Source organism: Lepisosteus oculatus, chromosome 2 (genome assembly GCF_040954835.1).
Source record: "Lepisosteus oculatus isolate fLepOcu1 chromosome 2, fLepOcu1.hap2, whole genome shotgun sequence".
In the NCBI taxonomy this organism is placed as follows: Eukaryota; Metazoa; Chordata; class Actinopteri; order Semionotiformes; family Lepisosteidae; genus Lepisosteus; species Lepisosteus oculatus.
In genome coordinates this window covers 36,665,933-36,726,880 of record NC_090697.1, presented here as the reverse complement: position 1 = coordinate 36,726,880, position 60,948 = coordinate 36,665,933, and the positions used below count along the sequence as shown (strand labels likewise).

The 60,948-nt window shown below is 37.6% G+C and overlaps 1 long non-coding RNA gene across 1 annotated transcript; it reads left to right on the top strand.

Moving 5' to 3' along the window:
* The first annotated feature begins 897 nt into the window (after nucleotides 1-897).
* LOC138225726 (uncharacterized) lies at nucleotides 898-34,488 on the top strand. The gene is made up of 3 exons (XR_011184203.1): nucleotides 898-964; nucleotides 6,264-6,386; nucleotides 34,425-34,488. It is a non-coding gene; the product is annotated as an uncharacterized lncRNA (long non-coding RNA).
* The last annotated feature ends 26,460 nt before the right edge of the window (nucleotides 34,489-60,948 follow it).

Here is a 60,948-nt window from a genome sequence, read left to right as displayed (position 1 = left end):
CTTCTGTTAGACACTGAAATAAAAATAGAGTGGTCTTCTGTTGTAAAACAATGAACACTCATAAGAATCGGATTCATTAGCCCTGCGTGTCAATGATTCACAGCAGGAATACAGGCAAAAGGAGGAAGTCCCATCCCCTCAGGGCTCTGAATGGCTGAAAAAGTTTCTCAAAGCCTACATGTATAAAGACAAATATATATAGTTGACTTTCATATATTGTATTTTTACTCTCTTGTGCTCTTCTATTTACTTTTTGTAAATAGAAGTGAAGGCTGTGAAGATTAAAGATCTCTCCAAGCCCATTGTTTCTCATTTCACCTCTGACGGCCACGACCACACTAATCTCTCCGTCTGTGTTCTCAAAGACGGTTTTCCGAACTCATACATCAGAAAGACCACCGAAACTAAAATTATTCTGCAGTTAGGATCACACATTCTCCCTTCCCTTAACGACAGATTACTGTTCTTTTAAATTTTCTCCATTCATTGGAAGTTTCATTTCACACCTCTCTGCACCCATTCTGACTTCACACCTCTTGATTGGCCTCTCTTTCTGTCCCCTGCTCCCGCCTCTCACTTCTCCTCCCTCCCAACCTTTGTTCTCCAGCTACTTTACCTTTGCCTACTGCCCTGTCTCTCTCACACCTGAAGAAGGCTCCACGGCCGAAACGTTGTGTTCTCTTTCTTCTTTTTTTCAGCATGGAATAAACCTATTACTTGTTCCTTTGCAGCCTACGCATGCTGACGCAGCTACCCACCTGAACTATTTACTTTTTATTTATGAATTGTATTTATCTAGTACTTATGAATACTAGACTGGCAGCGTTTTCACCAATCAGACCAGCTTTTTTTCAGGGGTAAGCTTCAAATTTCAATTCCAATAGTAAATAACTTTCAGTCATCTCCAGGTCTGCAGATGGGACAGGCTCGCGTTTTGTAGATATATGACTTCTATCCGAATAAGGTAAAAACATAGGATATATATATTTTTTGCAGATTTTTGATTTTGCGGTCCTGTTTTGCTGGCTTACTGACTACTTATCGACACACTTTGAAAGTTTGCTGAAGTGCGTCCTCGGATAAAAAGTATTATTTTGACCGATTTCAGCTGTATTTTTCTCAAAGCCTGCATGTATAAAGACAAATATACGTATATGGTTGATTTTTATATATTGTATTTTTACTCTCTTGTGCTCTTCTATTTACTTTTTATTTATGAATTTTATTTATCTAATACTTATGAATACTAGACTGGTCCTTTATATTTTTTTGTTGCAAAGCCTTTCTTAGTCTTTTCTGTGGTCAGGAATCTTTGATTACCCATCTCAGTAATTAATTATCCATGTCACAAGGTCTGATTCTAGGATTCATAGGAAACTGGAGAATTGCAAAAATTAGCTTTCAGCGGTTTCCACATTACTGCTGAAAACTGTTTCGAGTCAAAATAAGCCTCATTCTACCAGCAAGGTACTGTGCTGTGTTTTATATGTCTGACTCACTAAACCAAACAATTTTTCGGAATTACAAAACACTGTATGTTCTTGCTTCAAAAATACAATTTGAGGTCTTTTTTAGTTTCATGATAAAAAGATAACTGTCAAGTATAAGAATTTATAAGAATTTTTTGTAACTTTTCTGTAGTGTCCTTGGGAGATGGTGTGCATGGAGCTAGACAGAGTATTAAGCATCATATCATAAAAGATCTGCTGTAAAATATTAATAAAAATGTTTTGTCATCTCAGTCTTAAGGCATTTCATTACATATATATTTTTTACTAGATTTTGAATTTGATTTTGAACTTCATGTATAATAATAATAATTGCTTACACTTATATAGCGCTTTTCTGGACACTCCACTCAAAGCTATTTACAGGTAATGGGGACTCCTCTCCACCACCACCACCACCAATCTGCAGCATCCACCTGGATGATGCGACAGCAGCCATAGTGCGACATCAGCTATCAGTGGAGAGGAGAGCAGGGTAATAGATGGGGATTATTAGGAGGCCATGATTGGTAAGAGCCAATGGGAATTTGGCCAGGACGCCAGGGTTACAGTCCTACTCTTTTCGAGAAACGCCCTGGGATTTTTAATGACCACAGAGAGTCAGGACCTCAGTTTTACGTCTCATCCGAAGGACGGCGTCTGCTTTACAGTATAGTGTCCCCGTTACTATACTGGGGCTTTAGGACCAACATGGACCGCAGGGTGAGCGCCCCCTGCTGGCCCCACTAACACCTCTTCCAGCAGCAACCTTAGTTTTTTCCAGGATGTCTCCCATCCAGGTACTGGCCAGGCTCACACCTGCTTAGCTTCAGTGAGTTGCCAGTTGTGATATGGCTGCTGGCAATCCAGTGCGTCTCTATTTGGTGCTCATTAGGTAAACTGTGGATAAGTCTTGAAAATTTCAGTCAATATGGTATCATGCTGTTCATTTATTAGTCTAGTTAAAAGCTGCATTGTGTACATTTATTTTTGTAGATGGGGAAATGCAGCTACTGTATATATTTCTGCAGAATGAAGACATTTTCATGTGGAGATGAAAGAAAGCATTCCTGTAAGATCCAATATTAAAGATACAGAATCAAAAAGCAATTGGAAGTTCACCTACAGTTGTTTACTGTCATTATTTTTTGCCATATTTGAAATCCCCCTTTTTTTGCTTATTCTGAATTACTGTATGCAGAAAACTGTTTATCCTTTCATACTCCTGAAACTCTCCAGCCATTCAGAGGATAGTTCCTCCTTGAAGGATGTGCCCTTAAATATCTTCCAAATTCTTGGAAAGAACAGATGGAACAAGCCTGGTTGAGGGCTTGAATTCTAGATGACCCCTTGGACATCAATTCTGAACTAGAAAATATACTGTAAGAAGCCAAAATATTTTCCATGGTTTGTCCAATATGTCTACTACTTTGGACTAAAAGAAGAAAGACGGCCAAATTTTATTGAGAAGCAGGCAAACAAAGGGAATCTTTGGCATTTACTCTGAACACCTGTAAACCTCCCGTAAATCTCTAAATGGTCAGATTTCACCGAGGGCTATTTTCACCTATCAGAGCACCTTAAAAGAAGCACTCCTTTCAAATTTATTGTGAGGACCCATGCAGTCATTTTTTTCTGTGGTTATTACTGCTGCTACACAGTAAGGACATTGGGTTTTTGATATTTTGCAATTTGGCAAGGTTTTGCTTTTGCAATCTAATATTTTTACTGTAAAAATTGAGAATAAGCAGCTTATGGACTTGAATTTGAAGTACAATGTTTTGAAGGAGAGGTTGTCTTGTTACGTACTGTATGATGTATAGGTTGTGGTGTTGTGTTTTGCTGCTAAAAATGGATTAAATTGACACTTAGGGCTGTATGTGTTTTCATTTTTCTATTAACCACTGCGTCATAAATTTTGTTTTGTTTTTTAACAATTTGACTGCTGTAAAGCCAAATGTAATGGTTGATTTAGATGATATTGGAGATCACTTGCATGTGCAATACTTTGCGAAACATTAAAAAAGTATTTTATAATTCATGGGCATAACAAGCTGTGTCCAGCATATCCAGAAAAGGTTTTATACTACAGATTTTATTTAATTAGACATACTATTATATACTACCTTTGGCTGAAGTTAAGGGCTAGGAGTTTCCATGCAAGAGCTCCCACCTCCATTTCCAATGGAGCATTGACTCCTCAGACAGTTCCTGAAGCAAATGGTTTAACTATTTCCCCAACTAGTGGCATACATTTGGCTATTTTTGCTAAACCCTGATTTAACAGACAAGCTTTGAATTTCATCATTAGCTCACTTCAGTGCCTACTCATTAACCTTACTTAAAGACAAGTCTCACCAAAAGACAATTTTCACCAAGAGAAGGGTGTCACTACAAGAGTAGACACCTTTTCTCTTTATTTATGTTATTTATATTTAAAGAGATACCTAATCAAGCTAGTTGCATCAGATTAGAATACCTATACTTATTTTCTCCATAGAATGTCTGTAAGATGCTCTAGTGGCCTAAACTGAAATGGATGGCTCAGATGGAAAACTGCTCCATTGCAGACTCCTAACAAAAATGAATCCATAGAAATAAGAAAAACACATATCTGATTAAACAGGAAAATTAATTTTTTAACATTAAAATAGGCTTAGTTCTGTTTCCTAATATAAGTTAAAATTCTGTCGGTCCCAATACCAAAATCAATCCAGGGTGAAGATGTGCTGAAAAACTACACTCTTTCATCTCTCTGAATTGTCTCTTCTCCTTTTACATACAGCACATGGTCACATAATCTTCTGGAAATTGTAACTGAATAAAGTGTAAGATTGGCAGCCTATAAAATTGTAGTTTTCTGGTGTCCTCTAAATTGGGATGTGCTTATATAGCTAGATATCCCTGAGTCTGTAGGCTGCTTATGTAATCAATTCCCCAGTTGTTTCAAAGAAATCCTTAGATGGTTGCACTTCTACTTTGTAAGAAACATCTCAAAATATACTTTCTTGTTAGTTGCAAGAATGGTTCCACAAGAAGACAGACAATAGAAATCACTAGCTTATACATTCGTATTAGACCTACAAACACAACAATCTAATAGTTCAAGTAGGTAGCTGTGTCAGCATGCGTAGGTTGCAAAGGAAGAAGTAAAGATTTATTCCATGCTGAAAAGCAAAGAAAATAAACACAATGTTTTGGCTGTGGAGCCTTCGTTGGGTCACAAAATTTCTTCTCTTTTCCAGCATGGAATAAACATTTACAATATATAATAGCTGTGTAACAGAGCAGCTGCTGTTTTGAAAGGTTTGGTTGGTAGAAGCATCTGAAGATCTGTATTAGGGCTATTGTTATCAATTTAAATAGATCAGTGCAGGCATTTGCTTTCAACAGAAAAGAGACTACAACAGACTCTGGTGCACCTGTTGCTAGAAAGGTCTCTTAAAATAAGCTGTAGACTAATAGAGTGACTTGGTTATTATCAGTCTCTCTTAGAGCTCCTGGTGAGGACCCACTAGTTATGGCTAAGCTTATATGCACTATGTTTTGACAATGTGGTTTGGATGATTGTGTGAGGGGAGAAATGTGCTTAGCTCTGCCTAAGCTTATGTCTTGCTACCACCTGGAGAAAACTCTTCAAGGAACAATTTTGCTTTCCGTGGGCTAGAAAAAAGGATGATGGGGATGGGAGGAGCACAAGTTCCTCTTCCTGGGGAGCACGTGTGTGTTATGGTGTAGGGAAAACCGGTTCACGGACGCCAAATATGTAATCATAGTGGCTCTCTGAAGGCACCAGTTCTGTAGGGTTTGGGCATTTACTGAGACAATTATTAATTGTAGCAGTAAATCACAAAGTTGATTCTTTTGGTGGCTTTAGAATCCAACCATGCGATATAACTCAAACAACGCACACACACAGGTACTAATACACGAGGATACATTTATTAATACATAGAATATGCATATAAACCTAACAGATCTTATCGAGAGGGTTATCAGAATACAAAAGGTATATTCGGTCAGTTACAAAGAGTTATACATATCAAGAGGACATACGTTCAGTATATCATTCATTAAGACCGTTTCATAAATGAACTTGGTTATAACTTCTACATTAGATACTCAAACAAGTACATAACTCTTAGGAATTAAATTGATATCAACTGGTTTGGATAACAATTGAATTCTCGAGCTGTAATGCATTGAAGTTGAATACTCATCCAATCTCTGGGGATTCAGATCTCCTGCGGGCACAAAGAAACAGTTGCAGGCTGTTGCTGTCCAATCCGCGCTCTCTGGCTCCGTGCCAGGCTGTGCTGTGCGGCTTGCGACGGTGCGCTGCTGATGCTCACTGTTGGCTTTAACTAGCAAAGTTTGTGCACAGGAGAAAAGATGACTGTGGGTCCCAGCAAGTCAGGAAGAGGACCGGTTCGTTCCTGATGAAGAGCTAGTTCTGAATAGTAATTCAGCTGTCCACAGTTCCGACCTGTTCATGAGGCCTGCTGCTGGTTACTCTCTGGCAACCTCCACTCTAGACTCTTAGAACAAAGGAAAGTTCTGGCACTCAGACACACTGGCCGTTCCGTGGTTGTCCGGGCTGAGTCTCAGGATGGTCAGGAGGCGCGCTGCGAGGATGTCCTGCCCTTGGGAGCCTTCTGCTCCTGGGCCGTCCTGCCCTGGAATTCTCCTTTGAATTCCCTTTAGAACAGTCCACAGAATCCTCTCCAGAATCTTACTGAATCTTGCTGAATCTTCCCTTCTGTATCTATCTCACAGGCTCTCCGTGTTGCCTGCTTTTACCTGGAGGAACTTCAGCTCATTGATTGGCTGAAAGTTCCATGGGCATCAGAGTCCCACGTGGGTTACTCGGCCCTACCGGTCCCTGATTGGTTGATCAAGGTGAGATATGAGTCACTTACTCCTGACACTTAGTAATGCAGTCCAGATGTCCAACTGGCACTCCCTAAACAGATAGGCGCCAATGGATGACCATTGATCATGATAGCCAGGCTTAGCTAAGTGCATCCCCCTGTGGGAGCTGTCCTTATCAAAAGAAAACATCTTGGATGAATGGTTTCTCTGTGGCTGCACCACAGAGATGAACAGAGAAATGGGGCCTCATTTGGGAAGCTCAGAAACACTTAATTCTGCCTTATTATTAAGCCTCACCGCTACAATGGTAAAGCATCAAGGCAAATGGGTTCAGCCAGATACCGTTAAGATAATGCACATTAAGACTGCTAAGTTAATGTTAAAGGGTGGTTGAAAGGCAGAGTTTAAGGTCAAGGAAGAGAAGAGAACAGGTTAAGGGTTTCTCTCCCCAAGAAATTGTTTAACTATAGATCTTGGAGGGGATTTGGGGTTTAGAGACTTCCAGACCCTGTGGATAACTTGGAAGGGAGACTGCACCAGAGCTGATTAAATTATAAAAGGTTCAGCTGCCAGTGATTTGTGAGATGGAAGTGACTCCAGACATGATGAAGATGCCTGTCTGGACCACATTTCCCAGAATGCTGGGCTAGGTTTTGTTTTGTTGTTTTGCTGAATGGTTTAATGTTCCTACATGCTGTAAATAAACTGCACTTGGCTTGTCCCTGATAGATACTGCGGATGTTTGTTTTACCATGCCTCGCCTTTTGAAAATCCAATTTTAAGACACTCTACACCAGAGAGTTTCACAGAATCCTTTGAGCATATGTCCACTAAAATGTCCACTAATTTTGGATGTTGGAGAGCCCTGTGATTTTTAAGGCATTGTTATGAAGAGAAAGTATTGCTGGAGGATTCCTGGTGATTGGTTGCCCTGGGGGAAACAAAAACATGTCTCAGTGAGGTACTGTGAGTTTTCTTGGGAGGAGAAATATTATCAATAAGTAGAAGTATATGTTGAGAAACTGGTTGTGGTTCGATAAATGGTGAAATACCTTTAGAACCCAATTAAGATCAGGGTGTTATTGAAAGTTGGGAGTCTGGCTCTGTAGCAGCAAAGCCCTGAGAACATAGAAGAGAAAATACAGCCACAGGTCAGCTTAAGGGCAGCAAATGGCAAATTTTCAAGCTCATGTGGCAGAGAAACCATGAACTCTGTGCAGTGAGTGACTAATAATAGGTTATCGTGGTATTCACACTGGTGATTAGCAGGGACTCTATAACAAGCTGTTGAGGTACTTGACATGATCTTATGTGCCCATGTTACCTCAAAAGAAGTATGAAACCAAGTACTGACATACACTAAATACATACTGATGTCTGTTGTCGTTTGAAATCACTGGGTTGAATACTTTTGTAACCTTATTAAATGTTTACATGAGATAATAAACTTTATATACAATAGCACCTTCAAAAGTATCCTCTCAAAGCACTTTATTTTGGGAATTAACTAAAGACATATAGAATCCTTCTCAATTTTAGTGATCTCATGACTGCAAATACAACTTGATTGATTACAAGGCAAAAATAACAGATTTTGTCTCAATTTTTGGAACACACTGTAATCTAATTTAAAGCAGGACTGCAAACACCTTTGCCTATATCCATACCTAATGCAAGGAAGAAAGTAGGAAGCATTGAACCTTATTATAGTGAACAGATGGGCTTTAATATCTTTTAAATAATATTTTTTGTATTTATCAATATTTCAAAATAAAATATGTTTTCCTTACTAATTAGCCATATACTTGTAATACTATCAAACGGCACAGGAATTTTTATTTTGGGGGATTTATCGGTAGTAAATGACTGTTAGAGACAATGTAGCTTTAGTCTTACAAGAAGACTAAATCAGAAGCTTTAGATCAAAATGATCATGTTCTCTGCATTTTAAGATAATCAGGGTATATTTCAAAAGAAAATGAATTCATATACAAATGTGTGTTTACATTGTTTAACATTTTTTCCAATGTTATTAACAAATACAGCAGAGTACTAACAATTATACTATTGATCAATGCGAAACCGTATTATTAATTAGAGATTTTGATCAATGTTTTGAAAACTTTGAACTACAGTATTTGTACAGTTCAGATATCACTGTTTCAAGCCAGTGGCAATATTGTGTAATCTTTTAATTGATAAATTAATTTGATTAAATATTTGAAGAATCATAAAGACACAGATTGACCTGTTATCTAAGCCTTCTTTGCTATCATCCGAAAGAGATGTGAAAATAGTTTATACTTAATTAAATCAGATGGATTACCAGCTTTTATCTATGGTTTCACATGTGCTGTTTTTCCTGGGTTATTGCATTGGAATGAATGAATGAATTAATTAAAAATATGAGGAAACAGTGCTACAATAATCTCGGCAGCAGTTTTTAATAAACAAGGGTCCAGGCCATCTGGATGAACAGGCTTCTTGCAGTCAATTGCCTATTGCCTATTGCAATTGCAATGGGCATTGTCCAAAATAACAATAGAAAAAAAAACATACAAACAATCTTAATAAAATTAAAGGCTTTTGAGGTCATTTAAACTTTTGGGGTTTTAATTTATATCAAGCTTGTATTATGCAGTTTCTCCTGTGTGTATGTAGAGTGCTTAAAAACACACACACCCTTAATATATCTTTGCTGAGAAATAAAAGAAAATAGAAGCAAATAAGATAATTTACCTGCAATTTATTATTTGGTGCATTAACCATCCATCAAGGATGTTGCCTTCTGGCTGAACCAAAACTGTCAGAAGTATAAATTTAAAGAAAGTATAGATTTTGTCCTTATCCACATTATGTATTCTTTGTGTGTGCTACATTACTACTTCTTATGTTATGTGTACTAATGCTTTCGACATGTTGTGAAATTATGACTGTAACAGAAATTGGAAACCAGCTGAGTACCTTAAGTTTTAGACAACAAAAGTAAAGCCTAGCAATATTACTGTGATAAAACATATCTGAATTCTAAATGAATAAGAAGCTGTAACAGAAAGAAAATGATGCCTTGAATTCTAAGGTCTGCATTTAAAGCATGTAATAATAGTCTGGTGTTTTATGAGTATACCCTATTTCAACAGCTTTACCTCTTTAATCTTAACTTTGCCTCCAGCTAAAATAAATCTTGATGTTGTAAACCCTACAGTAATACAGCTGCTTTGCTTAGTATTGATCATTTTTCCAAATGTCACTCATTTTGTTTTCTTTCATGTTTTGAACATTACTGCTAGAGCCATGCAGTACAAGCCTTGCTAGCATTTCATACGCTGTGTACATAATATTTTATAGTTAAGTCAGATATATAATATTATGCTGCAAATACCGTTATATGAGAATTTTTAAAATGTAAAGATTCCCTTAATTGAATTATTAGTAATGGAAAAACAATACACGGAAAACTGCAAAAGTTTTATTGCTCAGTTTTACATTAGTAAATGTCTGATAAATAAGCATAATGGGGCTTATTTTGTGAGATGCATAACATCCTGTTCACCAGTTCTATTGCTTCCCTACATAGTCAAGATGTAGATATGTCCGTGTAGCCACCCACAGTTTTTTATACATAGCATCTTCAAGACCATTTTTTCCATCTTGCATGTATATTTTGTTTCCTGTATCTGCATATAAGACTCTGTACTGATCTAAATTAATTGTCATCAGCCAGGTCTATGCACAGTCCTGAATTTGATGTACTGTAAGTGCTTCTGAATATCCTTTGCATTTACAGCGTTTACTAATCCTCCTGTTTTGGTATGACTAGTGTACTAACAATACCAGAAATGAAATAGATCAGTGAACTGAAAAAAGGTCCAAGTGGTACTTCACCACTTACATCAAACCACTTTTAGCCCTCACCCCTTATGTGTACTTTCTATTTCAAATCTGTTTATTATATCATATGTTATGTTTGTATCCTGCTGTGCTAATGGTTGAGTCTGGTTAGGAGGTGTCTATAAATCAGATTGTTGCTGTTAGTGATTTTTGTAGACCAGTAGGTTATACTCTTCTCTCTGGACTGCAATTTATAATTGAATACCGTTGTATGATGACCAGGGACACTGTGCTGTAGGAGGCCTTATTACCTGAGTGAGACATTAAACTGAAATTCTGACCACTTGGTCAATGAGGTGTTGCCCTTGTGTCCCGACTAATTTTTTTCTGCCATTTATTAATGTAAGACTTACTACTACTACTACTACTACTACTACTACTACTACTACTACTACTACTACTACTACTGTAATAATAATTTTAATAAAACTTTTTGTTACATAATGGTCTTTACTCAGCCTGAGGCTTCTTTTGGTAAACATCTGATTTAATATACAATTAATTTAACTTTCATGGTGTCGAATGCAATTATTATCACTTTACTTCATTCCTTATTCATTGTTCTGGCTTTTGGAATATGCTGCACAATGTTGGGGATGTCATGATTAACATGCCTCTTCAATACTGCATGGAAGACATGTATAGTGCAACTGGATTGGACAACTGGGGCAGTGGTCCTCATCTTTTACAAAGAGGACCAGAGGTTGTGTTCCAGCTATAGAGGTATCATACTCCTCAAGTTACCTCACCACGCCTGTACCAGAGTGTTGGAGAGGTAACTTCATCCATTAATTGAACCTAGGGGTTAGGAGGAATGATGTGGATTCTGACCTAATAATGGAACAGTGAACCTGCTGTTTGCCATCTTTCAGATATTGGAGGGGGTGGTAGGAAATTGCCAGGCTTTTTTGTTTGTGAACAATTTCCTAAGTGGTCAAGAACACTGAATGAAGAGAAATAATTAAACTAAACAGCACTAAAGTTCTCAGTGGTTTTTGACTATAAATAGCTTACGTTCTTTGAATACATCTCATTCTTTATCAACAAAGGCTTTTATTGTGATCATTCAAAGGTCTATCTGACAACAAGGTCATGTGCTGTCCTAAACATTCTGCTTGAATAAACTATGCTCAATCCCTTATGTCACCTTGCACACTGAGAACCTTTCATTTCAGTGATAATAAAGGCTCAGTTGTACAGTATCAGAATAAAAGAATGGTTGGTTGGAGATTAAGAGCCAGGAGCCTCCCATCCCTCTCTGAGCTGGTTCTCCTGAAATATTTGTAACATAAAAACTCTTAGTTAAAGTATTAGTAAAAAGTAGTCTCTGGAACAAAGACATTCTTGAATTTGTCTACATCCCATTTTTTAACACTATCTTATCTTAAGTTTGGTATCTTTTGTTTGAAGTTATTACAATATACTGTATGTGTTTTATTCTCTGAAGAAAAATGCTATTTAACTTGTACTGAGTTGCTATATGAATGTATTTTCAAAGCCACCTTAGTATTTTTATCTTTATTTTTATTACAATAGGCAGCTTTTAAAGTTGCATCTCTTGGAAGTCAAGCCAGAAACATTTACAATTCATGCTATTCCTTGTCAAAATTCAAATATTGAAATCAAAGTTTGACTCCTCAATAAATCTGCATGCTTTGCACATCAGAAACTGCATATTGCAGCCATACACAAACCCTCGCTATTAGAAGCATGAAGTCAATTTTATATATATTACTTACTCACTTTCTTGCAGATAACAACCCTGAACCACATTAATGGAGGTTTAAAGGGGGTCATCGGCTTTTAAATGAGGTATGTGCGAGGTCAGGAACTTGATTAGAAATAAAATACACTGAATTGCACCCTTTAAGTAATTGAATCGCTTTCTAAATTTCATCTTATTTTCTAAACGTCAGTTCATACTTTAATATGGTTGCTGAGTTTGAATAGTGACATTCTGGGGAAGCAAAAGTGATGTTTAACTGTATATAGTGTTGTGTACTGCATATGCTGTATTTTGGGTTCTTTCAGCTTTATTTCAATCTTGTTTTTCAGATCTCATAACAGCAAATCATATGCCATAGTCATTTCATATCTGTAAAGTGAAATAAAGTAGGCTCATCTATTTTCTACAAAGTTTTCAATCTATATAATTTTGTGGATGTAGACATTAAATTGCACGTTTTTGCACTGTCAAATAACTACTCCTGTCATAAACAAAATATTGTAATATTCCTTTGAGCTAGATACAGTAAGGATACTGAAAATAAAAATTAAATAAACTTACTATTCAATTCAATTAAAAATACTTTATTCATCGCCAAGGAGGGTGATTTTACAAACAGTAAGTAGCAAGACACTGGGTGGCAGAGTGATGCTGTGGTGAACATTGCTGCCTTACAGCACTGGGGGCCTACGTTCAGTTCTGTACCTGGAGCAATACCTGTGTGGAGTTGCTCGTGGTGATCTGGTTTACAACTATGACTACAAAGTTATAATAGAAATTGCAAAAAAATGTTTATCTTATAATCATGTGTAGTGGCACCTGCATAAAGCTGACAAGGTAAAGTGTAGTTCATTAATTAAAACTTCTAAACTCTGAACATTTTATTTTATTTAAGGGAAGATTTGTTTGTTCAAAAAGAGAAGATATACTTGTAAATATGCAAAACCACCGCCAAACTAAGGCCCAGATTAAATCAAAGCTGATATATATTGGTCTTTTCGTGTTATATTTGTATTCCTCAGAGGTCTTATACTGTGCAACCATCATTATGCTTTATTGTCTAATTTGGCTGCAGTAGCTCTGAAGCAAGAAACATTAAAAAAGGATTTGAAAATATAAGGAAATGTATTTCTATTATCAATTGAATTCATCATTCAATTTTCATACTTGTATAAATTGAAATATAAGAGATTGGATATATGCATCCATGCAATCAAAGAAATATACATACTGTATACAGCTCAAGAAAATGGCTCCCCGCTTCCTTTTAATTCATTAATTTGAAAAACATTACATCTCATCTGTTTTTTTTTGCATTTGGTAGTTAAAAAAAAAAGCCAAACAGATTTGGAACCTTTCAGTTGACCTGTTTTTTTTTCATTAAGTTAATTTACAATATTCTGTATCTTTAAATATATATTGCTAACCCCTTGACAGTTTAGTGCTTTTCTTAAGTGTTTTTTCAACTAATTCGAGGTCTCTTTTTCCCTTTGTGTTATAGATTTCTGAAACAACAATAATGATACAAATATATCTAATTATATTGTTATGATGTTGATAATGCTGATGCCTTCCTTTCTTCCTCCCTGTTCTCTTTATTAATTTACTGTATTTATCTTGCCTCAAGACCTACTCTGTTCTATGATCAATTCCCCTACAGCCTGGTATAATGACCTCTCCAGGAATGATATAGTAACTGTTGAATATTGATGTTCTAATATGGCATATTTCCTTGCCTTCATGGTCCAAGCACAACTGCACAAAACAGTTACACTTCCACAGTACAATATATTGTACAAGGGTTGAACTACAAGAACTTACTACAGTTTCATTGCAGCATTCCAGTCTCTTGTGTTTGGCTTGTGGAAAAGAAGGATGGAGGTTTAAGCAGAGAGTGAAAGAATACTGCCTTGACAAAGACTGAAATTGCCCAAGTAGGTCCTGCAGTAATTCATAATCTCAGTAATACTGTTAAGTCTGAAGAAATATTCCAGAATTCTTTTAATCACTTATGGAATTACCCTGTGGTTGTTTCAAATGTCCTGATTTTTAACATTAATAATCTGCTGAAATAAATGTTATTGAGTGCTTTACTGTGTTGTGTTTCATCCTGATTAGGGTACAGTATGTGGCTTTTTTTATCTGACTTTCAAACTTTCTGATTCTGCCACCATTTTGTGCTTATGTTGGACTGTTAGACTTATAGCAGTCTGCAAAGGCAGTGATACATTTTGTACAAGTCATTGTGAGGGTTCCTGCAAACTTGTGTTACTTTATAAATCATCTGAATGCATGCTTTGGAATGTGAACAAATTGGATAACATGAAATCTAGCAACACTATTTTAAAAATTGCTTTATAAAACTCATGGATTTTATCACTGTACCATTACAGTACAAAGTTTAGAAGGGTGGAAGGTAAAATACTGTATATCTGCTCTAAAGAGATAAAATTCATTATGCTTTAAGATTATTATGCATATTTTGATCATTCTGCATCCTTTGTTAGATTCTTTTTCTGTTAGATTATTTCTCAATCTATTAAGAAAGGAAGCTTTTTTAATTTGGCCAATATGGCAAGTCTTTGTATAATAATTTCTACTGATTATACCTGCAGCCATATCACAAGACTTATGCATCTCTTTTAATTGAATTAAAAACATGTAGAACCCTGTTTTTTAAGTATTTTCTCACTATTTGTAAAATGATAAACCTAGAAATCAACAATAGCCTTTAGAAATGTAAGGCAAAGGTTGTTTTCATTGAATCTTGCTTGGTTCCACATCCAGCATTCTATTAAAATTATTATAGTTATACATAAACAAGTTTTAACAGTTAAATGAAAAAGGGTACAGTTTTTAAAGCTCTAGAAGGCAACACTATTGGTGAAACATCCTTGGTGTAACGAACAGTTCTTTCCGGACCCTATGCGGACGACACAATCCGAAGAAGTGGGGGAAACACTAGGAAAATGTCATGCAGGAATACGGGGCTGAAAATGGGGGCGTGTCCAAAGTGCGCTGGTGCACGGGGAAGGTGTGGCCGAGGCAAACAATCCAAAAGAATAATCCTTAGAGAGTATTCAAGACATCATCAAGACAAGGAATTAAAACCGGAAACCAGGTCGGAACCGGCGGAGAGGGAACAGGAACGGGAACGGGAACAGAGATTAAAACCTTAACGGGACCAGGCGCTTCCAGGTCCCGGACTCGCACGGTACGGAAACCAGATGCAGAGCCCGGATGAGCGTCAGCGCCTGGCTTTTTAGGTGGGCTGGGAATAAGGGATCAGGTGCACAGAATTAAGTCTAAAGTAAAAGGGCTGGAGCACCCTTAAGGAGGGGGGACTATAATCGTGACACTTGGTTCTTCACTCCAAGACGATCCCACTATATTTTGGGAAGTGGGAGATATTGGATTGGTCGTTGGCCCTGCTGTCCCACAGCTCTTGCATCTCTGGTTTGATCCCAGAATGCAGAACATTCTGTAAGGTGTTTGCATCCTCAGGGTGAGGTAAACTTTCTATTTTCTATGAAATCTATTTTCTGTACATTTTTAGATGTCTCATGGCATTGTGCTTAAATTATACTCCTCTGGATTGAAAGGTGCTATTTAAGAATAAAATTGATTGATTCTCCATGTTCACATGTGTGAAATAACATTATCAGCCTGTTTATAATATTACAGTAATTAAAGTTTAAAGACTGTATAATTATTTTTATGAAGATAAAAAGGACACTAGGAAATAAGGATCTGTAACTTTTTTTATCTTAACTGCAGAATAATGCTTTTGCTACTGTAGAGACATGGATGTTTTCATTCATCTAGGGATATTTATTATGGTTGCAAGACATTAAATCTGAAGACAGGTTGACTTCATTGTAACTTCCTTCTTTGTTATTAGGATTTTCACAGTCAACGTCTGTTGGGGCCTTGAGTAAAAACATCAATTATCTCAGTGAGCTGGCTAAATTAACATCACTTTAAGAAGTCATTTTCAAATTAAACAAGGGGAAAAATACCCCCTTTGAAGTGAGTTTCACATTGTTAACAATGAAAGAAAACTACAATATATATGAACAAAAATCTAGACCCCATGGGCTAAATTAAAATGTTTGCAGCTCCAAAAATGCATTCCAATGTTGTTGGAAATTAATCTGTTTCATGTACTGTCACTATTGGTACACACCGAGATTGTAAAAGAACACTATGTTGATGTAATTAATTATCATACTACCTTTCATATAAGTCTTAGTAATACTAACACTCTATTGATGTAAGAGTTCAGAGCCATGTGTGTCATGTTGCACTGGAGAGGACTTTCATATGTGAGGTGTATCAGGGTGATTTTTGTTGCTGCTGTGTTACAACTCCAGGGTTTTTAACTGTGACCTTGGATATCTGCATAGAGCAGAGACATTTAAACCACAGCCTGTGGGCCAAAAACACCCCACAGACTGGCTCGATCCAGCCCTCAGTTTCAACTGAATTAAGTATTAAAATGTATCTTGCAGCAATACATAACAATCTGTTCCTGATTCTTAGCAAAGTAGCAAATAGTAACTAGAAAAAAGTTAACATACAGTAATCTGTCCAAATAATAGGAGGGCGATCTGTCCAATCTGAACATCATTTTATCACCCCTGTCCCTAACATGTTTTTGTATTCCAGATAGGAACACATACAACAGTTCAAAGTTACCAAATTGAAGAATATCTGGATAAAAGCAATGTAAGAAGTGACAGATGAGTTGCACAATACATGACCCAGTATCTTCCAAGAAAGCACCTGTTTTATCAGTTCAAATATCATTTGTGACCGTAAGTCAGTTCTGATGAATGCGTTTTGCACGTGCAAACTCTTGGACATGCATTACACACAGATGTTAGATATTTTGTAACTTCATGCTCAGAGGGTAATGAGAGAGTTGTGAAAGATTTCAATTTCACACACTAACTAGTAGATTAGTTAGTTACAAAATATCCATGCTTAAATGTCTTGTTTTTCAAAGGTGCATCAGAATGCATATTCTAAAATTATTTTGTTCCTGTGAAGTTTTGTTGGATAATCTATAAACTGTCTAAAAATGTTTTGATACCTACATAGAGGAGACATTTTTAAATGTAAATGTAACTGGGTATAAATATATAATAATCAATAACTAAATGTACCAAAAACTGACAGGAATAGAACAACATTGGTGTAACAACAAGAAAATTTTTATAGAATTATGTTTTGATGTTTGCTTGGCCTGAACTGAAAATAAATATCTGCATAACACAGAGCACACAGATGGTACATCATATAAAACATCAGAACAGTGTATTAAACCTCATGTCTAAAACCAGATGTTCAAAGTTGAGAAGGAGATTCATAAAAGTTACCTAACTTGTACATTGTTATATTGAATAGAAAAAAGCTTATTACTGTAATTTTAAATGGATTGTTTAGACAAAGTATTTGGGTTATGATTAAATATTTTGGTGTCATTTCGATCAGATGATCATTCATGGCTGACTGATGTACTTGAATGAGTTTGACTGGTATAAAAGGACAACCAAAATATTTGCTAGTGAGCGAGATTATTGGGCACAGAAGATGAGGTAATTTCAATTCCTGAATGTCGAGCCTCGTGAAAATCGAAAGAATGACGAAAAAGAACCAATATGTCATGCTTAGCAGGAAAACAATACCTGCATGCCATGTGTATATTGGAGATGGGATTAAATCAACACACTCTCACCATCTGGGGGTTTTCACAACCAGCATTTTCTAACCTGGAAAGGCAAACATTTCTGTGAATAGGAAAGTCACAAGATTGATGGAAATCTAATAATACAGAGCTACCTGTACATTGATCAAGTACTGGGACCTCAATTGCTGCTCTTCCTGCAGTCATATCAATGCTCATTCTCATGTTGCAGGTGATAAGAATATGACCATTTTGCTGTGGATGCTGTACACACCAAACCTGACTCCATTGAACATTTGTTGGATAAACTGACGTTATGCAGCATCTGGGGCTTATACAGTATAGAGCACTTGCCATCATTACCAGTGAATGGACATGGATTTTTTTTGGGGGGAAAAAGACTGTTTGTTATATCATTTATTAACACTGTTTTATATCTTATGGATACATTTGTGGAAATGTTTTATGGAGACCACCAATTTAAAGATATACTTCCCCTGGGTGTATCACAAAAAAAGTGTTATCATAATAAATTTACCTACAGTATGTTATTTGTGTTCAATTAAATGAATCCCAGTTACATGCTGGGACCACATTAAATTGTTAGCAATGAAGGTACCCAGGAACCCGGAGCTGCTAACCATTTCTAAAGTTATTGAGCATATTGTGTATAGGGGTGTGGTCCTCATCCTGCTTTCTAAAATTGATAATCCAGCTCTCTGGTTTTGCTGACGTTGAGGGAGAGATTGTCAAGGCACCACTCCACCAGGTTCCTGACCTCATCCCTGTAGGCTGTCTCAATGTTACAGGTGATTCAGCCACTGATGGTAGTGTCATCAACATACTTGTTGATGGAGCTGTCTGGTTACACAATTGTTGGTAAACAAGGAAAATAGCAGGGGGCTAAGCACATAGCCTTGAGAGATACCTACTGTATATTGACAGTCAGTGTGGAAGAAAGCTTTCTATTGACCCTCACAGTCTGCCAGTCAATAAATCTAGAATCCAGCTGCAGGGAGAGGTGCCGATACCCAGATCATTAAGCTTACTGAATGCTGAATGATGGAACTATAGTGTAAAAGGCAGAGCTGTTATCAAGGAATAACATTATAATGTGTGTGTCTTTATCATCCAAATGAGCCAGGGCAGTGTAAAGAGCCAAGGAAATAGGATTATCAATGGACCTATTACACCAGTGTGCAGACTGCAAAGGGTCTAAGCACTCAGGTACTGTTGTGTTAATGTGCCTCATGACCAGCCTTTCAAAGCATTTCATTATGGTAGACGTGAGCGCAACCGGTCTGTAATTATTAAAACAGGTTACAGTATTTTTCCCCAGCATTGGTATAATGGTGGTTTTCCTAAAAGACACGGGAAGATTGTAAAAGTGAAAAATTAAAAATATCTGTAAAAGCCATGGCCGATTGGTCTGCACAGGTCTTGAGGGCCTGTCCAGGAGCACCATCTAAGCTTACCTTCCTGGGTTACCTTCCTGTGTGAAAACTGTCCTGATTCCATATCGTGACATACTGTATGTGGCCATAACAACAGCAGCAAGGAACACTGGTGCCACCTGTTCCATGATTTCCCTCTCAAGCTGAGTATAATAGGCATTAAGCTCATCTGTTAGAGAAAAATCAGTATCAGCAGATGTAACACTGCATATTTGAGCTTTATGATTTATTGTCTGAATGCCCTGTCACATTTGTTGCAAAACGGAAAAGGCAGCTTATATTTTTTAATTTGTTACCAATCACAACAATATTTTGTCTCTATCTCTTTGATGCTCAGTATTCTAACAATATTTTTCAACAGGTATACCCTGCCAAATACACCAAAAGACTAAGCTTTTCTGGAATATTGTTTTAGCTCCCTTTGTTTTTTCTATAATTCTCCAGACTCATGCTTTAAGACTTTCAGTGAAATGGATGAATAAACCTTTTTGAGTAGCCAAATACAACAGTATATCATCGAACATATGGTTTTGCTGCATGATTTGGGATTAGCAGACTGTTCAACCTGCAGAGTCTGAGAACTAAACATTTCTGGAATCACTGTTCTTCTTTATCAAATTCTCTAAATTAACTCATAGTTCCTTTTAAAAGCCTCCAGACAAAGTTTTTCCAAATGTTCCAAATGGTTGGAGCAGAATTGCTTTAGTAGGCTTGAGCTTATAATAGTTCTTTGCAGTAGGTAGTTGCATCAGCATGTGTACTCTGCAAAGGAACAAGTAAAGGTTTATTCCATGCCGAAAAGAGAAAGGAAACGCAACGTGAAGAAGACAGCCGAAATGTTTCCTTTCTTCACTTTTCAGCATGGAATAAACCTTTACTTCTTCCTTTGTGCTTATAATGTCATGTGCTACTTAAAGTTTCATTTTGACTGTTACATCAGGTTTCACTAAATCTTCTACAAGACATTTTAGAAGTCTACAGTACAAAAATTGAAAGCTTTTGTTTGGGAAAGGAGGATATCTTTACTCATTTGCTATTTTTTGGGGAGGACAACAAAGCCTAGTATGGTTCTAGTAATTGATCTTCTGATCTTTGGGGCTTACATACTGTAGGTGCATGATATTGTTGGTTTTTACAGATCTTGCTGTATTATCTCAGATACTTAGGTAGCTCTCTGTGTTCAAATATTTGAGTTTCTTGCTCTATTCATAAAGACAAGAAAATCAATGTTTTTCTCTTTAGACATTGATGGCATTCTGCTTTACAAAAAAGATTTGTGAGAATGTGAATTGAATAGATTGCTTTTAGATCTATTTTGCCCTCTGCCATTTCAATGCCCTTTTTTGTGAATACAAAGGGCTGAATTAATTAACTCTATAAGGAGACTGAGACCTACAGTAACCCAATAATACAAAGTGTTGCATAATTTGTAAGTGTTCTGACGTTTTAAAGTGTACAAATTTATTTTAATGCTGTTTATAGGCATGTCATTTTACTGAAATTATGCAGATCACACAGGAGTTTTGATTGATAATACTGTGATGAGTGTTCCCGGTTTGGCTGTGGCTGAATGGGGAATGGCAGGGGGAAGCAACTTCACAGGCTCTCTGACAGTTTTATTGCCCTTTTCATTACAGTGGGGCATGCAAGTCTCAGAGCAGGTGAAATAGTTGGGTCAAATAGCAGTCATCCTCTGAACGCAGAGGAGGGAAAAGAGAGAGTGCAGGGATTGTTCCCCATTTTTATAAAGGGAAAAGGTAGGAATGGGGTGATCCTGGAGACTTCAAAATCCCAGAGATGAACTGACCATCTTCTGAACTCCGTCCATCTTCTTCTGTAGGGTGAACTGTCTGTTGTGGACATATTGTTGCTCCCATGGGGATACTGGCCTCACCTCGTCTCAACCTGCTCAGTGATCTTGCACATGCCCACTCACCTTTCGGCTTTTCCAGGCAGTGTCTTGGATCTGCTGTCCTGCAGTCCTAACCTATCATGGACTGTCTTACAAAGCTCTAAGAAGCAAGGTGAAGACATCCAGCTGTCTTGTCCACACCTCATCTTGTCTCATCGCTGAGTAGCCTGCACTTAATCTTGGTCTGTCTGCCGCATGGCTTTGGTTTCCATGCTATCCTCTCTGGTAGGCACAGGCTCTGGCAGCAGGTCCTGGTAGGTCATGATCAGGGGGTCCTCCAGCCAGTTCATCCAATGTAATGCACTCACAGGCAAGCACCTGTTATCTAAAGGCAAGCATCTGAAGTCCAGCTTTGGGCCCACCTGTCCTCTTTTCTTGAGGGTACATGTTCAGGGGACTTGCAGTTGGTGGGGAACCTTGCCACTGCTCGGAGTCATCGGAGCAGTGCTAGCTGGTCTGCATTGTCTGTGACATTTGCAGGTGACTAACAATTTGAGGCTTGACCTCTAGGGCGCTGGGCACAAAGCCATCATGTAAGTGATGGGGAGTGATGGACTGGCACACTGTCAGTACTCAGTTTAGTGTTTGAATTTTTAATAACCTAATGCTACAATATAATTGTGTGTAATTCCTGTATTTGTTCCATTGTTCTAATCGGTATTCTTCTGTTATTCTTAACTGTCGACTATGTAGTTCGTAGTTCTTGTACTGTGAGTATTAGACAGTCATTCTGAAGTCAGACAAATATTCTCCTATTAATCTTTTGATATGTGTATTTATATTGTGTGTAAAATGTGTATTTGTTCTAATTAAGTATTCTAATTTTTCTTCTGGTTTCACATTTTTCTTACTACTGCACACAATGTCACTTAATAGACATTCAGAGTTCAGATGTTCACCCTACTGTACATCCTGTGTGGTAGTAAGGAAGGTGTTTAGCTGTCTGTCACATTGTGTCTCACTATTCACAGAAATATATGGCCTTTTTAATGTTTTCAAACATTTGCACAGTTCAGCAAGTCCCAATTGATTTCATTCTCGTATCCACATTGATCTTTTACATGTCCTTGGTCCAATGCTTCTTTTATCTGCTCAGCACAACACTTTTGGCAACAGCTTTTCATTTTATGCTTTAGTGACTTCTTCCCACTTAGATCCAACAGTTATAGTTTGTTTTTTGGGTCAAAAGCACAGTGGATGTGATCTTGTAGTTTTGCTACTGTATTGATACACAAGCAACATGCAATAGTCCAAGTTCTTTATTATTTATATTTGAAAACATGCATAATATAACTTTTACTGTATTTTGGAAAGTAAGAATGGTTGATGGTAGTGTAGTTTTCCTGGCACAAAACACTACAGTATGTTAAAGTTTTTCTTGCATAAGCGCATCAACCTAGTTCTTAATATTTACATCTGATATTAATACAATCTTAACATAATAATTTACAGTCTTTATATTTTAAATTAATGATGGGAAAAGCAAAAGATGCCATACCACTGTTGCCTGGTTACCATTAGAATGTAGAACATCTTTGAGAGGTGTTACCTGGAGAAAGTAATGGACAGGCAATGTCCTGATAGACCCATGACCACATCATCTAATCAAGATGTGTAAAGGGTGGGGGGTGCGTGGTAGGTGAAGAAAATGATAATTGCTAAAAAAGAAAACAACACTATACTGTCAGTATAACGCGGCACACACTGCTCAGGGTAATACGAGCAAATGATTTTACAAATTACTTCAAAAAACAATAAGACAATCAAAAAAGTAACTCCCTTATATAGTTACTTAATATATTCTGACTAAGACACCCTCACCAAAGATGAGGGACCTGCTTGTTGTTATACCCAGGTTCTTTATCTGGGCCAGACTTAGATCACAGGGCAAGAAACCAACATTACTTTTATTCACATTAATTAACAAAAACAAGAGCAGCTCCAGCCAGCATTTGGTGGATGAGCACACAGTAAGTTTCCAGAACCACAACTCACACATGATATATACAGTAGTATCCTTAAGGTAATGTCCAACAGTCTACTGGTCAATCCAGTAAAATTTCTCTATAGGCCACCTACACACCTTAGAACCTGAGCTAGAAAAAGTTTCAATCAGCCCTAACAGCTTGTGTATACAAGGACTAAAACTACTGTTGAAAACATACAAATTTTGTTGGCTGGGTAGAAGAATGCTTCTTCTAGACGTTACACCATTGAAACATGACATTTCTAGCACATTATTGCAAATGACATTCCTCAGTATTAGTGTCCCAATTCTGTGTTCTTGCACTGGGCAGCTCTTTTTTTTTTCCTGAAGTGAGTCCGGTTGAACATCCTTGGGACTAAGTCACCAGTAGTATCAACAGCTAATAACAGGACAGCCTTTGTAGATTGCTGCATTTGCACAGGAAAAGTGACAGAATATCCACTGCAAGCTATCCAAAGGCTGATTAGATCAATGCATCAAAGCCAGGATTGCAAAAATGGAATGTGATACTGGTATTATATATATTTTTAAATTTTTTCAGTCATTTCATCCTGAAGACATGCTGCTTTCATCTGCTTTTCAAATTTTGTTTGTTCTATTTTTTAAATATTTAAGTAAGCCCATTAGACCTGAGTGTTGTTGCTTTTGTGCATATACAGCAGCTTTTAGAAGTATATACCAGTGTGCTAGCTTGTTCTGAGTTCAGCATTTCTAGAATAATGAAATGCTAGATTATGCCAAGCTTGTTGCAATACTAAGCCTCTTCAGTGCCGTCAGAACACAATGTCTGGCTGTAGTCTAGAGATTTTTAGAATAATGCTTGCAGTGCAAAATATATTTATCAAATGTTGAAAAATTGCAGATGGCAGAAAAGGGCTCTCTAACAAATATGCTACCTTGCTGATAGAAAGTACTACAGAAATATGCTTAAAATCACTACATAAAGTGTGCATTCAATAAAGGACAATTATGTTTCTTTCCTGGATACAAAGATGTGTTTAAATGTTCCACTTAGTTTAACTGAAGATATTTGAATGCCATATGCAAAGCAAATGAAATGCGTAATGATTTCAGGACTTATCACATTTACTGTATAAGATACTGTAAGACCTTCCACACATTGTTCTTTTGGTAGATCAGAGCTGTGTAATTGGTGTGTTTCACAAACTGCATTTTCATATTTAGTCTCTTAAGCATTTTTTTCATCAATTGATTTTTCCATTCTTTTTATACCACTCTATTAATCACAAGTAAAATTTTGTGGTAATAAAAACCTGTCATTTAATTAATACTACTGTATATGCGACAACATTATAGCTTTGTATTATATTCTTTAGATATGTTGTGCTAACTTTTTGTAATTATGTATTATGACTGTTTACTTGTACAATGAGTTTGTAATGCGATAGGTCTGCTAATCAGTGTGGGTCCTGAACAAAAGGAAGCAATAATAAAGCTTTCACAATGTGCTTGAACATTCTAATTGGTGAGCTAATGGTAATGTGAGTTTATAACATTAACTTTAATTCAGATGTTCATCTGAAGAAGTCTTAATTCAGGGGATTTGATCACCTGGGTGGAGTAAAATTGGTACGTGGAGTAGCAGGCTACAATACCTGCAAATGTAGGTATTTTGACAACAATTATGACAACCTAAGAAGAAATAAATATTCCCGGGCATCCATGGCTACTTAAAATTAAAAACAAAGAAATCAAACTTTTCTTTGTGAAGTATGCTCCTGTGAAAGCCACATTGTGCTATTCAACCTAGGCTTTTCTGCTATCAGCTACTTTACCATAAAGCAGTCAACATTTGCCTCGGATTGATACTTAGTACCTTTGTATTTGATGTTTGCTTTGCAGTTTGCATGATATTCAGTTTTAATGTATTAAATTATTTCTCATTAACAAAGAGGAAATCACCCATGTTATTTAATTAGCTTATGGTTTGAAAGGCCATGATTAACTATATATATATGAGTAATAGAGAACAATCTGAAAATGGACTTTTTGCAGTGACAATTTGGTACAATTCAACAACAAATGTAGCCAGTAGGATGCCTGCTGACTGAGCCGGATGTAGAATTCTGGACAGGCCCATGGCTGAGAAGATAACTTCAGGAGCCAACAGGGAGGAACCTGTGGCTTAAGGCACAAATGTTTTGGACTTGGGGGATAGAGACAAAAGAAAAAGTGGACAGTAGGTTAGGAAACAGAAGGCAGACATTATAAATTGTAGAATGTATGCTGATGGAGCCAGAGGTAGGAGAATGGACAGACCCAGGGCTGAGGAGATGGCTACAGGGGCTGATAGCTGAGAACGTGGGACAAAGGCACCAAAGTGTTAGGCTGTGTTGGACACTGGAGATAGAGACAGAAGGAAAAGCAGGCATTACGTTAGAAAAAAGAAAACAGATTTTAAAAGCTATAGGACGTCTGCTGAGAAAGGAAACTGGGGCTGAAGGAACAAAAGGTTTTGCAACAGGGACATATTAGACACTGGAACAGAAGCAGGAGAAAGCACTGGAGGATGAGGGAAAACAAGAGGCAGGCTGAAGAGGAAATATTAAGAGACAGAAGGGGTCAAGGTTGAGCTGAAGGTCCTGGGGGTGACAGCAGGGCAACCCAGGGATCCTTTTGATACAGTTAGTGGCATCTCACTCAAATTTGAGTGATGTCATCACAGGAGGCAGAGTATGCTGGATGTCAAAGCTTGTTAGTTATGGACCTTAGTAAGGTAAAAAGAGAAAGGAATGGTGTATTTGGTTTTGAAGGGAATGTCATGATTGTAGTGAGTCCTGTCCATCCAAGCTAGAGTGCAGTTTTTAATGATGGGGATTGCAGTAGTGGGGATTGTAAGAAGCTGGATGTTCTTGCCATTAGAATTCAGAGCATACAGTATATGCAGCTCTTTACAATGTGCTTGATTTAAAAATAAAGTAAAAAAAACATAAACAGAACTTTAAATACTTATGTTAATCAGGTAAGATTATTGACTTTACTTGAAGCGTAAATGCAGACAACTGATTTTCCAAACTGTGTACCAGTCGAAGATATTAATATAGGGTATTTGAAAGGCAATTTGACATTCTTTAAGAACTGCTATTAGACCAGTAATTCTCAGTATTAAAGTGGAATTCCCTTCAGAAAAAAGAGCAAAATGTACTTTGTACAATTCTAACCAAAAAATCTAATTACAGAGTTAATAACTCTTGACCCTGAAGGATTACTTCCCTGCAGTGTTTATTCATAATTAAAAATCAATGGTTACTAAAAACATAAAAAAGGGATAATTTTAACCAATTAAGCAAATAGTTTCATTTAGGTTAAGAACCCTTTTAGAAATTAAGGATCCAGAAGTTCATTACCAGATGTGAGTATTGTCATATAACAAATGTTTGTAGAGTTCTATTAGGTATTCTTTTTTATCTGTTGTAGAGATCTGCTCCTCCCCAGAATTCATTCCCCCCCTCCCCTGCATAAGAGGACTGAGAGACCCCCAGCTCTCCCTCTTTCACCTGGGATTTATTCAGCACTTGTCTCAATGCTCTCGACCCTTAATGAATAGCATGCTTCGCTATAAGATAAAGGGCAATAAACCTTCCCTATGAGCCAGGATGACACCCTCCTAGTCTCCCTTCTGCATGTCTTAAACATATGGGTCATCCTGATATCATATGTGATCAATTTCTCCATTCACTTTATGTGCAGAAGCATAAGTATTTTGAGTTTTTTTTTTTAAATTTCCTATACCTTGTCCCAGACCTAATCAACTCCTGTCAGCTCATTATTTCTGACAGCACCTTAATGTTAGTGTATTCAATGTTTGCATTTTTTCTTATTAGACTGAAAAACATCTCTTCTGTATGAACATCTAATGAAGAGGGTACAGATCTTAAAACTTGCCAAGGCTTCAAACTCAAAAAGCTATTTCAAATGTTGCTAACATTAGCTTGAGGTGCATTTGTAGAAAATAAAATGTGCATGTTTTTTGGTAATCTACTAGAGATTTTTTGGGAATTCAGTACATCGTTTCCCTTTTTATACAGGTGTTAAAGATAAATGGGATAGATACATATTGAACACTGTACCTTGATCTATGCAACTTTGACATGATGCAGATATACAATATTATAATCCAGTATTACTATGCAGGTCCCTTAATTAAAATTTAAGTCCCTGTTGTTTTTGTTAGAGTATATCCTCAATGTTATATTGTTGTCTCCTCCTAGACAAGAATGTAAGGAAAGTTAATGAGAAGAGCACTTCATTGCTTGTCAATATTGTAACATTATTTTGAAAGTAAATTTGAAAGGTTAAGAAAATCAATTTTAGAGCATCATAGCATCAGGGTTAGTTTCAAAAGATCACAAGTGTCTCTTCCTCTACAATATGTCAAATAAAGTGTTTCAAAGTCTTAGTAGAAATTGGATTTTAGTAGATATCAATTTATGGAATGTCTTTGTGCTTTGCTCCTGGTAGTCTAACAATTGAAAATGTACTGTATTGTGCTATATCAATGTTCAAGTAGCTGAAGTAGTTAGTTGTATGACAAATTAATTCTTGTGTTGGAGAAATAGAGAATAAAAATAAAAGTTTTAGTGATCATATCTCCATTTGAATGACTTATACTTTTCTGATAATTAAAATAACACATTTTGACTTCCAATTTCTAACTTTAGGAAGATTAGTGAATATAAAGTAACATGATTCACAACACAAACACTAACACAAATAAGAATAAGTAGTCACGTAAAAACACCAACTATTTTTGGCACAATAGAATTCAGAGTTGAAAAAACTGTTGCTTAGCATCACATGCCATTATTTAATCACTTAATCAATGCAATTTACAGTATAGGTTCATTTCTGTTGCCACTTATTGGTAGGGCAGCAGATTTTGGGGGTTATATTGACATTAAAGTATGCATATAGTGGACACTGTATTAGACAGTGTTGATTTGTTTTTGTTTTTCCTTGAGTTGGCTTCCTCCTTTTAATCAAGGTCCCCAAGCCAAGAATGGATGATGTTTCCTAGGTGCCCATTAATTACCACACATCTGATTGGTGACATGGGATTGTGTAACATGTTTACTAGACCAAAGAGGCTATATAAGCATCATCCAGGAGGACACAAGAGATTAAGGATTTGGGACATCGATTGCACAACTGGACAGAAGCAGGGACTCGGATACCAGAGGGAGACTCCACAGAAAGATGAGCAGGGTGGTGAGCAGAGGAAGACTTGGCCATAGTCTTCCTTCTCCTTTATTGGTTGCAGAAATACATGGTAAGGTTGAGCACAACTGTTTAGGACGACATGTTTGGGTTTTGTCTCTTTCTTCTTTGTGGTGGAAGGAGGCACCCATAATACCAGAGACTTACCAGAATAAGTACTATTGGACGTTTTTGGGTTACTGTGGACCATGAAGCTAATGTTTGTTTTTGTGTCTGTGTCCCTTGTGACTACGTTTTGTTTTCTTGTGTTCTATGTATTGGATAGACAGTGGTAGCTATTGTAATTAATAGAGGAATAAAAAGGGCAATAATGTGGAGACAACTGTCTTGTGCTGGTTCGTTGGTATACTTGTGGTTCTGGGAGATATAATGAACCAGTGTTTGCAAGAAGGATCCTAGCATCCTAAGATTGCAAGGCTAAGATCCTAAGATTGCAAGATGTAGTCTGCTACACTTACTGTATCCTGCATTCGGTTGTCACTTTTTAACTGTGACACTATCATGTGTATCATACACAGACAAACATGTACACATACATGTGTATCATGTATCATACACAGACAGCTGTGCATGTTGCTTTGCTGGAATATTTCATGCTATTTCATGCTACCAACAAGGCTTTTATTATGCTTAGTACGTGTTCAGTGTTCAGAAAGCGTAATAATAATCTTTCACTTGCCTTGAGTGGAAAACATCCTGACACTGCCTATCTCTTTTGTGTCAGTTTCTTAAGAATGGTGTGAAAATTAGATTTCGATAAGCAGAAGGTACTGGTTTTACAGCACAAATCAGGACATCATGTATTGGGTCCATTATGACAAATCCAGTGATGTAGTACTCACATCAACACCTGTCTGCGCCTGCAACACACATGTTTGGAATAGGATATTTCATAAAAGTAAATATATATTAACTTGTATGTGAGAATATGAATGTGATTTAACTACTGTATGTGAGTGTGCTAAAACCTATGAGGTAGTTGATGACACATTATAGTCAATAATATATCTTTTAACTCTGAATATCACATTACTACTACCAGGAAAATGCAGGGAAAAGTAACTAAGTATTGAGCTGACGGAGGAGACCTCAATAGTGAGCGAGGTATAGGAGATGTGCAAGGGTTTAAATAGAGTGTGGTGTCAATTGGTGCGTGGGCATTTAGAGAGACTAGAGCTTGTGGAAATATGGGAGCGCTTGCATGCTTGTGTGCAGTGTGTGACACTGAAGTTACTAACTCTGATCTTTGTAATCCCTGATTAAGCAATCAACCTGTTGTATGACAGCAGATCGTTTCGCAGATGTATTCTGTTGTTTTGTTTTTCATGCTTCAGTAACGTCTGTAAATGATGTTGTAGATGTAGTTTCTGTGTGTGAGGCTAAAAATTGTTAACTGTCGTCAAAGTATTCTCACAATTAACTATTCCAATTTCTAGTTGTTACAGTAAAAACCCTCACATCACTACATTGTTTTAATTGACTCTTACTTAGCAGCTATAAGGTACTCTCAGAATTTCCTGTCACTAATTCTTATTTTAAGGAATTCAAATCAGAACACAACTTGCTCTTTAGGTATCTAATGTACCAATTTTAAAGATGAGGAATTTTGGGATGCAACACACCATGGAAGTTTTTTGTTATGTAATCTTGAATTAATGGAAGTTAATTCTTTTGTAAACCTGGGACATGATGCATAATATATTACGATTCCATCATCTTGCCACCAGAAGGCACCCAATCTTTTTGTGACCTTAGAGCCCATATAGAGTCCATTCCCTTATTACTGAACGGTGGACCAGCCTCACACTATACTTAATAATGTAAATATACTAATAATGTACAGTATACATACATCCAGCAGCCATATTACCCTGCAACTCACAACTGGCAACCCACTGAAGCTAAGCAGGTGTGAGCCTGGTCAGTACCTGGATGGGAGACCTCCTGGGAAAAACTAAGGTTGCTGCTGGAAGAGGTGTTAGTGGGGCCAGCAGGGGGCGCTCACCCTGCAGTCCATGTGGGTCCTAATGCCCCAGTATAGTGATGGGGACACTATACTGTAAACAGGCGCCGTCCTTCGGATGAGACGTAAAACCGAGGTCCTGACTCTCTGTGGTCATTAAAAATCCCAGGGCGCTTCTCGAAAAGAGTAGGGGTGTAACCCCGGTGTCCTGGCAAAATTTCCAATTGGCCCTTACAATCATGGCCTTCTAATAATCCCCCTCTATGAATTGGCTACATTACTCTGCTCTCCTCCCCACTGATAGCTGATGTGTGGTGAGTGTTCTGGCGCACTATGGCTGCCGTCACATCATCCAGGTGGATGCTGCACATTGGTGGTGGTGGAGGGGAGTCCCCATTACCTGTAAAGCGCTTTTGAATGGAGTGTCCAGAAAAGCACTATATAAGTGTAAGCAATTGTTATTATTATTATTATACTTAATAGTGTTGAGAGTTGATGATAGTGTTTGCTTGGTTTTTCCAATATGGTGATGACTTGCATATGTATGTTTAAGTGAAGTTATTTGTGTCAAGAAATGCAAACAAGGAAATCGAAAAGAACAATATAATATAACAAAATTTTAGAGTGGAAAATAAAGTTTTAATTTAATCTAATTATTAACAAAAATCACAAATAACATCCAAGAATCATGTGCTTTTTGAATATAGCCAGCAGCCATATCTCCCTGCATGGAAACAACGTTAACGTTAAGCAGATGTGAGCCTGGTCAGTAGCTGGATGGGAAGGCTAAGGTTGCTGCTGGAAGAGGTTTTAGTGGACCAGGAGGGGGTGCTCACCCTGCAGTCTGTGGGGATCCTAATGACCCGGTATAGTGGTGGGGACACTATACAGTAATAAAAAGGCACCGTCCTTTGGATAAGATATAAAACAGAGGTCCTGATTATTAGTAGCCATTAAAAATCCTAGACGTTTCTCAAAAGAGTAGGGGTGTTACCCTGGCATCCTGGCCAGATTTCCCCATTGGGCCTTTACCAATCGTGGCCTCCTAATAATCTCCACTATCAATTGGCTTCATCACTCTGTTCTTCTCCCCACTGATAGCTGATGTGTGGTGAGTTTTACTGGCGCACTATGGCTGCCATCGTCTCATCCAGATGGGTGCTGCACATTGGTGGTGGTTGAGGAGAGTCCATATTGCCTGTAAAGTGCTTTGAGAGGAATGTCTACAAAAGTTTTGGTTTAACCCACTTGAAACTAGTTAAGAGGTAACCTCCTGGCCGTAAGACAATGACCCTATTTAAAGACGGAAGTTAACCGAGAGGTAACTGCAAACATGGAGCTTTTTGAGGTGGGGACGGAATGAATACAAGCAATTATGGGAAGAGGTTGTGCAAAAGTTATGTATGGTGATACATGGTAATGATTGTGATTTAAAACAGCTGGGCAAGATTGGCTTGTCTGTCGTTATCCCCAACAAACTTCAATTAAGAATCTGAGGGATCTATTCTAGTTTTTCTACAGCAAATACATTTGGATTTTGGAATACCAGTAATAAGAATCACTGAGTGTGTGCACAATACCTGTAACATCAAAATATCAAGGTACTTCCCTCACCTGTATGGTCAATATTTTGAATGCCCAGGACAACAATGTAGTATACACCTAAAAATTATTTAAGTTTCCACTAGACATACAGTACAGTATTTGCTTTTAAAGAATTCATTTTGCACTGTTTGATGTTAAGGATGAAGTAGTTATACAATTAGCATAGACCAATTTTCAGGTGCTATAAACTAAACAGGGCATCAACCTCCCTCTGTGTGTGTTCTCTTCATAATATCTGATTTTTATTTTTTTAAATGTGATTGTAATAATGAAGGTAATCATCAGAGCAGATGTTGATTGCTTTTGATATTTGATTAAATATTTCCTGAGAGTAAAAGTTCATTTAAATTTTTCACTTTCCTGTTCCTACTGGATAATAGTCAAAACACTGAAGGTGAAGCAAAATGTCAGCTTTATTGTATTTTCTAATATATTTTACCCCATCTGCAACATTGTTTTGTATGATTTCCAAAAATGTATATATTGTGGTCCTTTGGGTGATATTTTCAGAAAGAAATGTTGAAGACAACAAGTGATTCATGTCTAACATAAAGAATGTACATTACAAAAGTTTTAAATCTTCCAATTCAAGTTCTTATAAACAAATGTTTTGGCTCACTTCTTGAGCTTAGGTTCTATATAAGACGACACTTTAATTTTTTTTAATAGTTCATTCATCCTTACTTGAAATTCAAAGATATACATCTGGTATCATTAGTTTTTTGCTGAGAAACATAGGTCACTGCTTTCTCAGTTGGTTTTACAGTTCATGCTTATTCTTCTTCCTCTGGACTACTCTGGCACAATTACTCACTTGAGTAATGTCCCTCAAGTGGTTTAAATTAAAATCCATTAAAATGGTTTAAATTAAACCATTTAAGCAAAATCTAATGTACAGTATATAAACCTGCACTATGATATTTCAGGACTATTATCTGTCTTGAAAAGCACATGGAATGTCTATTAAAGCATATTTGAGACACATAAAGCAGTTTTCTATTGTTTAAACAACTTCCTGAATAGATAGAATAGCAATATTCATTTCTCCTTCATCTGGAGGAAAGTCAATATTCATTACCTTTTGCTTTAAAAATGAAAAAAATGTAATGAATCAATGTAGTAGATACTGTATGATTAAGCCTCTAAATGTAATTCACTTTTTATTACTAGACACATGAATAGTCTGACTCATGCAAGAAAACAATGTGAAATTAACTTTGTAGTTTATTTTCCGAAGTCAAAAAATACATTTACAAAACTAATGTGTTTTGTGTTGACTGTTAGCAAAGGGTATTCACCACCATCTGCCTGATTACATTTTTGCATGCACAAAATACTCAAACCTGCCAGGTGCATAAAATTATATCCATCAAGTGAAAATACAAATTAAGAATAAATTCAATTGGACAAACCAATGACAGTCTTTAATTTGAAAGTTTAAACATTTGATGGAATTAGGTTGTCTGAGTAATGCTCTGTTAGACCTACGGTAGTTAAGGTCGTTGTTTTTTTTACTTCTTACCTTTGTTAAAACTCAAAATTGTGTTCTTTGTATGTGCAACGATTGTTGTATTATCATTTATCAGAATCCTTCAGTCGACACCTTTCTTATAGTATCATTTTATTTTGATGTTTAGTAGAACCTTATTTATTTCATATGAAATAATGTGTGTAATTCATTCTTCAGAATGAACAGTGAAACATGTTCATTCTGAAGAATGGGCCAGTGGACCCAAGTGGAAACTCTATGGATGTGTATTTAAATGTATTTATGACAAGAATAAATGGAAGATGTTAAACTAAAGAGGGATATTTGGTATTTACTAGCTTATTGATCCAAGGATCAAGGTTTTTTGAAGGAAGCCAAGGTATCAGCTTCAACCACATGATTGGGTCGTTTGTTAAATACCCCCCAAAACCTCTGGGTAATGAAATGCCTGAATTCTTGATTTTAAAGAGATTTATTCTTGTACTGCCTTTATTGCTTTTTTATTATACATATAAGATTTACTTGATCTTTTCTGGTGCACAAACAGGTTAATAAACTCCAGAATTACTGTCTGAGGGCAAGAGCATCTTTTTTCACAAATAAAATGTACTCGAAGTGTAAATTAAAAAATATATATTTATAATGCAGTATTAAATGAGAAAAACATTCATAATGTTGTTTAGGTGTTGTGGTATTAAGCTGAAATAGTCTTACTCTTTGTATTTATATACATTCATATTTATATAATTTTCCACTAATATACAAATATAGAAGTATTAGTATGTAGAATATTGACAATTTAAATAAATTCTGTACAACAAATCAAATTTAGTTAACTCCTGCTTCAAACTGTTATGTACAAATTATATACAAAAACTGTATTCCAAAGACCAAGCCTTCTTCAGTCTAGAACTAATCTCAATTGTAATGGAGACAGGTGTCATTGGAATTGCTATTTTTACACAACAAGCCTCCTTCCTAGATATGCTTCCTCCACCTAACTCATTTAAGTTCTTCCAGTAGTTAATAATGGTGATACATTTCTTTGGATTTTCTTTCATATGTTTGAAACACTTTTCCTTGCCTACTCTGGTACAATTACCTTGGGCAGGCTGGGAGAAAAGGACCTTTTTTTGGATGCCTGGAGTCTGATATCCAACAGGTTGGATGTGATGGATGAACACAGATGCCCTGTATGTTGCACACAGCCAGGGAAAGGGTGGTAAAATGGAACAATGTGATAGGAATTGTCATGAATGAAGAAGATGCTAAGGTAAAAACCAAAGTCCTGCATGTTTTTTTTCTACTTTCTTTGGTATGGCAGAAGCAAGCATGCGTAGATGGCTGGATTCAGTCTAGTAAGTAATTCTGGGGAATACAGAGGGCAGCAATGAAAGAATCCTGTTTTGTTTGTTTTGGTTTAAGGATAGTCAGTTCAGGAGTGGTGACTGTGCTGTGTACAAATTGCACTCCTTGGGGTTATTTTTTCTTTTTCTTTTTACTTGGGACTGTTATTTTTGTTTTTGCATGTGTCCAGTGATAAATGCTTTGCTGTATTGGGAGTATCTGTCAGAATAAACCTATAATGATTAAATCTAGTGTTGATCTGAGGGTGCACTGGTAGCTCTGATCTAACAGACTGTGGTCAGAGAAGAGTTGTAGTACCTTTTAAAATTGCTAAATGGCATCTTACAATACCTAGAAAGTATCACTATTGTGACATCTAAGGTTCTATTGGTAAAGCTTTGGGAATCATATATTTTTAAAATGTTTTCCATATCTTAAGCTTTTTTAACTGAAGTGAAGCTGGCAGTTTATTTTAAGGATGTATCTAACTGTAGCTCTTGAAGATTAATTTTCATTGGGGAAGGTTCTGCCACACATTTCATAAAAGAGTAGCTGAATATTTTTTTACTGTTTTAGTCTAACAGCTTTTTGTTTAATTGTTTTTTTCTATTTTTCTGCCTTACAAGGTTCAGTATCGTTGTCCATTAAACCAATAATTAGCACATATTCTGTAATAGAAAAATTGAATAATTGAAAAAGTGTCAACTACAGTATTTGAAATCAACAATTTAAACACTGAATATATTAGAATATTTTCAAATAAAAAACATTAATTTTTTTGTCCCCTAAAACCATGTCACGATTCTACAAATGTTCTAAAATTAATAAAAAATGTGGATTTTTGTATGCTATGTATTAAATTATTATTTTTGTGTTGATTCTTTAGTTTTATGAAGCACTACCAACAATTTATTCTATAGTTTTCTCTTACAATTAATATACTTTAGATCTTCCAACATGTCACCCTTAGGGTTGAGAGCTCAATTCAATTCTTTATTACTATCCAAGAAGAAAATCCATTGAGATTGGGATCTCATTTCAGGAGGTCATTGAAGAGGGCACATGTACTCTTTTACTGTGAAATAACTAGAAGAAAACATTATCTGAAGGCAGGACAATGAGGGATAAATACAGCATAGAACCTTAAACAATCTATAGGTTTTTGCTTCTGCAATTAGAAATGTAAATGATTGATCTACTGTAAAGGCCAAGCTTATACATTGAACTTTCATGAAACTGTAATTATTTTACCATATTTTAAATGAGTTTTCAGATTGCATACTTTTATTTATCTTTTTCATTATGAAAACTATATAATGTGATGCTAAACATTAAGTTGCAAACCTTTTTATTACTATTTTTAATGTCTCAGTTTAAAGAAAAAATCCTTTTGAATTAAACCGATTCTCTATATAGGAGTTTTGAGACACCCGTAGACATGGATTTTTACTTTACAATAAGATAAGGTGTGTGACTGATTTAAGAAACTAATATTTATTTTACAGTTTTACACAGAATTAAGTACTGTTAAATAGTTGTTTCCTCATTGTCGAATATTTGCATGGAATCGTATCCATCAATTTTCTCACCACTTTATCCACTAGATTGTCACGGGTGAAGCAGAGCCTATCCCAGTAAGCAACAGGAGCAAGGAAGTATACACCCTGGGCAAGACGACAGTCCATTGCAGACACTTACACCAGAGACAATTTTCCCAGAAGATAATTATCAGTATGTCTTTGGTATCTGGTCGTTGGAGCATGTGGTGGTACCGAAGCAGTCATTAATGTATCGCTTGTAGAGGTCATGGACAAAGCCAGTGTAGGAAGCGAAGAAGCGTTCTTCTACCCAGCCTTAAAAAATATTGGCATAGCTGGATCCCATTCTGGTGCCCATGGCGACTCCACTTATCCGTTGGTAAAAAAGGTTATTGAAAGAGAATGCATTCAGTGTGAGGACCAATTCTGCAAGGCATACCAGGGTGTGGGTGGGTGGATGAAGCACTGTGCGTTTGTCCAGTGTGTGCTTGAGGGCTGTAAGACCGTCATTTTGGGGAATGACGGTGTAAAGAAATGTGATGTCCATGGTAAAAATGTAGCATTAGGGGTCCTGAAATTTGAAATCCTTAAAAAGTTGGAGTGTGTGGTTCGTGTCCTTATTATATGAGGGAAGACCTTCAACCAGCAGCCTCATAAGGCTGTCGAGAAAGGCCGAGATGGGGCGTCCAGGGGTATCCGGTTTGTGGATTTTGGGGAGGAGGTAAAATTGAGATACCTGGGGATGTTCAATGATGAGCCGGTTCACCTCCTGGCTATACAGTGAGGAATCTAGGATAAATGCTTTTAACAATGTATCTCCTAAAGGTCAAGCTGCATATTATTTGCCAGTCAGCAGGAAGTGCATAGCAAGTGCTGTCCGTTCATGATTTCACATAACGTCTATGTAATATAACATAACTTGTAACATCCTGTTTTGTGAATGCTGAGTTCTGGCAAAGTGCCATATAAGGAGCTCTTTTCTGTTAGACCAGCATAAGAACAGAAAGGACTGAGTTGACAGTTGGCAAGTCATATGATGTATGTGCTAATACTTTTTCTTACACTGTATAAAAAAACTAACTTTATAACCATTCGGAGAGACTAGCTTTTGTAAGCTGCTCTCCCGTGTGCACACGAATAAAAAACTCTTCTTTCACCAACACCCGGACTCTGATATTTTAATGTTTCATCAACAGTAACTATAAAAAGCTATACAAACATACTTTGTATAGAAAACCATACAGTATACATCTTCTTAGATACTAAAATATTAAATTGGTCAAACTAAATTATATGTATACAGCATATTGATTTCAGATGAAGGTAAAAACTTGTTTTGTGAAATCCTTGTGAAAATAAACACATAATAAACTTGGAAGATATTTTCTGATTAGGAACTAAGAATGGCGACTATTTTTGTGTTTATCGGTTAATTGGTATTTCAGCTGTAAAAGAATCACCAGAAGGGATGATAAGTGGAACATTAGTTCAGCTCACTAAACCTTTGAGACATTTGTCAGTATGAGAGCAATGTCAGTATTTTTCTTGAAAGCTGGATTTGTCTTATAGTACCAGTCTGTGTCCAGTGAATGTTAGTCTTCATTAGAAAACCAACATGCTATTGGACACAAAAGACCGCAGGCCAGAAACTGATGGGCATGAAAGTAATGGAGGAAATGCTCTTGTGTTAAAATAATTGGGACAGAAAAGAACATGCTGTTAATACTGCAAAATAATTATATTTATGTCTCATGCCAACATGATCAAGTGCAATAAAGTCCCATTTCAGCTGCAGTTTGCAACTATCAGTGCTGTGAAAGCACAGAAATAGATTCTGCTGTGACACTTTTTCACCTGATCACTTTTTCATGGTTTGCCCTAAATAAATGAAGTATTTTCAGATATTTTTCTGAAGGTGTGCTTCTTTCTGGCCAAGTTATTTTTCCACAAAGTACATATTCAATTTCTCAATTACACTGTTGATCACTCAAGATTATACACGTATGAAAGATGTCATGATGTTATATTATGACATTTTCATGAAGTATTAGACTACAATTAATTTGTGGAAACTGAAGGGGATAGCGGATAAGGATTAATTTGCTATAGAATTAACTTTCTAATGTTTTGTGAATATAACTTCACACCAGGCAAAGATTTTGTATTTTTCACGTCATATCTCAGTGATTTCATAGAGAGGTGCCCTAGTAGCCCAGAGCCTTTTCCAGGAAGAATTGGGCTCGAGGTGGAATACAACTTGGACAGGGTGTGAGTACATTGCAGGGCAAACAAAGACAAAAACACATTCACACCTGGCACATTTTGATTTACATACAGTAAGCCAATAAAGTTACCAGCATGTCTTTGGATTGTGGCTGGAAACTGGAGCACCAGGAGGAAAGCCAAGCAAATTCCACTAAGATAGCAGCCCAGGGCTACTGCACAGTACCAGCACCATAAGACAGCAATGTCAGCCACTGTGCTGCCCTTGTAATTATTTGCTACACAGAAATACATAATGTGATGGAAAAGTCAAATATAGAAATACAGTAGATAGTGAACTCAATATGTGGAGCTGGCAAAATACTATCACCACCTCCCCGCCATGCCGGCTGGATACAATGATTCGTGGTGAAGGTCTCTGATGGCAAGTGGAACGACACGCCGGTTGGAGTATTCTCAGTCGCATTTAATGGCAATGTCAGCTCAAAGATTTGGTTCAAACCACCAAATGGAGACGGGCGTGCCGATAAGCGGACCCTGTTGATGCGGGATGAAGAAGTGAACTCAATATGTGGGAAATTTGAACTTTTGGCTGGTTGTGCCACCTATGAATTTTAAGGGTATTTAGACCCCTTTTCAGCCCCTGCAACAGATTCTTTGTATCTCTCACAGCCATCAGTGCATCCACAGCAGATAAAACAGTTATCCTTCATAACTGTAGTTTTATTTCACTGAAAACTAAAGTTATCTCTATCTTTATTCTTAAAGAACACAAAGAGAAGTATTCCCAAGTGCCACTTGCACTCACAGAAACACATGAACCCCAGGGACCCCAGTTACCCAAAACCAATGTATAAACTCAACAGTATAGCATCGCTTTTCTCCCAAAAGAGCTCCATCCAGCTCCCAAACACTCCTGCTGTGACCTGGTGTTCTTCCTTCTGCCATAGCAAGAACATATGAATGTAGTGTTTCAGTTCCATCAAAGAGTTCTCTCCAGTCATAGCCATTCTAGACAATGTAGTCCCTTATGCCTCCACTATCTACCTGGTTTCTCTTAGAACATTACATGGTATGGGGGGGGGAAGGCAATGTATGAGCCTACCTATGCTGCCGACTGTAGAGTATCCCACTGACATTTGAGTCCTGTTCACAAAATGTCCAGTGGTGCACAAATTTTCCCGTTCTGGGTCCTCCTGATGGAGACTTAGAAAACCCCTTTCTGGTCAGAGCTCAGGACTTGACATGAGCGGCAGGAGTATCTTGGTGATCGTCCGGGAAACTGGGTGTAAACAAACGGTAACTTGAGAGCTGCCTGTTACGCCAGCGGCCACGCTTCCACTTTTGCCCTGATGACTGTGTAGACGATACAGAGCAGCAGGCTGTAGTTAGAGCTCTCACTGTAGTGGGTGCGCTGAGGATATCTTAACCCTAGATGATGATGATTCTATTTAATTATAGTTTATACTTTTTATATATAATTACATTAACTTACGTTAATTAACTAAAATTAGTATTGATATTAATTTAATATTTAACATACTGTGCTATTTAAAATTATTAAAAGGTCAATGTAGTATACATGTGAAGAAAGATGTGAAGACGGAGGTTTGAATGTAATCCTTTCTGTAGGGGGTTTAGACTTCTAAGTCACAAGCTGGGGTTTATGGCAGGAAAGGGGGTTAACTGATAAGGATTGCAGATGCAAGCTAGGAACCCCCCTGGGTGTAATGTTAAACTGACCATTTGTCCAGAACATCGTAAACTGGCCAAATACCATGAACCCCCCTCTTTACCATCAGACCAAGTGACGTCAGAAACGGAGAAGAAAACACTATATAACCCAAAAGTTTGTAACAGTACGTTGAACAATACTTCGGTTTTGTTGTTTCTTGCGGGAAACAAGACTTCGGCTTTATTGTTCCTTGCATGCAATAAACTCATCTGTTTTACTTCATCTCGGGATCAAGAACCTTATTTCTTCTGTTACAACACATGTTTATTATCATAAAGTGTTCATTATAACCAAGGGGCAGTTTGTTAAAGTACAACTTGTGCATTGGCCAGGAATTGAACCCAGGCCTTCCACATGGCAGCTTAGAATTCACAACCAGACCCAGCTGTGAAATTGTAAGGATTCATTGCACCACCTGTTAGTTTTACAGATTATACTAAAAAAAAAAATATTGTGACATAGTGCTGTTCGTCATGTCATGCCACTTGTTTGTGGTACACTGCATGACAACCTATGCATTTCAAATGGCTGCATCTGTAGGATCTCCACATAATTTGTTCTCATAACTTCTGTTTTGCCTCAGATCTTGACTGTTTGCTTTTTGTTTGTCTTATTTCACAACCAAAAGATGAAAACTGAATGCTTTGGAATGCTCAGAGGTAGGGTGATGTATTAGGTGGGTCTCATGGAAAACAGATGCAAACATAGTCATAAGGTACAAAAACAGTGATTAATTTATGGACAGCAGGTCCATCTGCTCAGCAGTCACTCATTTCATTTCTCCTTTCCTGCTCTTATTCCAACTTCCCAGCAAGCGGAATTTCAATAGCCCATTTGGAAGCCTGTGCCTCCTGGTTTAAAAAGACACCCAACCATGTGCCTGTCTTCAGTTGGTCAGGTGACTGAGAACAGCAGGTCATCCCTCACAGATTTCTGGGTAATGTAGTTCATCAAGATCTGCCATCTTGTTTCCACCTCGTCTTCTTACAGTAGAACAACATCACAACATATAATAGGTTTATTCCATGCTGAAAAAAAGAAGAAGAAAGAGAACACAACGTTTCGGCTGTGGACCCTTCTTCAGGTGTGAGAGAGACAGGGCAGTAGGCAAAGGTAAAGTAGCGGGAGAACAAAGGTTGGGAGGGAGGAGGAGTGAGAGGCGGGAGCAGGGGACAGAAAGAGAGGCCAATCAAGAGGTGTGAAGTCAGAATGGGTGCAGAGAGGTGTGAAATGAAACTTCCAATGAATGGAGAAAATTTAAAAGAACAGTAATCTGTCGTTAAGGGAAGGGAGAATGTGTGATCCTAACTGCAGAATAATTTTAGTTTCGATGGTCTTTCTGATGTATGAGTTCGGAAAACCGTCTTTGAGAACACAGACGGAGAGATTAGTGTGGTCGTGGCCGTCAGAGGTGAAATGAGAAACAATGGGCTAATTGGGCTCATTGGGCTAATAATGGGCCCATTGTTTCTCATTTCACCTTGGTGAAATTCTTGGTCACAGAAGTTCATCCTTAATGTATGTGTGATGCAGTTACAGAGAATATGGTTATCTTTCCCCAATAAATTTGCAAAATTAAACATGTATTTATTGCATGTTAAAGTATTGAATTAATAGGAAAGTAAATCTTTCCTTTTTGCATTGATTTTGCCCTTTGCTTCTAAAGAATATGGCTTTGCATAGCATATACTTTAAGATCCCAGAATATTAAGTGACTATGCCCTGCTATTTCAGAATTAATCCGTTTAAGTCAGAAGGCCCTTTTAAAACCAAAGATAAGAAATGTTAATTTTCTTAAGAAATATTGAGTTCAGAACTTGCTTACCACTTATGATGTGCGAGATGTGCGAAAAAATGTTTATACTATATGGTACCTTTTGTAAGACAGAACAGACAGCTGGGCAATATGAAAGAGTGGTCAGTGAAGCTTTTAGACAAACCAAAATTAATTTATTTTTCATTCTAATATTAATATATGCTAGACTTACATAAATTATATTTATAAAAATATTAAATTCTTGGCCGTTTTACCCAGTCAACAGATAACCTCAGACCTGCTAAATTGGAAATAAAAATCCCAAGGCTTATCAGAGAGCAGCTGCATTTCCTAATCCATTACAGCTGATAATTGTATCAACAGGGCTGGAATCTTGACAGTGCAAATAGCACTGGAACTGTTATGCAGATGAATACATTAATTATAACATGTCTACCCAAGCATAACTTAGATAATTCTCTTTGTAACAAGGACCATTTGGAAACATCAATTCACACAGTCTCGGGACACCAAGGACACTAGATAGTATCCTGAATATACTGTATAAGGTTGAAAGAAATGCAGTCATAATGTACAGATCATAGGTAGGTATTCATAATTGTGCCGTCATAGCTTTAGAGACATCAGACATATAGTTTTTATTATCTATCAGTCTCCATCAAACTAAATTCAACAGATCTTCCTAAATTAATTATAAATAGAAAAAGGGAAAATAACTGATTGCATATGCACTTACTGTACCTCCCTCAATATTTGACAGAGGTACGTTTGGAAGAAAGTACAGTCGTATGTCGTCTTAAATAATTCCCTACCAGCTATGCACCTCTGGACACTGGCAATTTTTGGCCATTCTTCTTTGAAAACTTGCTCAAGCTACCTTGGGTTTGATGGGAACCACTGATACATAGCAAATTTCAAATCCTGGCACAGAGTCTTGATAGGATTGAGGTCCCAGCCTTGACTGGGACACCACAGAAGATAATAATAATATTATTCCACTTTGTCTCTGTGACTTCTACACTACATGCCTTCTGAGAAACTATAGTCAAGATTTAATGTGAGTTGTTTTTAATAATTTAAGCAAACTGGGATAGACAATACACACACACTTAACAACACACAACATAAACATAAAGCATACAAGTTACACTACAGATCCAGCCATTCAGAATGTACACCAGATAATGCTGTACATTGTGCTACACCCACTATGCCTTCCGCTAAATCCTTTTATAGATCTTCTCATCATTCCTTCTCCTCTTCCCTGGGCTACTTGCCCCCTTCTCTCACCAATCCAGCTTTCCATCTGTTTACAGCAATCTGTTCAGCTCTCTCACATTCCAGGAGAAGGTTCCACAGTCAAAACAGTTTCTCTTTCTTCTCTTTTCAGCATGGGATAAACCTTTACTAGTTTCTTTGCAGCTGACGCAGTTACCTACTTGAACTACTTCAGTTTATTATTATAGCTTATTGTGAACGCGATGTCAATTTCAGGTTTACATCCACTTTAAGAAAATCTATATTTTGTCTTAATGCAAATTTCAGCAATGAGAAATCAACAATATAACTTTGAATTTTGATTATGAAAAGTATTTCACACATACTGTACAGTAGTGGCTTTAAAACCATACAGTATCATACTGTATATACAGTATATGTATATGATATACGATCATACTGCAGTTCATTGACTTGTACGCTACTGTTTCAGTATATCTATGGATGTGACTTCATGGTATTCGCGTGTGTGGAATGTCAGGAAATGAGACCCAGTGGGGGTTTTGTTTTGATTATCGTATGAATGAGTCCCTGAGGCATATTGTTCTAGTTTTGAAATTATAAAAAATTAAACCTTTTTCAAGTTAGCACAAGAGAAAATGGTACCTTTTGAGAAGTCGTATATTATTTGCAGAGTAGCCGATTTTGGCAAACAGCTAATTTTGCTTGAAGAATTTAAAATCTGTGTGTACTGTAGCTTAACACACGGCACCCTTTAGAATGAATCAATATCTGTGGAAAAGCTAACCCTGTCCCTCACTGGGGTATAATATGAGCAATTCTGCCATCGGTCTGTGAGGCCCTCCATTCATCAGATTTGAAAATTTTCCTCAATCTACAAAATATGAGCCTAAAACAATCAAATCCATTTATAAAAACTTTTATAATATTTTATAATTTTATATTCTTCAAAAATATATTTTCTTTAGGGAAACTGTTAGGAAATCAGCCAAAATAATATGTGGTATTTAAATATGCATGCAATACAGGACAGCCTAGTGTTATGGTTACAAAAACCATTCAATTTAGAATAAATTTAAGTACAATTAACTTAACACAGTTAATTTAACCCATTTTTGGAATAAAAGTCCTAATCTGTACAATACAATGCAAACAGGCAAATCTATCCAGAAAATTAAAAAAGGGATAAAAGTATCACTCTTCTTAAAGTTCAGTCTGGCCCCTAAGTACTACAAAGATCTTAAAAAATGCTACGTACTGTGAGAATGCTAACCCTAACCCTAGCTGGGGTTTAAATTGAGCAGTTCCTCCATCTGTTTTTAAGGCCCTTCATTCATCACATTTTAAAATGTTCCTCAATTCACAAATTATTAACACAAACAATCAAATCCATTCATAAAACTCTAGTAATTTCATACTTTGTAATAATGTATCCTCCTTAAGCAAATCTTCAATCAATTGAAAAATGCTGTCTAAAAGGTATTTAAAAGGTAATGCATTCGAGAATAAAGGTTACCATCCAGTTTTGACTCCATTTCTGGAGTCAGAATACTTCTGATTCCACTTGACATGACAAAAGTGAGAGAGATTACCCAATGGAATAAGTTTGAGATGGGAGCAAATTATCACTCATCCTAAAGTTCCTTTGGGACCTACAATCCAGCACTTGCCATAAAAAAATGTCTAAGGAGTGTGGTAATGCTAACCCTAACTCTAGCTGGAGCTTCAAGAGATGAATCCTGCAATCTGTCTCTGAAGACTTCCAAGCATCAGATTGGAAAATGTTCCTCAAACCAAAAAGTATGTGTCTAAAACAATCAAATCCATTGAAAAAAGCTCTTGGAAACTAATCATCCTCAGTAGAACAGGTTGTCTTACAGATTTTTATCCAACTCAGTTTTGAAATACAATTCCAGATCGCTGCAATATATAACAAAGTCAGTCAAAAGTCTTTGGGGGGGAAAAAGTTAACCCTGCTAGCCCTGTTAACCCTGTTAAAATGCTAACCCTGACCCTAGCTCAGGTTTAAACTGAACAATTCTGCTGTCTTTCTCTGTGACCCTCCATTCATAATATTTGAAAATGGTACTTGATTAAAACAATTTGGCCATAACACAACAAACATTTATAAAAAGTCTTGTAATGTCATGTTCTCCACTAATGCATCTTTCTGAGGCAAATTTTTGAGCAGTTGAAAACATCTTTTAAAACGTTTAAAATGCCATGTTGTTGGGGTTAGAAGAACCATCCAATTTTGACTCAGTTTATACTCTTGTTATACATAAAATGACAAAAGAGAGAGTGTTTTCCGTTGGAATGGGTTTTTTTCAAAACAAATGTAATTCTTCCATGTTTTGAAATATAATTTCTGAAAAGGGACAATACTCTTTAATCAGGCAAATGAGTCCAAAAATAAAATTGAAGATTACATAAAAGTATCACTGTTCCAAAACTTTAGGTCGGACCCAAAATACAGCCATGAGGTTAAAAAATGTATAAGTCCTGAGGGAATACTCAGATCAGTAAGATGGCTCAGACAGAGAAGGCAGCCATCCTGCGAGCTCCCATTCGTCCTTGTCTATTTATTTTTTGTTGTTTTTCGTACTGCTTACTGCACATACTGTTTGCTCGGTAGTAAGATATGACCGACAAACACTTATAGACATAAGATCGAATATGGGCACAGTTAAATCTACACCAATAATTACTGCCGACTATATGGACTGTGGTGTCTCACCTGTACCTGTACTGGGAAGAAGACGGCGTCATAGGAAGAGGGGTAAATGGGCAGGCGTTCTGGTAAGATTGAGGCAGCACAGCAATCGTGCCCCGCTCCCGAGTATACTTCTTGCTAATGTTCTGTCACTTGATAAAACTTGATAAACTGAGAGCAAGGCTTGCTTTCCAACGGGACATCAAGAACTGCAACGTGCTGGCATTTACTGAAACCTTGCTTGACCCGTCTGTTCCGGACTCTGCTATCCTCCTGGGAGGAGAGCAAAGGCTCATATACGGACTATGTTACTGGCTACATCAGTAAATGCATTGAAGACATTCCCAGGTTCCCAGGATTACTGTTTGCACATATCCAAATCAGAAACCGTGGGTAAATAATAATAATAATAATAATAATAATAATGGCTTACACTTTCTGGACACTCCATTCAAAGCGCTAGACTCCCCTCCATCACCACCAATGTGTAGCATCCACCTGGATGATGCGACGGCAGCCATAGTGCGCCAGAACGCTCCCCACACATCGGCTTTAAGTGGGGAGGAGAGCAGAGTAATGAAGCCAATTCATAGAGGGGGATTATTAGGAGGCCATTATTGGTAAGGGCCAATGGGAAATTTGGCCAGGACACCGGGGTTACACCCCTACTCTTTTCGAGAACCGCCCTGGGATTTTTAATGACCACAAAGAGTCAGGACCTCGGTTTTACGTCTGATCCGAAGGACGGCGCCTGTTTTACAATATAGTGTCCCAGTCACTATACTGGGGCATTACGACCCAAATGGACTGCAGGGTGAGCGCCCCCTGCTTGCCCCACTAACACCTCTTCCAGCAGCAATCTAGTTTTTCCCAGGAGGTCTCCCATCCAAATGGCGAGATACATGCCAAACTTAAAGCTAGGACAGCTGCTTTCAATTCTGGCGATATGGATAAATACAAAAAATCCAGATACAACCTTAGGAAAGCTATACACTTTCCTACACTTAGGAAAGCTATACACTTATATCAAAATAGCTAAATACAACTACAGAGTAAAATTAGTCATTATCACGGCAACACACAGAACATGTTGAGTGGTATATGCACCCTTACAGACTACAAAACAAAACCCAGCTCTATCGCACAACACTCTGCCTCTCTTCTTGATGAGCTAAATTCCGTCTATGCTCGGTTTGAAGTCAGTAACGCAGATCCAGTCAGGAAGATTCCAGAAATCCAAGATGGAAGCCCACTGATCATATCCAGAGCAGATGTGTGTAATGTTTTTAAAAAGACCAATCCACGCAAGGCTCCTGGCCCTGATGCTGTCACGCCCTCTGCAGCCAGAGGGCGCTCCTTCTCTGTCCTGTCCCTAGTTTCCGGTCTGCTGTCCTTCCTGTCCCTCTCTTTCCCTTGGGCTATATATTTCCGGGTCTTGCACTCTGTCCTCGCTCAGCATTGAGGTTTGGATGTCCTGAGACCCGCCTAGCACTAGGGCGCCCCACGTCCGCTCCCTGAGGGCATAGGTTTCTATACGGCATTCCTGAACTCTTTGCACTAATGAGCCCGGGCCTTTTTCCCGTCTCGCCGCTACGCATATGGGTCTTTTTCCGCTCTCCTGCTCCCCACGGTTAGTCCCTTTGGACGTCCGTGACAGATGCTATCCCTGGCCGTGTTCTGAAGGCATGTGCAGACCAGCTGGCATTTCTCTGACATATTCAATCTCTCTCTAGCTCAGTTTACAGTTCCTTCCTGCTTTAAGAAAACCACCATTGTCCCTGTTCCTAAGAAACCCAGAGTCAGCTGCCTGAATGACTACCGCCCTGTTGCACTCACAACAGGTATCATGAAGTGCTTCGAGCGGTTGGTCAAAGCCTACATCACCTCCTCACTGCCTGATACCCTAGACCCACTGCAATTTGTGTATTGCCTGAACAGGTCAACAGAAGATACTATTGCCACTGCCTTCCATAATACAACCAAAATACAAAATACAACCATGAGATTAAAAAATGTATAAATATTGTGGGAAGGCTAACTCTAATCCTAGCTGGGGTTTAAATTTATCAATTCCAAACTTTCAATCTAATGTGTCTAGGCTCAATTCATGGCATGCAATTTCCTTTCCAAAACATGTACAACCTTTAAACAGTAGTTAGGCTTAATAAATCTATTCCTTATATGATATATTTTTAAATAAATATTATCATTAGATTAAGAAAAAATATCAAATCAAGCTACCTTTTTAGTAACATCTAACACAACATCAGTGCCACCATTCAGTCTGTTTTGTTCAGTTAATGGCTGAAAATGGTATTTTAAACAGAAATGTAGTATATTAAATACTACTTGGCTGTATCTTTCCACTGGTGAAAGAAAGATAAACAACAAAATTGTCGCTCACAGCATCCATTTGGGGTTTACAATGCTGTCCCACTTTCAGTTTTGGGGTTACCGCTTCATGGCACTTAGGTGCCTTGCTGGATTTTTGCTGTTCTGTATCAGTTAAGAGTTATGCACAATAAAGAGCAGACATCTCCGAAACCTGTCCGCCTCAGTCCCTGGTTTTCAGTGTGTAACAAAAATGAAAAGCTATAAGAACAAACTCATGTCTGGGGTCTGCTAAGCAATATTTCCTGAAATGCAGCACTTGGAAAAATAATATTGTAATCACCATTTTTATCCAGAAAAAAATTAACATGTTGAGAGCTGGAAATGATTTAATGTCTCTAATTATGAGTGTGCCTCAATGCTGAATCACCTATCGCCATATCTTGGACACTGTACACAACACTGTAACTTTGAATGCTGAAAAATGTCGGTCTTCCTAACAGCACTGCCAAATTCCTTTAGTACCTTATTTAATCATCCTTGAAAAATCTGAAAAATATCGGGAGTTTAAATGTTTACTACAGATTTAATTCAATTAGCTGAGTAGAGCTATCTCAGTCTTTGTGAAAAACAGAACAAATGTTTATTTTTGTTATGAAACTCTGATAATCAACTGAAATGTGTAGTGATTATAATGATGATTAATGCCTATTCTTATAACAAAACATTATTTGTGCACATCATTTTCAGGGTTTTTTTTAGTCTGAAAAAATGAATATTTTACGTTCTTATAAAATATACTGACCGTATTTAATCAGTTTAATATAGACCTTTTACATGTGTAACCTTTACTTACAAGCTCCACAGAAAAGACACTTAGTTTAAATTCAAACTGTGTTGCCAAAAAAATCTTTATTGCTTTTAAGCAGAGGAACTCCAGATTTTAATGGATCTGACCTCAATGACTACTACAATTGAAGTTGCTGATAGGCATCAGAAATCACAGACAAACCTATGACCCCGACACTGCTTAGGGAACAAAGGGGGGACTTCAGTCAGGTGATATATACAACTGAATACAAATTAGAATGTCAATAACTAAAGGGTGGGAAATTCACCTTATGAACTAACAACCTTCTTCTTGTACAGAATACAGTTAAACATTAATTTTCAATAAAATCTGAATTTTTAGTCAGAAAGACAAAAAAAAACCCTCCAGGTTTTGAACAGGAGAAATAAATATTTTTCATGCTTCTCTTCATAAGGTTTACCTCACAGGATTCTAGGCTTGATTTTATATCAGGTTTCAATGGCACCTTCTTTCCTTAGTGTGTCTATTTGTATGACTAAAAGTCAAATAAATATTTGAATACATTAAAATAAAATGTATTTAATATATCAAAATGTCCCTTTTTGCTAAAAAAAAGCACTTCAATTATTGCAGTTTGTAAGAAAAAGATGATAAATATTGTTAGATACAAAAGACTGTAGTCCAACTAAAATGCATTTATCTAAATGGAAAAAAGTGCAATATTGGCTTTCCTATTTCTAAGGATACAGAATACCAATCATTAGAATTCAAACCAGGAATTAAAAAACCTAGAATCCAATAAAGGCAGCTTTTATTTAATCTTGCAGACAGTGAGACTGTACAATGACAGAGTCCACCATCACATGAACAATTCTAAAAAAAATCTAAAGCAGATGCAGTTGCTTAAGTACTGTATGCATTATTTCTGCTTATTCATTTTACAAAAAAATATTCATTACTTCTGATGTTTAAACTATTCATTATCATATCTCAGAAATCCAGTCATGCATGCATATCTTGTGTACTTCTTGATCTTGTAAGTACGTGTTTCCCATGCTCATTAGTTAGCTACAATTCTGCGAGTTCAAGAGTAGGTGTTTGGCCTGCAGCGCCCAGACCTTTCACAATATAAATAAAATACTATAAATAGAAAATTGACATGTTATGCTGCTAATATGGGGCACAATCTTAATGCCCTGTTACAGTCATCATCCCTAACAATGACTGCAAATTCAAATGTGAAAGAAAACTTCACCAAAAGTGTGAATGGCATTACACTAGAAAATCGAATGACTGCAGAAACTGTACATAGCTGCTAATTGTTTTATAAATTTGCTTATTATGAGACTATAAAAAGGTAGTGGTCATATGGTGTGATGGTGCAAGCCTGGGCTTTGACCATGGTCTCCTCTGGAGTGAAAAGTGGACACACCTTCCTTGATTATCTGATTAGTGTCATGTGTGATTGGAATGCCACTGGAAGGAAGAAAAACTAATTTGATTGGTCCAGTTGGTAATTACACATTCCACAGGATCCATTTGTCCGAGTATATTTGTAGCCAGGTGTGCTGACGAGAGGAGTCTTTGACTAAGCTTCTGTGGTTCAGGGAGAGAGTTTGTAGAGGTTGAAATTTATTGAGTTTACCTAGCACAAGAGGAGTTATTTTGTTTTCTGTGCTGTTCCATTAGCATATTAGCCAGCAGCATCAATAATGGTTTGTAACATTGATAATGTTAAAGAAAGTCTTGCAAGGTTTTTTTCTCCTCTTTTGATTGTCTTTATTATTGACAGAAGGGTTCGGAGAGGCTCGTAACCGATTTGCTAGTTGTATGTTTCTTGAATTAGTATTGAAGCCCCCAGGTCTCCAAGGATATGTTGATTAGTGTATGTTTGGTGGAATTGGGGAATGTACACCGGGTTTCCAGGGATACATTGAACACAAATCTAGTTAAAAGGGAAGAATGATTTGTAAAGAGCAAAGCAAGGTTGTGTATTGTGGTATTCCAGGATAGGATAATAGTTTTGTTTTTTTTGAATGGAGAGTTCTTAAGAGCCTTAAACTTGATTACAGCTGTTGACCTCCAGGTACATATCTGTGGACTGAAGAAGAGGAACTGGAGTGACTATGCCCAGAGATACTTTAGGAAAATGGACTGATCACCAGGAGCCTAGAGGGATTCTTCTGAAATGTGCATTCCTAATCTATTCTCAATCCAGAGAAGCATAAACTATTTTCCAAGGTCCTCCCAGATTGCCAAACACCTCACCATGTCAGCAGCCCTCTCAAGAAACCTCCTTGAGCCATATCTTCCTCAATTTATGTGGTCTGTAAGTGGGCAAGATTCTGTGGTCCATGGAGGAGAGGGACGTGTTGTCTGCCCTGCTCAGCCTGTTACTACTGTGACCCTCACCAAGAGTAAGTGTTTAGAACAAGATGAGAGAGAGTCTACTGTGAAAGTCCCAAGCTGTGGCTATGTTTGGAAGAATTACAAGTTTTACATCTATGATGCATTTGAACCAGGCTCTGTCATTCTGTTCCATTCTTCTAATAGAGCATGGAGAAACATTTGTTTATTCACTTATTCCAACTAATCCTATAATTTCTCTGTATCTCTCAAGCCTGCCAACTAGGACATTCAGGCATAATTCACTTTCTTACCTCACAAGAAAACTGTTTTATGTGCAGCAGGAGGACAGTCTTTACCCTACTATAATGCTGTCACATTACGATGAGTCTGCAAAAAAAGCCAGGAAGTGAGGTCTTAAGGCTTGATCAATCAAGCCCTGTTATTTAGTTGTAGGTGGAGTTCTAATTATGCACAAGGTAAGATTACTCCAATTGTATCTTACCATTGATTGGTCAATATGCACAACCATCATTTTCTAGTTCTGTCGGCTGGATAGAAGAATACTTCTTCGTTTCTTACACTGGCTTTGTCACGGACCTCTACAAGCGAAACATTGATGATTGTCGGTGCTGCCACATGCTCTAATGACCAGCCAGAGCACTTTCTGCATCGCTTCACCAACTTCCACCTGTCCCTCAAATATACAGTTAACGTATCCTCTGCTACTCTTTTGTTTCTAGACATAAACCTATCCATTAACCATTCCCAACTCTCTACCTTCATCTATTACAAACCCACAGTTTCACACAGTTATCTTCTGTACAGCTCATTTTCTGCAAACACTAAAAACACTCTCCCTGTTTCACAGTTTCTTCAGCTATGACAGCTCTGCAGTGATTACATCAATTTCCAGAACCAAGCACTCAAAATGCACTCTTTCCACCCCCTATCAACAGGGGATACCTTACCCGTGTTATTGACAGGGCCCTCACCTGAGCCAAAAGCACTCCTTGGGCCATCAACTCAATCAGGAACTTGCGGTCTAACAAATGCATTCCTTTGGTGCTTCCCTACCACCCTAACACACACTCTATCCCCAGGACCATTAACGACAACTTTCCTATCCTACAGGATGATCCCTCCATTGGGGCCCTCTTTAATGACCGCCCTATCATCTCATATCGCCAACCATCTAATCTGCCTAACCTTGTTCACAGCTCCCTCAACAATCATCTAAACCAGGCACTTTCTCCTGCAACAGAGCTTGTGGCATCACCTGCAAGTATATATTTAACACCACACTCATTCAAGGCCCCTCAGGACAATTCCGGATCATTCAGATGACATCTTGTACCTCTAGCAAACTTATTTACTGTATCTCTTGCAGTAAATGCCCAGCTATCGACATTGGAGAAACAGGAAGGAGACTCGAAGACTACTTCAGAGAAAAGTTTAGGGCTGTGAAGATTAAAGATTTCTTCAAGCCCATAGTTTCTCTTTTTACCTCTGATGGCCATGATCACACTGATCTCTCTGTCTGCATTCTCAAGGTAGGGTTTCTTAACTCCTATAGCAGAAAGACATTGAAAACTAAAATTATCCTAAAACCTGAAACTCCTGAAACTTGGTTCACACCTTTCCCCTTCTCTCAATGGCAGACTTTCTTTCTCTATTCATTTGTAGGTTTCGTTTCACACCTCTCTCGACCTCGCACCACTTGATTGGCCACTCTGTATCTCCCCTACTCCCACCTCCTCCTCCTCCTCTCTCCTGGCTTTTGTTTTTCCATGCTATATTATCTTTGCTGACTGCCCTATTTTTCTTAAACCTGAAGAAGGCTCCACAGCTGAAACATTGTTTTCTTTCTTCTAAGTGTGGAATAAACCTATTACTTGTTCCTCTTATAGTTCTGTACTGTTACAGCTTTAGGGACTAGGACACATCTTGTAGTAGATGTAGTAGATAAAGTCACTTGGCAGAGTAAACACTTCTAGCTTAAATTGCAGAGGGGATATTTGCTGAGATGTGGGGGATTTCCTGATCAAAAACAATTGTAAAGTTTACCTTTGTATACCTAGGTAATTACGTCATGGGTTAATGAAGCCAATAGCATTTAAACCACAGCATCCACAATGCTGCAAGTAAGTGTTTTACACACAAAGCAGGTCCTCTGACCTTTCCAAGCCTTGCTTTGGGTTGTGAAACCTCTTTTAGTTTTTTTTTTTTCAATATGGAACAATTAGACATGCGATACACTGGGATAATGGGGTCTTCTTCATGATTCAATAGCTTTTTGAGCACAACACCCTCAGTGCTGCAACTAAGTGTTTCACACTCTAGACAGGCCCTCTGACCTTTCGCAACCTTGTGTTGGTTTGTGAATCTTTTCTGTATTGTTTTATAATTTTTGGAATACTGCACCATTAGACAGGCAACACACTGGGATGGGGGTGCTTCCAGTAATTTCTGGGTTTCCATGTTTTATTTCAGTTTCACATTGGTTCTGAAAGTTAACACTTATGCAAGACATACTGTTTTTTTGGGGCATATTGAAACTGTTACTTAGCTTTCATTGTACATATCCAGGTATCTGAAAAAAATAGCCAGGTATCTGAATGAGAGGCTTCACATATCAAAGCAAGGTTGTAAACACGTTTTATTTTTAATTTGACTCATTCACGCATGATTAATTTTTTTACAGCATTTTTTTTTTACAGCAAGAAATTCTGTCTGTACAACTGAAACACATTTTGAAGTACTTTCACAATGCTTTTCTGTTTTAATCAATCCAAACATTTCTGGCTCCAGCATGCCAAACAACATGATCTTTAACATCATCCCTTAAGACCTGGGTTTGCAAAACGTACATATCCAGATATGTGAAAGAGAGGCTTCACATATCAAAGCAAGGTTGTAAACACATTTTATTTTTAATTTGACTCATTCACGCATGATGAACCATGATCTTGACATGCAGATGTGCAGGTCTGAAGTAGAGTTAACAGTAAGTTGTCTGTCCCGACAAATGGTAAAGATAAACAGATATTAATAACAACGAGTAATTTCAAACTGCTACTGATATTATTACTGACGATAAATATTATCGACACTATATTGTCATTAAAAACATGTATGTAATGTCGGCCATACGGCGTACGCGTTGCTGAAGTTGAAAGTTTTGCCTTTGTCACTAATGTAACCACTAAATAAAGATAAATATAGAAATCCCTCCATTGCAAACTCCAAGCGTTTCATTTTGTCTATTGCTACGATATCGACAGCAGTGCAGTTACAAGGAACATGTTTTTCATTGACAAAAGTAACGCCACATTCTCTTGTTTAACCTGGTGTTTTGTTTCTGTTAATAACTGTTAGACACAATGCACCAAGAAAAGTGTTAGATGCATTAGCAAGTTAATGCAATTCCACTGAAAAGCTGGGCGAGATTTTCTCTCCTAGCCACAGCAGCAGACAGCAGATAATTGGTTTCTTCCTTGATTTGCTGATCTGTAAGGTTGTTGAGGGCAGTGAATGTGAGTTCTGTCTTGCATTGTCAGATTGTGAATAAATAAAAGTATTTTATGAAATGCGTTTACGATCTTAATCAAGATGAAAGAGAGAGAGACCAAGAGAGAGAACGCATTTCTGTACGGAATGCGTGTTAATTTTACAAAATTAAAGTGTTTCAAAGGTTTATTAAAAAGTTAAAACAAAATTACACCTTACGCAAAGATTCTAAGATGATCACAAGGAAGTGTATTGCATGCCTAATGGACTGACCTCATTATCCACATTTGGATTAAAATCGCAAACGCGTGTTTAATTAAATGCCTTTATTGATTCACAATCTGACAATGCAATGTAAATTGTTATCTTGTCTTCTAAGTCCCTTAATAAACTTTGAGCATAGCTTTCTCACCATTTAGATTTATTTTTAATTCAATCATAAGCAGGAGCATATTGTACTTCCTCATGGGATCGCACGTAGAAAGATTAGATTGTAATTGTTTTTTAAATACATTTTAGAAAAGTGTCATCTATACAAAAAGGTTTTATATATTTAATACCACTTGATAGTTATATTAGTAGAGGTAAGAATTCAAGTTGTATACTATTTAGACTTTTAATCATTTTAAACTGTATTACAGTTCGAGATGTATTTATATCGCTGGTAGTATTACTGTATTAAAATATATGGTATACAATTGGAATGAAGGCCCTGAATACATTTCAGTCTGTCCATGGGGGGAAGGGGGGCTGTCTTTCATTGGAAGGTTTACCTATTCTACTCTGAGAATGTAGAGGGGGAGGAAAGTGCCCGCGGTCATTTTTTTCACTGACAAAGCTACAGATGCAGCCATTCAAAATGGGTGAGGTATTTCGCGGCATACCCCGTGATACCGCGACACGCCCATTTTATTTGTCAAATACGTGATTGTATTTCTGAATGTTATGTGACACCTACAGTAGTTCACTGCTTTAAATACATCGAATTAAGATGTAAGAATTTTTTCTGAACCAGGGAAAATCTGATCATGTTTCTCTATAACAATAATAAAAAACTTTATTTTACATATCGCCTTTAAAAGTGGCATCTAAAAGCAATACAGTAGATCGAAAAACAGTTAAAAGGGAACAAATTAAATACCAGATAATCGCAAACGCGTTTTCAATAAAATTATTTTATTCATTCAGCAGTTTGTGAGAGGGACATCCAGCAGAGAGAGACACACACCGGTTGTCATTGACAAAATTGTTTTTTTTTCAATTCCTCTTGTCTAACAAGAATGTTTTGTTTGTGGACAGACTGTTAGACTAGAGGAAAAGAGCGCCTCCTCCTACGAAGCATTAATCGCGTATCTAAGGAAAATTTCAGTATACCTTTGTTCATGCACATCATTATACAGTATCTCATTTTGTATTTCGATAAAAAAAATAGTTTGCCCAGCCATTATTGTTGTTATTGTTTTTATCCTGTAAAGCGCTTTGAGGAGCGCCACACCATCCTTACACAAAGCAGAAACTGATTGTATTTTCCGATAACATACAAGTGCAAAGATTACAGATTTGAATCATCTTTTTTCTGAACCAGGGAAAATCTGATCATGTTTCTCTATAACAATAATAAAAAACTTTATTTTGCATATCACCTTTAAAAGTGGCGTCTCAAAGCAATACTGTAGACCGTAAAAACAGTTAAAAGGGACCAAGGTAAATACCAGACAATCGCAAACGCGTTTTCAATAAAATTATTTTATTCATTCAGCAGTTTGTGAGAGGGACATCCAGCAGAGAGAGACACACACACCGGTTTTCATTGACAAAAAGTAATTGTTTTTTTTTTACATTTTTTTTTACATGTTTTGTTTGTGGACAGACTGTCTTTCTCAGACTCACATTCCCGAATGTCCCCCGCCCTGGTCAACAATCCTAGGAAGAACACGAAACAGCCTGTTAATAAAATTGTTACAATTTTGTTCGGTCAGTTCTTCCTCCCAGAATTTATAGATCGCATCGATCAGTTCCTGCTTTGTGACGGGCTTAGCGGTTTTCCGAACGTAGTCTTTCAACGAATGCCAAACCATTTCTATCGGATTTAGATCTGGGGATTCGGCTGGAGTTTTCACCCAGTTCACTCCTTCTGCTATAAGCCTCGCCCTTGCTGCTGTGTGTTTCGGATCGTTGTCTTGAAAGAGACGGTGCCTTGATCCAAACTGCTTCCTGATATATGGGGCAGCATGCTGTGTGACCACGACTTCCTCGAAGAATACACGGTCCATAATTCCTTTGAAAATAAGAAGTGGTCCCGGGCCTCTTCTAGATATACCCCCCCAGACATGAACCTTCAGTGGATGTTTGGGCTTTGGCTTGTCCACATGTCTCCCCTTTTTGCAAAATGCCATTGTTGAAAACTGTCCCAGAGCCACTGTTGTTTCGTCGGTAAAAAGTACATCCTGAAATGCCTCCCCCTGTTCAATCCATTGGAGCGCTTGCTTGAGTCTTTCCTCTTTGTTTTTTAGCCTTATAATGGGGCATGTGTTGGTTTTTCTGTATCTCCATCCAAGCCTCCTGCGTACTCTTCTTAACGATGTCGGGCTTATATTCGCACCGAGGTCAGCCCATAGCCGTCTTTGGACTTGCATCGCCGGTAGCTCATCATTTTCATCGGTCAGTTTGTCGATAGCTCGCACAATAGGACTTGGAAAAAAAAGAGATCAGCAGTTAGATTTAAAAATAACGTGCGTAGTTGTATTTACATGCAAGAAAGGTATTTTTAGAAATGTATTTACCCTTGAATCGTCCTCGGTTTAGATTCTCTTTGCCTCCTCTCCCCTTTATAATGCCGTCTCACTGTTCTTTCAGAAACGAAGATGTCCATCGAAACCAACTGCTGTACAATGTCCCGTGTTGACTTCTCGTTTCTTTTCATCTTCATTATTTGGTGTGAGAGAGTCTTCGTGATTTTCATCATTGTCCGTTCCCTTACCAAAGCGATTCAGTGGTGCAGCTTGAATTCTGTACCTATATACTGTATGGTATGGTACAGATAAAACTTACACCATACCGATGAGGTAATGCCAGGGAAAGACACACCTATTTTATTTAAAACACAATACGCCAGGAAATGTGTCTGATGCATTAGCAAGTTAAAACAATTGGGTCGAAAACCTGGGCGTAACACCATTTCCTTTTTCTGATCACTCGCTTTCTGGATACACATCTCACCTGTCCTGTTCTTTGTTTTCCTGGTTTGCTGATTATGCCTGCTGCGGTCCACTCCTACCCTCACACCTAAAGAATACTATTTTAAATTTCTTGGCGCAGTTCATTAACCCTTGTATGTGCTGTCCGCGCCCAAAATGCAATTTAAAAAAAGTCAAAAACCGCGCTCAAAATGCAATTTAGAGCTTAATAAGATACACTCCACAGGCAAAATTAAAGACGATTAAAATCTGTAATCTTTCCACTTGTACTGTGAGTCATCGGAAAGTTTCTGCTTTGTGTAAGGATGGTGAGAAAGCTGTGCTCAATGTATTTAAGGGACTTAAAAGTAAAAGGAGATGCTTCATATTGCTTGACTAATTTTAAAAACTAAGTTATAAATGCAGACGCTCCCTCGGTGCCGCGCCGGGTGTAAATATCAAAGTATACATTCCCAACAAGAATTGTACCCATCTGTCATGCAAATAAAACACCTTGAATTGAATTGAATTGAGGGAGAGAGGGGGGGAGGGGGACAGAGATACTTTAGACAGGACTCAAGGCAAATAAGAAACTTATGGGTACACAGGCATTCACGACAGCAACATATGAAACGTTTGCACGTACTGTATAGTTAAGTTATTACTTGGTTTTCAAAGTGCAATGAAATACAATATTGTTGTTGCTGCTGTTCTGGTTGTTTTTATCCTGTAAAGCGTTTTGAGAAGCCACCTTTAAAGGCGATATATACTGTAAAACCGCTGAATGTGTTCCGCAGGAGATTCAAATTTTTATTTATTTATTTTTTAATCGCGTATCTAAGGAAATCTCAGTATAACTTTGTTCATTAACAAACAGTGGCATGTTACATTATCATTAGTTTTTTTAACAAGGCTCGCCAGCTAATGTGAATCGAAACCTGTCTTGCTAGCTTTTAAAGTCGTGCATGTGTAAACGACAATTGAAATAGAGAAAAAAAGACCTGACTGACAAGATTTAATTAATGCAGATCAGTAAATCAAGGGACAAAACAACTATTGCGCCCGGGTCCTCAATGGGCTTTGACGTGCTAATGCGTTGGTTTAACAGTCTGGGTGTGGCAAGCCTCTAATGTCTCCCGACTTCATTGGAAGACAATGAACACACTCTAGCCATACATGTGAATATAGCATAAATACACCAAGGGATTGGGTGAGCTCCCATCACAAAAAAAAACTGCGAACCTGCACTACAGCGACCATAGTACAGTATGGAGACCAAGACCTTTTACGGGAAGAGACGGGGTGCTTCTGCCGCCCCAGCTTCCAAAGAGCGAAGGGTAAGCAAATACAGCAGACTTCATCTGAAATACACGATTACAGCGCATATTACAAGGTATTATTGCCGTTTTTAATTTTAAATTCAATTATAATTATTTCTTCGTAGCCTGTTCTTCAAGAAAAACACCGCACGGGCGAAACGATCTACCACCAGGACAGTAAAAAAGAAAGTGGTAAGACGGAAAAAAAGAAAAGTTTATTTTGACTTCTGTTCCGCGATGAATACTACTGTGTGACTTTATTTCTTACATGAATTATGTTATTTTGCCACAGGCCGTGGGTCTCTGCTCTCGGCCACTGGCGAGGGTGCCAACTTGTAGAAGCAGCACCTGTATGGAGACATTTCGGCAGCAGCGGGAGCAGTACGATGCATTACTGGGGAGGATTGGGAGGCTAGAGACACTCCTGAAAATGCAGAGGAAGGAGACAGTCAAACAGTTGAGCAGCTGTCTCCCGAAAAGTGCCTCTCCCCGCCGCGCAGGTTGCAATGCCTGGCGGAAGCTCTGCCCCCCGCAGAGCACACACCGCCTCAGGACACTCCATCCCGGCCTCTCAGTTCACCACCGCGCAGGAATCTGTTGATACCGTCCCCGCCGTCTATCTCCCCCCAGGAAGCACAGCGGAATTCACAGACGCCAGTGGGACGAATAATTCTCCCAGATGTCCAACTGCTACCCATCACCCAGGAGATGGAGGGGGGGTTGTACTTGCAGTGCATCGGCATAGACGGGAAAGCAAGAGCCGACCGCTACACCGCCCTCGTGTTTCGAAATCTTGTGACTTTTGAAATTTACTGGGGGTGGACCACGTCTGTAAATTTCGATGGGTCCAGAGGCAAAAGTGCCTTGCCTTGCAATCTCCGGGAAACCATTAGTACGATGGTGAATCGGAGATTCTCAACCCTTGCTGCGTGCGACTGGAAAATAATTCGTGATCGGATCAACGAAATGCTTCGTAGGTGGAGGCGCTCTTTTCCTCTAGTCTAACAGTCTGTCCACAAACAAAACATTCCTGTTAGACAAGAGGAATTGAAAAAAAGCAATTTTGTCAATGAAAACCGGTGTGTGTGTCTCTGCTGGATGTCCCTCTCACAAACTGCTGAATGAATAAAATAATTTTATTGAAAACGCGTTTGCGATTGTCTGGTATTTAATTTGGTCCCTTTTAACTGTTTTTCGATCTACTGTATTGCTTTGAGATGCCACTTTTAAAGGCGATATGTAAAATAAAGTTTTTTATTATAGTTATAGAGAAACATGATCAGATTTTCTCTGGTTCAGAAAAAAGATCTAAAGTGCTACACATAACTTTCTTAATTCGATTCATTTAAAGCAGTGAACTACTGTAGGTGTCACATAACATTCAGAAATACAATCACGTATTTGACAAATAAAAACAATTAATATCTAATCCTTCCACGTTTGATCCCAAAATCCCAAGAAATATAAATCTTGATGGGTAGAAAGCTATGCTGAAAGTTTATTAAGATACTTAACAGACAAAGATACTCTATCAATTTATGTTGCATTAGCCTGATTATGATTAAAAAAC